This window comes from Nicotiana tabacum, chromosome 6 (genome assembly GCF_000715075.1).
Source record: "Nicotiana tabacum cultivar K326 chromosome 6, ASM71507v2, whole genome shotgun sequence".
Taxonomy (NCBI): Eukaryota; Viridiplantae; Streptophyta; class Magnoliopsida; order Solanales; family Solanaceae; genus Nicotiana; species Nicotiana tabacum.
This window is the reverse complement of record NC_134085.1, coordinates 109,124,930-109,197,018: the sequence shown is the minus strand read 5'-3', so window position 1 is coordinate 109,197,018 and position 72,089 is coordinate 109,124,930. Positions and strand designations below refer to the sequence as shown.

The window sequence follows — 72,089 nt, the reverse complement described above, 5'->3', positions numbered from 1 at the left end:
CAACAAAAAAGCCAAGGTCAAACAGCTCAAAGTTGGGGAATACGTACTTAAATCCAAAACACAAGCGAGAAAAGATCCACGAGAAGGAAAAATATGGACTATTTGGGATGGACCATACAAAATTACGACGACAGCAAGTAAAGGGTCGTTCCAACTGGAAACGATGGAAGGAAAACTACTGCCAAACAACTCGAACATCGCTCACCTCAAGTACTTTAACTTCTAAGGAAAAACATTCTCCGAGCCGTACTCTTTTTTCCCTCACCTGAGTTTTGTCCCAATTGGGTTTCCTAGGGAAGGTTTTTAATGAGGCGACAAGGAGAACATTTCAAGTGAATACGTTGAAGGTGCAGACCAATATGTTCATTTCCCGACCTCTCAATACTGCTCCAGGTCGCCCAATGAAGGGACTAGATAGACTGGGACTGGAATGCCAGCCTGAAAAATTAGACTAGGACTGGAATATCGGTCTGGAAAACGTGTAGACTTCTCCAATGTATATATGTAAGCAAAGCATACAAAACACATGATGTTCTCCTATCTCAACCAAGTTAAATCCGCACCAACCAATGCACTCACATTCGACCTTGCTCGAATTAATTAAAGTGACATTCGACCTCGCTCGAATTAACTCACATTCAACCTTGGTCGAATTAATTAAAGTGATATTCGACCTTGCACAAATTAACTCACATTCGACCTTGCTCAAATTAATCAAAGTGATATTCGACCTCGCTCGAATTAACTCACATTTGACTTTGCTCGAATTAATTAAAGTGATATTCGACCTCGCTCAAATTAACTCACATTCGACCTTGCTCGAATTAATTAAAGAAATATTCGACCACACTCGAATTCAACTCACACTCAACCTGACTTGAGTTTGGTTTACAAGTTAACTTCGTTTGAGTTAATTACGATGACATGGGACTTCAATCAAAGATATACTCGACCACATTCAAGATAGCACATATTGACACAATTCTTATAAAGCAACCATTTGAAGAAAAAAATTCGAAGGAAAATAAAAGACCAAATAACGTAGACCAAAAAGTTATAATCATCCCATTCCAAGAAGTATCTTACAAGGGCCGAACAGACGCCCACAAAAATAAAAACAAAAATTACAAAAATACTACTCGGCAGCATCGCCCCCAGCATCGTCACCACTATCGCCCCCGCCATCGGAATACTCATTATCATATCGAGCATCTTACTCAAGCCCGTTTAAATCATCTTCACCATCACTGGCCCCCGGCGTAGTAGGGTCATAACCGCAGGCAATCCTAGCTGCACGCGCCTTGACACGAGCATCCTCAAAATTAGCCTCAGGAACCTTCCCCACCGTCATCAAATTCCTATTTATGTCCAGCTGAGCCTCGGCGTAGATCCACATCTCATATAAGTGTCACAGAACATCGGGGAAAGCAGAAGTATGATAGGAGGACGGTCGGGCCAATAGCCGCGCCTTATCGGCCTTAAGAGCAGCAACTTGATAACTAAGGCTTGAAACATCCCTCTTGAGCCCACCAATTCGTTCATCAAGCTGTGCCTCCCTAAGAACGGTCGTCTTCACATCATTCACCCGCTCAGATCTAAGGACACGGATGGATTCCTCTAATGCCGCCACCTTTGCCAAAGTCGCTACCCTGGCCTCATCGGTCCTCTCCAACTCTGCCACTTTCTCGATCAACTCATCACTCAGGTTGGTAGCTCTGATCGAGCTCTACTCAAGCTCGGCCCGCAGGGACGCCACATGCTCTTGAAGGTCGACACACTTAGCCACGACCCCCCTGCTAACCTTGAGTTCGTCCTTCTTGGCTCTAAGCGGCTCCCTCGAGCTCACTGCATCTGCCAATGACCTGCACGAGCTCATCGTTCTTCTGCCCAACTCATCTCTAAGGGACTGGAAATTACCATCCGCGTTGAACCGGACATGCATCTCACGATACTTGTCACGATACCTGCGATACTTTAAAACCATTTTCTTGAAAACAATCTTCCATTTCTCCTCTCGGCGGGCACTCTCGATCTCCAAAATGAGAGTCTTAAGAGAAAAAGAAAGAGCCGAAAATTTAGTAAAAATAGAAAAGAGAAAGGATGCAATGTACAAAAATAAAAATAAGAACACAACTACCCTCAAAGCCGTTCAAGATATGCCTAATGACAAATCGACATCCTTAAATGACCGCAGAGTCTTGTTCTCGGCGCCGGAGCAAAAAGGGACCAAGTATGGGACCACGCTCTCTCTGTTCGTCAACAGGTTGCAGTCCAAGGAGATGACTATAGAACGAGTAGATCCATTCATACTCACCTCGACCCAGGTAAACCCCTCATTGAATATCCTTTCCTCTTCAAGGTCGGCGTCGAAGCTGGACTCGTAGTCATCTACAGCCACACCTTTCTCCTTTTCCTCGGTAGAGGAAGGAATGCCAGCCCGCCTTGACGTCGATGGATCACTCCTCAGGATGACCTCCGCTGCCTCTGATCGCCCTTCTCCTTCCACGGAGGCCTCTGCCAAAGGAGTAATCTCCACATCTAAAGGGGATGCAGTCTCTGCATCCAAAACCACGCCACTCTCGGGCGCGATCGCGGCTGGCTCGGGATTGCCCCTTATGGGTTCTTTGTTCCCTACCGCCTCGCCCCTGACCTCTATTCTCTACCTTTTTAGTGGAATTGCTTCCCCCTCGCTCAGCGATGACTGATCCACTAAGTGAAATATTGGAGAAGTCAGAGTCTTCGTTGATGGGGCAGCTGCCCGAAGGATAGGCCTACACGAGGCCGGGGTCCGAGAAGAAGCAGCAATATGAATGAACTCGCCTATAGTCGCAGCGAGCAGAGACCCAGTCGAGGCACCCGACTGACGAAAAGCGGGAATAGGAGCCCTCTCCCTCCGCAGAGCCCTTCAACCTATCAACAAAAAAAGAAGAGTAGAAAAAAGGCAGTATGAAAGTTGAAGCAACTAAAGATCAAAATGAAGTGACTCACCGATCGGAGAAGTTTTGCATCGAAACTTCTCATTAAACTGTGACCACTCAAGGATCTCCACTGTGTGAGGTAAAATTTGGCTCACCCTGTTGTGAATGTCGGCGACCAACAAAGAAGGATCCTTCTTGGCTGCATATAGAAAAAAAGGGGGGAGAACAATTAAGTCACTGAAGAGAAGCAACTAACAGCCAGTTGGCAAAAACACTTACGAGCAAAGTTCTACTCCTCGAGAAATCCATTGGGGTTCGACACCACGTGCTCTGTCCTAACGTAGAAGGGTTATAGACAACGATTTATCTTATCATCCATCTTCACCACCAATCCTTTGGTCCCACGGTGGCGGAGGTGTATCATCGTACCCCTGTGAAAGCTTGGGGCGAAAAGGTAAAGCAGATGACGGAGGGAGATCCCGTGGTTGGCTAGCTCTGTGTACTTTGTCAGCATAAGAAAACGTTTATAGGATATACGGGGAGAGCTGGGCCGGGCAGATGCCATAATAGCAGCAGAAGTCCTCTGCCAAAAAAGGAAGAGGAAGCGAATAACCAACGACGAATGGATACGCGTAGAATGCACAGTATCTAGGGCGACGAATTTGTACCACATCGTCACCATCCAGGATAAGGTCAATATGGTCTGTGATTCTTCATTTGGCCTTAAATTCAACAAGGGCCGCCTCATCCATTTCAAAGACAATAGGCTCAGGATCATCTTCATGCCGCTTTGAGAAGTCCGACCTGGTCCTCCTCGAGTGTGGAACTATTTAATCCACAGTGGGGAAGCTCTCCTCTTCTACAGCAATGGCCATTCCTTCATCGTGAGAAGGCATATCTACCGTCAATGGAACCGTATCAGAAGCTCCCTCAAGGTTATAAGATGCAATAGCCATTTTTCGTCACGTATATAGGGAGAAATTGCAGATGCGAAAGGGGTGATAATGGCAGAAAGCGCTAAAGAAGGGAGAAATAAGGATGCAAGAACTCTAAGGAGAAGAAGGGAAAGCTTGAAGATTCAAATGCTTAGAAATGCAGCCAGTCAAATAGGGAGTCCCCATCCCTATTTTTAAGTATATTGGCACCCTAATCGAGAAAGCCAAGCATCGCCACATTAATTTCAAAATGGAAGGAATGCGGGAAACGACGTAACATATCGGGAACATGCGCCATAATGACACATGATGAAATGATGTCCTTCCAAACTAACGTAACGGTCAGATGTGGCCCTCGAAGCACCACATCGTCACCTTGCCGTAAAAATGTTACTACTCGACCTACACGCCTAGATTTCTCAAGTTGCAACTAGCGAAGTCCGCCCATAGAGTTCGTCCAAGAACAACCTCGATAAGCGGAGGGACTAACTATATGGGTCAAAATCTAACTAAGGGAATCTGGCACAAGTATAGTTTACTAAAAGGATATTAGGCCGAGGTCGCACACAAGATTGAAGGAATCTACTGGCAAGCTGATTAATCGGGGCCGAGGTCGGGTACTCATGCCAGTAATAACGGCTAGTTCCGTAATAAGGTATTTTAGGGGAATATTCTATTGAATATTCTCTGCACTTGTACTTTAGGTTAGGTAAGGGGCATGTCTCATATAAATAAAAAGGTAGAGAGAAGAAAAGGGGCAAGTAATATTCTATATGAGAAGAACTCTTATGAAAAGTTGACTCTCTAGAAAAATACAAATATTGCCTTTCCATGGAGATTCGATTTGCTGTTTATCCCATCTTTCTCGCATCAAATCCTAGAAAGATCCTGATATTCTCATATTCATTTGTCTTACGTCATTGTCAGAGAGAGGAATCATCCACTTCATTCAATATTGGGTGAATCATTCTCTCTATTTACATTTAGTGCCATTTAATGTATTTATTGCTTATCATTATTCCCTACTCATTCATAACAACATCATTTAATATACATTGTATTAAATCGATTTTAACACAATCCCACGTTATTCGTACTAACACGTTTCAGATCTGAAAATTATTATATTTAATTTGGATTTACCCCTTATCTTCTCATTCAATTAGTTTAACAAAAGGTTTCATACTTTTTGGTCAAACATTGAGAAATAATCAGCTTCCAAGCTCCAGCCCGGCCGTTCTAATGATACGTTCTTCACTTCTTTGGCATTATTCCTTTTTGGATAATGGTGGTATTTGGACTAATTTGCGCACATTTTGACTAATATCAAATAATTAAACCGTCTAACAAAGCTTAGAAAGATGAAAAAGAATCACTTAGCTTTTTTGTCTCTGCCAAATATGATTTGAATATTCTGGACACTCTTGAATGCTAGTATCACTTTGGCATTATCGGATTACTATTAATAAAAGTAAACTGCAAGTTCTTCACTGTGTACATACAACAGATCACTAAACCTCAACGAATGTATACATAATCTTCCCTTAAAGATAATAGTATTGATTAGTATTATTAATTGAGCTGTGAGTCACGATGGTCGTACAAACATACACTCAATTTAAGAAACTCCCAAAACTTTGTGAACTTTTTCTATTTACATTTAGAATTTTATTTTATGTTCTTTTGTATTGATTCCGCTGCAATTAATAAAATGGATATATATTACTATTTTGATGAGATTCAATTGCATTCCCCAACTTTTATTAGTTCTAGAGGTAATGCTAAAAAAATCAGACTTTTAGAGAAGCAATTGTCTCCGGTGATAAGTGATTGACTTTTCTTTTAAAATATACCCACTTGTTGGCATTACATGGACTATTTTAGGTGTTAACACTTATCCCAAAGTCTTGGTTAACACTAGTTAGAGTGTATCCAACAGTTATTTTGTCCTCTTTTGATTCTCTTCTCACCCTAAGAGACTTCCATTTGTATTCTAACGCTTCATAATTAAGGCGCATCTTGTCAAGCTCCTAGATGTTTGGCCATAATTCTATATTATTAGTACATTACTCATCTTATATTTTGTTGGTTTAGCAGTTAATTGCATGATATTTGAGCTAAATTATGTCATTTTATGTGTAGGAGCATCAGAAGACAAAGACAAGTGAAGATTGCACGAAAAAAGGACGAAAATACAAGAAAAGAGCACAAAGGCACGAATTACCCAAGCCAGGCCAAGCGTCGCCAGCTCTACAGCTTGCTGCCCATCGCGAGGTCCCATGCATGCTACAAGCCTGGCCTCGCGAGATCAGGCGCCCGGTGGCCAATTGTTCGCAAATTAAAAATACTTCGGCCCTGATTTATGTTACACTTATGTTTTAATAATGACAATAGTACAAATTTAACCAAATTTAATTGATTGTAGGAATTCAGGAACATGAAAAGAAAGCTATGTAACTGCTGAAGATATCAAAAGGAAAAGAGATCAAGTTGCAGCTGTTTTAAGTGATGTCTAAAGCAAATAAGGATGAGCAATCAGTTCGTAAATAAAGGAGAATCTTTGGAGAAAGAAATCAGAAGATTTTGGTGGAAGTTAGAGTTATCAAATATCAATCAAGTTGTGACACTAATTGCTCCTGGAAATCAAGAACATAAAAAGGAAAGAAGATCATTGAATCTAGTCTTCCATGTGAGCTGGATTTAGAGGCAAACCATTGAATCTCTTAGGATATAGTTTGCCTCAATGAATGGTCTATTTGCAATGGCTCCATTAACGAGAAGGTCACAAAACCTACCTATATGAAAAACTGAAAGACAGAAGGAAAAATCACTGTAACTTGATATACACGTTTATATATCTTTCTAGTTCTTAGTACAAACACTGTATTCTTGAGTCTAAAAGTGTTATAAAAGATAAAAAGAGTTAGAAAACAAATAAGAAGCTGTGTCAAGAATAAAGAACCATTGTTACTGAATTATCGTTAGTGGTGAACGAACTAAAACCACAACTACTGTAACGATTCATATATTGAAGATCTAAGAGAACCCATGTGACCCAAGTGAACTGAATGTAAGTACACAATGGTACTGAACCACTATAATAATTCTGTGTCTTTATTATTTTCTTATTCCTACACAATTTGCTTCTACTAAATTCTAAACTTTAGAAGAAAAAAAGTTGACTATTGCTCCCTTTAGTCAAATGATTTTTAAATTGGTCATAATTCTCCCATTCCCTCTTGTGTTTCAATTGGTATCAGAGCAAAGTCTCACGAGTAATGCTTAACGCAAGTGAGGAAAACATCATGGAATCAAACACAATCATTAGAGCACTATTCCAAGAGGGAACCTCTCAAGTAAGACAACCCTACTTTAATGGTCATCACTTTTCACACTGCAAAGTGAGAATGGAAATATACACAAAATTATACGACATTAAGGTATAGCGTATGATAAAAAAGGGAGATCTCCCAATTCCACCAAGCAAAGATAAAGACGGTAAGGTTATGGTATCATCCGACCCTCTCGATTTAGATGGTTACACTAATGAACAAACATTCATTGTTCAAGTGAATGCCAAGGCAAAAAAATTCTGGTACAATGCCATAAGTGGAGAAGAGTTTGAAAAGATATCAAGATGTGAAACTGCAAAAGAAATGTGGGACAAACTATAAGTCACATATGAAGGTACGAACGAACTCAAAGAGACAAGGATAAATCTTCTGGTTCATGAATATGAACTATTTCAAATGAAAGAAGGTAAACCTGGTTCATGAATATGAACTATTTCAAATGAAAGAGGGTAAACCCGTTGAAGAAATGTTCTCAAGATTCACCAATATCAGAAGAACCTTGAAACTAGAGAACAAATCACAAAAATCATCAGAAGTTTACCTGTAGTATGGCAGCCTAAGCTCATTGCCTTAGAATGTCAAGATCTTGATAAAATATCATACGATGAATTACGAGGAGGTCTCATAGCCTTCAAAAAGACTCATCTAAACAAACGTGCACCAGAAGAGAAAAAGGAAAATGTTGTTTTCAAAGTAACAGCAGCCGAGTCTGAAAATGAAGAAGAAGGAAGAAGAGAAGAGAAGGATGAAAACATAGCAATGTTATCTTGGGTAGTATCAAATATGATGATAAAAACCAGAGAAGGAAGAAAAGTTAAACAATTTTCTAGAAAAGAAGGGTCACAAAATGAAAATGATGGAAGGTGCTATGAACGTGGAAAATTTTGCTATATACAAGCTGAATGTTAAGAATTAAAAAGAAAAATCAATAATGGTTTTCAAAAGAAGAAATCATTCAGATCTTGGAGTGACGAAGAAGGATCTAAAAGTGAAGAAATAGCCAACATATGTTTCATGGCAATAGGAGAGAGTGATGATGAAGAATCAGAGAATGAACTAGATGAAAAGTTAAGTCTTATGGCTATCAGAGAAACCAACGAGGTACGTTCCTATAATAAATGCTTTGAGCTTCAAGAATTTATTGTTTTAGCTATGATAGATCTTGAAAACGTCCTTCATGAACTTCACAAAGTTCAAAGAGAAAAAAAGGACTATGAACTAAAACTGGAGGTTTGTGAAATTGAAAGAGACATGCTTCAGGAAGAAGTCTATAAGCTCTAGTTTTAGTTAAATGGATTACGAAAATTCACCAGTCATAGCTCTGTTAAGTCAAATAAGTCGACTGCTCAAAAAGGTCCCAGGTGGGAACCTTTTATCAAATTCCATGACGGTATTGAACAGAGTCACCTTGCTTAATTTTATTGTGGTAAATCTGATCTTTTTTCTAACAGTTGCAGGTTTAGGAACAAAAAGCAATGGTTCTGGAGACTCTAAACAACTAATGAGGCTTCCACCTCTAAGTCTAACTAAAAAGGACCCAAGAAAGCTTGGATACCTAAGAAAAAATGATGTAGTTCTTATGCAGGAACACCGCAAGAAAAGCAGAAAAGGAAAATGGTATCTTGACAGTGCGTGTTTCAAACATATGATGAGTGACAAATAACTTTTTAAATCTGTTCCAAACCTAGATGGTGGGTTAGTCACTTTTGGAGATAAATCCAAAGGAAATGTCATTGGGGTAGGAAAGGTCCCCTTAAGTTCTATATGTAAAGTAGACGAAGTTTATCTTGTAGATGAAGCACTCAAGGATGACAATTGGGTCAAAGCTATGAAAGAAGAAATTGAACAATTTGAAAGAAATAAAGTGTAGAACCTGGTTCCAAAACCTTCTGATGTATCAATTGTAGGAACAAAATGGGTATTCATAAATAAGTTGAATGAGTCTGATCAAGTAGTTCGCAATAAGGCAAGACTAGTCGCTCAAGGTTACTCACAACAAGAAGGAATCAACTATGATGAAACCTTCGCTCCTATGGCAAGGTTAGAATCCATTCAAATATTACTTGCTTTTGCAGCTCACAATGGTTTCAGACTATTTCAGGTGGATGTAAATAGCGCTTTCTTAAATGGATACATCTCTGAAGAAGTTTATGTGAAATAACCTCCTGGATTTGTAAACAATAGTCTTCCAAATCATGTTTTCAAGTTATCAAAGGCCTTATACGGTCTCAAACAAGCTCCCCGAGCCTGGTATGAGAGACTAAGCTCCATCCTGTTAAATCATGGCTTCAAACAAGGTAATATTGATACAACTCTATTTATTAAGCGATCAAATTCAGGTAATCTTATTACTCAAATTTATGTAGATTATATTATTTTTTAAATTTCTAACTCTATTTTATGTGAGGAAATTTGCCCATACTATGCAAGGAGAATTCGAAATGAGCATGATGGGAGAGCTGACATTCTTCCTTGGGGATACAAATTAAGCAATCTTCCAAAAAAATCTTCATTAGCCAAACCAAATACACAAAGGAGCTTATAAAAAGATTTGGTATGTAAAATGCAAAGCCTAGTGGAACTCTCATGAGCCCGTCAAGAATTCTAGAAGAAGACAAAGATGGAAAAAGTGTTGATGAAACCATGTACAAGGGAAAGATTGGATCCCTCCTATATCTCACAACTAGTCGCCCAGATATAATGTTCAGCGTTTGCAAATGTGCAAGATTTTTATCGGCTCCCAAGGAATCACATCTGACTGCGGTAAAATGTATCATTAGATATATTATTGGCACCACTAAGTTAGATTTATGGTATCCTCATTCTAACAATTTTGATCTAAAAGGATTTTTAGATACAGATTTTGCAGGTGATAGAAGTGACAGAAAGATCAATAGTGGAACTTGTCAATTACTAGGAAATGCATTAATTTTTTGGCATAGCAAGAAATAAAATTGTTTTGCATTATCGACTATTGAAGCTAGATTTTTAGCTCTTAGACTATGATCTTAATTTCTCTGGATTATACATTAGCTCCTAGACTATGATCTTAATCTTACTTCCACTCTCATTTTATGTGATTACACCAGTGCTATTTGTTTACCAAAAAATTTTGTGCATCATTCCAGGGCAAAACATATAGAAATTAAGCATCATTTTATTCGTGACCATGTTGCTAAAGGTGATATAGTACTAAATTTATTAATGCCGAGTCTCAAACTACTGATATTTTTACAAAACCTCTTTTAGAAGAGTGCTTTTGCTTACTACATAGTAAAATTAGAAATTTGTCTGTTGTGTAAAAAGATTCTTTCTCGTTCTTAAGATTAGCAAAATATTGTAATTTCTTTTACGGAAAAGGTCTAAATATACCCATATACTATAAGAAAAAGTTTAAATATATCCCTCCTTATACTTTTGGTCCAAATATATCCCTATCGTTATACTATTGGTTCAAATATACTCCTTTTATGTTAAGTTTGTCCAATGTGGACATCCAATCCTACGTGACACTAATATTTGATGAGGTGGATGCCACGTGACATGCCACCTCAGCGCCCCTAACTTAACGGATGCCACGTATTTCGGTAGGTCCCAGCCTACCGAAAAATCACATTTAGGAAAAAGACGTTTCCAGCGTGCGACTAGGAGGTGAGAAGAACCCTCGTCGGGGATTCTTCTTTCGTAAAAATTTTCCGCCGAGTTCGACTGAGGTGGCTGAAAATGCACTACACGTGTATACTGAAAAAGTTTAAAGAATATTATCAGTCTAGCATGAAAGATATAATGAAAAGTGGTGGAGCATTGGACGCTTTCCAGCAACATCTACTATTGGAAACCTCTTTCGATGTTCCTGTAATGGGCCTTTCCTTCGATACTTTTCCCAATTACCAAGGCTCTTGAAATTGTAGATAATAAGATTGATTCCATGCTAAATTAGGGTACAAGTTATGAGAAAGGATTATATAGTCATAATAAGATTGATTCCATATTTATGGTGCATAATGCACATCGAGGTAAATTGTTCATGATGGCGGTAATGGTGACAATATTGGTGGAGGAGAAGGAAATTTTAGTGGTGAAGAAAAAAAGGGAGGGGTAAATGGGTTAGGGGCGCTGAGGTGGCATGCCACGTATCATCCACCTCATCAAATGTTAGTGCCATGTAGGCTTGGATGTCCACCTTGGACAAACTTAACGGACAAAGGGTATATTTAAACCAATAGTATAATGATAGGGGTATATTTGGGCCAAAAGTATAATCAGGGGTATATTTAAATCTTTTCTCATAGTACAAGAGTATATTTAGAACTTTCTATTTCTTTTAGAATGTTTGATAAGTGTATGCCTTCATTAATTATGATATGACTGTAATTCTTACCTTCCATTTGTACCGCCGAAGCGACTCCTCAGAACAGTCACTTCACTCTGTTAATAATTTTTCCTTTAACCAATACAACCCTTCACACTCCCAAAAGGCTTCTTAAGTACTCCCTTCTCTCATTTTCTTTCACTCCTCACCTAACCTCTCTATCATAGCAAAGAAAAATCCCTCCTCCTCCATAGTCACAGGGCGGAGCAGACGGTTCAAAAAGACTCAATACCCTAAAAAAACTATTGATCTTGAGTCATCTCTCGACTCTGATCCTCTCAAAACTGACAATGAGAGTAGTGACTCATTGGAAGATCAAACACTAAACTACAAAAGAGCCGACAAGAGACCCATGGATAACACCCCCAAAGGGCCTACATGCAAAAAAGGGAAAGGGAAAAGCACTAAGTTTCGGCCTGGGGACAAGTTGAATTTTTACGGTCCAACTGAAAAATTGAGGTTAGAATCTTATAAGTCAAAATCTATGGAATATGGGCGTACTGCAAGTCTCTCTCTCATGAAAGATTTTCATTGTGATGTTGTCTCTGTTTTTGACTTTCAACGCCTTTCTCCCATGTTTGACACTATTGGAAAAATTGTATATTGGTCATCACTTGTGTTGTAAGTGAATTCAGTATTTCGAGGCCTAAAACCTCCCTTTTATCTCACCTTGATTTACGTGCATGGTCCGGACCTATACCCAGAAAGCCCTCTATGTGAAAAAAAAGAAATAGAAATTCCTAGAGTTAAAAATTTAATTTTTTTGGTTGACATTGGTCAATATTTTAGCAAACGGACCCGGATCCTTATTCCGACGATCCCGGGAGGTCCACAATAAAATATAGGAGTTGGGAACATGCCCGGAGATGAATTCCAAGGTCCCAAGCCTTAGAAATCAATTTTTGAAAGAAATTGTTTTACTGAATTATCTAAGAAATGAAGAAAAGAATTAATGTTTGAAACCATTGTTATCGGGCCCGTATTTTGGTTTCGGAGCCCGGTACAAACTTGTTATAGTATTTGAAAGATAACTGTGAAATTTGGTGAAAACGGAGTTTATTTGACGTGAGTTGGACTTCCGGTTGAAGAGTTATGAACTTTGAGAGTTCTTGATGAAAATGTTGAGTTTTGAGGTTTAATTCATGATTTTACATGTTATTTTGATGATGTGATTGCACGAGTAGGCCCATATGATGTCCTTGAGTTAGTATGCACACTTGGTTTGGAGTTCCGAGGGCTCGGGTGAGTTTCGGGTAGGATCCGAGATGTCTTAGGCTTAAAACATAATTGTTGCAGGTTCAGAGAAGTGGAATGCCTCTGAACAAACCAGTGTGGTCCGCACAAAATGGAGTGCTGCCGCGGAGGGGCCTGTGCGGCCACACTGGATTTTGTGCGGTCCACGGTGAAGAAAAATTTCACTAGTCCGATTTCGGAAGCCTTTATCTTTTGATCTACTAGGAATTTTGAGATGATTCAAAAACGAAAATTATAGCCCTTCATATCTAGTTTCCCGAAAGCTAAAGAAATCATAATTTGGACATCTGTAGAGAAAGTTATGGCCAAAATACTAAAGCATGTCACTGCAGTCCACACGGGAGCTGTGCGGCCGCACTCGATTTTGTGCGGTCCGCACAGGGGGTCTGAGAGGGGTATATTAAAACGGGATTTTCAGTTATTTTTTATTTTTTAAAACCCCAAAAACATAAGAGGTGATTTTTCAAACAACTTTTCTTCTCCAAAACATTGGTAAGTGATTTCTAACTCGTTTTCTTCAATCATTAACATCTTTTTACATGATTTCAATTCAAAATCAATGATTTTCATGGGGGGAATTAGGTGTTTTGGGTATGACCTAGGTTTTTCAAAAATTGGGGATTTGGACCTCGATTTGAGGTCCGATTTCAAAATAAATTATATATTTGGGTTCGTGGGGGAATGGATAATCGGGTTTTGGTCCGAACCTCAGGTTTTGACCATGTGGGCCCGGCAGCGATTTTTGACTTTTGGGTAAAACTTTGAAAAACTCATTTTCATGCATTGGAGTTGATTCATTTAGCATTTATTGACGTAATTAAGTAAATTGTGGCTAGATACAAGTGAGTTGGAAGTGGAACCAAGGGGTAAAGCGGTAGTTGAAGCTTGATTGTGCTCGTGGCTTTGAGGTCAGTGTTTGGTCTAACCTTAGCTTGAGGGAATAGGAGTCAAGTCCTATTTACTATGTGGTAATTGTTGAGTACGACGTATAGGCATAGTGACGAGTATCTATACGTTGGTGTCTAGTATGCCCGTGAGTCTTATATTGTGATTTATCATGACTTCGTTGTATCTTTCATGCCTTGGTAATGGTTTCTACTTGTTGTGTAAAGTTTGTGGAAGGAATTGTAACCTATGAACATTGAGGAGCGTTGGCTCAAGTTGTATAACGAATTGTGAAATTATAAGTGATAATTGAACCTCTAGAACATTGGCTCGAGTTGTGAAGTGAATTGTGAAGTAAAAGTGAGAAAGGTAAGAGATCATTATGTTGCCACCCTTGCCGGGTTATTGTTGCTTTATTTGTTATCTCCCTTGCTGGGATGTTGATATTACTGATGTTGTTCCTTTGTCGGGATGTTGATATTACTGATGTTGTTCCCTTGCCGGGATTCTTATTTTAATTTCATTTACTCCCTTGCCCTATTGTTTGTGATTGTTGTTTGGGTGAGGAAGAGAGCTAAAGCACGAAGGATGATGCCGTGCATTGTTTTTTTGTGAGGAAAGAGTGTAAAGCACGAAGGGTGATGACGTGTATGATTGTGAGGAAAGAGTGTAAAGCACGAAGGGTGATGATGTGCCATACGATATACCATTCTGTGCCGATTATATTGATTATATGGTGAGGAAAGAGAGTAAAAGCATGAAGGATGATGTCGTGCGCATTTTTATTATATGATTGCTTTGGTGAGGATGAGAGTAAACGCACGAAGGGTGATGCCGTGCATTTATCGATTTCTTACTCTTTATTGATATCCGATTTATATTGTTTATTTCGTTTACTTGTTGTCTTTCTATTTGGAATCGATATCTCCCTCGCAGCATGCTACCCCTCCCATACTTGACTGTTTATTTCTATATTGCTTTTCCGCTGTATATATCTGAATTGCACAAGTTTATTTGGTAGTCTGGTCCTAGCCTCGTCACTACTTCGCCGAGGTTAGGCTAGACACTTACCAGCACATGGGGTCGGTTGTGCTGATACTACACTCTGTACTATGTGCAGATCCTTGAGCAGCTCTTGGACCGTAGTTTGGAGGCTACCTTCAGTCCATGCGGAGATCCAAGGTAGACCTGCAGGCGTCCGCAGGCCCTGTCGTCTCCCTCTATCCCTATTTCCTGTTTCATTTTCCTTACATTCAGAAACAGTGTATTGTTATTTTCTTTAGACTTTGTATGTAGTAAATCTTAGACTGTCTGTGACACTGTGACACTAGGTTTTGGGTACTTAAGGCCTTAACAGTTGTAATAGATGCAGATTTCAGATATTTTATTATTTTCTTCCGCTTAAATTCTAATTTCCGTTGTTCATACGTTATCGTTTTATGTTTGTTAAAAAGAAATAAATGGATGATAAAGTTATTAGTTTAAGGGATCGGCTTGCCTAGCTCAGATCAGTAGGCGCCATCACGACTCCCAAGGATGGGAAATCCAGGTCGTGACAAGTTGGTATCAGATCTCTAGGTTACATGGGTCTCACAGTTCACAGACAAGCTTAGTAGAGTCTAAGGAATCGGTACGGAGATGTCTGTATTTATCCCCCAAAAGGCTATAGAGTTAGGAAAACTTCACATTTATTCTTTCCTATCGTGCGGTTTGGTTTCTCAATGCTAATTGAATTTCTACTTTATTCTTTCGCAGATGGCGAGAACACGCGCTTCCTCATCCACTGACCAGCAGCCCGAGCCCCCAGCAGCAGCTCCCACGAGGGGCAAAAGGTGAGGCCGAGGCCGTGCTAGAGGCCGAGGTAGGGGCAGAGCTCAGCCTAGAGTAGAAGCACCAGCGACGGAGCCTCAAGTTGACTTTGATGATGAGGTTTCGGCCCCGGCAGTTCTAGTGGTCCCAGCTCAGGTCCCAGAGGGGTTTATTGCCACCCCAGTTCTTCAGGATGCTCTGGTCCGCCTAGTGGGCCTTATAGAGAGTGTCACCCGGGCAGGCTTGCTTCCTGTAGCACCAGCCGTCTCTCAGGCTGGAGGAGGAGCCCAGACTCGTACTACTCGCACTCCGGAGCAGGTAGCTCCCCAGTTCCAGACTCCAGCAGCTCAGCCAGTTGGAGCAGTTTAGCCGGGTGTAGTAGCTCAGACGGTGATGGAGCAGCTATGTCTGTCGATGCTTTGTGGAGGTTGGATAGGTTCACCAAGCTCTTCACTACTACTTTCAGCGGTGCATCTTCTGAGGATCCCCAGGATTATCTAGACAACTGTCATGAGGTTCTTAGGAATATAGGGATAGTTGAGACCAATGGAGTCGATTTTGCTACTTTTTGTTTGTCTGGATCCGCCAAGACTTGGTAAAAGAATTACTGTTTGGCTATATCAGCCGGATCGCCAGCTTTGACTTGGGAGTAGTTTACTCAGCTATTTTTGGAGAAGTTTCTCCCCATCACTCAGAGAGAGGCCTATTAGAGGCAGTTTGAGCGTCTCCAGCAAGGTTCTATGATTGTCACCCAGTATGAGACCAGATTCATCGACTTGGCTCGTCATGCTCTTATTATACTTCCCACCGAGAGAGAGAGGGGGTTAGGAGGTTCATTGATGGACTTATTCAGCTGATTCGTCTTCAGATGGCCAAGGAGACCGGAACTAAGATTTCCTTCTAGGAGGCGGCCAATGAGGCCAGGAGAGTGGAGATAGTTCTATCACAAGGAGGTGGTCATGGGTCGGACAAGAGGCCCCGTCATTTAGGCCGATTCAGTGGTACTTCGTCTGGAGGTAGGGATTCGTATGGTAGAGGTCATCCTCCTAGGACTTTTCAGTTAGCACTCTAGGTTTCTCACGATGCTTCAGGTGGTTGTGGTCCTCAGATGCAGTATTCTGATCAGTAGTCCTACAGTGCACCACCAGCCCCTATCAGTGCACCGCCGCTTTAGTATTTTTGGGGTGGTCATTCAGGTCGTTAGGGTTAGTAGTCTCAGCAGTCGAGGGCTTGTTACACTTGTGGTGATATGGGTCCCATTGCTAGGTTTTGCCCTCGAGCATTGAGTAGCTCTCAGCATCAGGGTTCCCGTGCCATGGTTCAGGCACCAGGCGTTCCACAGCCCGCCCAGCCAGCTAGAGGTGGGGTAGAGTTGCTAAAGGTGGAGGTAGAGGTATTAGAGGTAGAGCTCAGGCCGCTAGAGGTGGAGGCCAACCAGTAGCAGGCCGTCCCAGAGATGTAGTTCAGGGTGGTGGGGCCCAGCCCCGATGTTATACTCTTCCATCCAGGCCCGAGGCTGAGGCTTCCAATGCAGTTATCACAGGTACGGTTCTGGTTTGTGATAGAGATGCTTCAGTGTTATTTGATCCAGGGTCTACATACTCGTATGTGTCATCTTATTTTGCACCATATCTGGTTATGCCTAGTAATTCTTTGAGTGCTCCTATTTATGTGTCTACACCGGTGGGTGATTCTATTGTGGTAGATCGAGTCTATCATTCATGTATAGTTGTGATTGGGGGTCTTGAGACTCATGTAGATTTGCTTCTTCTGGATATGGTTGATTTTGATGTCATATTGGGGATGGATTGGTTATCACCTTACCACGCTATCTTGGACTGTTATGCCAAGACTGTAACCTTAGCCTTACCGGGTTTACCTTGTTTAGAGTGGAGAGGGACTCCTGGTCATTCTACCCGTATTGTTATCTCTTATGTGAAGGCTCGGCGTATGGTCGAGAAGGGGTGTTTGGCCTATTTGGCATATGTTGTGATTCTAGTGCTGAGGTTCCTTCTATTGATTCTGTGCTCGTTGTTCGTGAGTTTCCTGAGGTATTCCCTTCAGACTTGTCGGGTATGCCACCCGACAGGTATATTGACTTTTGCATTGATTTGGCTCCGGGCACTCAGCCCATTTCTATCTTGCCGTATCGTATGGCCCCGCCTGAGTTGAAAGAGTTGAAGGAGTAGTTGTAAGACTTGCTTGAGAAGGGTTTCATTAGGCCGAGTGTTTCGCCTTGGGGTGCGCCGGTGTTTTTTGTTAAGAAGAAGGACGGATCGATGATAATGTGTATTGATTACCGGTAGTTGAACAAGGTTAAAATCAAGAATAAGTATCCATTGCTGAGGATTGATGATTTGTTTGATCAGCTTCAGGTGCTAAGGTATTCTCAAAGATTGACTTGAGATCTGGCTACCATCAGTTGAGGATTAGGGCATCCGATATCCCTAAGATAGCTTTTCGCACTCGGTACGGGCATTATGAGTTCTTGGTAACGTCATTCGGGTTGACGAATGCCCCAACAGCTTTTATGGATTTGATGAACCAAGTGTTCAGGACTTACTTGGATTTGTTCGTGATAGTCTTCATTGATGATATTTTGATCTATTCCCGTAGCCGAGAGGAGCACGAGCAGCATCTTAAAATGGTTCTTCAGACCTTGAGGGATAGTCAGTTATATGCTAAGTTCTCAAAGTGTGAGTTCTGGTTGAGTTCAGTTGCATTTCTGGGTCATGTTGTATTAGCAGAGGGTATTCAGGTTGATCCGAAGAAGATTGAGGCAGTCAAGAACTGGCCTAGACTAGCATCAGCTATAGAGATTCGGAGTTTATTGGGGTTGGCAGGCTACTATCGTCGGTTCGTGAAGGGGTTTTCATCCATCGCAGCCCCGATGACCAGGTTGACCCAGAAGGGTGCCCAGTTCAGATGGTCGGATGAGTGTGAGGTGAGCTTTCAGAAGCTCAAGACAGCTCTGACTACGGCATCGGTGTTGGTTTTGCCCACAGGTTCAGGGCCATATACAATTTATTGTGATGCATATCGTATTGAGCTTGGTGCGATGTTGATGCAGGATGGCAAGGTCATTGCTTATGCTTCGCGGCAGTTGAAGATTCATGAGAAGAATTATCCGGTTCATGATTTGGAGTTGGCAGCCATTGTTCACGCATTGAAGATTTGAAGGCATTATCTGTATGGCGTGGTATGTGAGGTGTTCACTGATCACAAGAGTCTGCAGTACTTGTTCAAGCATAAGGAGTTGAATTTGAGGTAGAGAAGGTGGTTGGAGCTATTAAAGGACTATGATATCACCATCTTATATCATTCGGGAAAGGCCAATGTGGTGGTCGATGCTTTGAGTAGGAAGTCAGCCAGTATGGGCAGTCTTGCTTATATTTCGGTCGGTGAGAGACCGCTTGCTTTGGATGTTCAAGCTTTGGCCAACCAGTTCGTGAGGTTGGATGTTTCTGAGCCCAGTCGTGTGTTAGCTGGCACGGTCGCTCTTTCTTCTTTATTGGAGCGTATCCGTGATTGGCAGTATGATGATCCCCATTTATATGTCCTTAGAGACACGGCGCAGCATGGAGGTTCCAATCAGGTTACCGTAGATGATGATGGAGTTTTGAGATTGCAGGGTCGAGTTTGTGTGCCTAATGTGGATGGGCTCCGAGAGTTGATTTTAGAGGAGGCCCATAGCTCCCGATACTCTATTCATCCGGGCGCCGCAAAGATGTATCAGCATTTGTGGCAGTATTATTGGTGGCGGAGAATGAAGAAGGATATCATAGCATATGTGGCTCGTTGTTTGAATTGTCAGCAGGTCAAGTATGAGCATCAGAGGCCTGGTGGTTTGTTCCAGAAGATTGAGATTCCTAAGTGGAAGTGGGAGCGGATCACTATGGACTTCATTGTTGGACTCCCACGGACTTAGAAGAAGTTTGATACAGTGTGGGTTATTGTTGATAGGCTGACCAAGTCAGCGCATTTCATTCTTGTGGCAGTCTCCTACTCTTCCGAGAGGTTAGCTGAGATCTATATCCGGGAGATTGTTCGTCTTTATGGTGTGCCCGAGTCTATCATTTCGGATCGAGGTACGTAGTTTACCTCCCATTTCTGGAGGGCAGTTCAGCAAGAATTGGGCACACGGGTTGAGTTGAGCACATCGTTTTATCCTCAGACGGACGGGCAATCCGAGCGGACCATTCAGATTTTGGAGGATATGCTCCGAGCTTGTGTCATTGACTTTGGAGGCTCGTGGGATCCGTTTTTGCCTTTAGCAGAGTTTGCATACAACAACTGCTACCAATCGAGTATTTAGATGGCTCCGTATGAGGCTTTATATGGTAGGCGGTGTCGGTCTCCGGTTGGATGGTTTGAGCCGGGAGAGGCTCGGTTGTTGGGTACAGATCTGGTTCAGGATGCCTTGTACAAGGTCAGGCTCATTCAGGATAGGCTTCGTACAGCTCAGTCTAGGCAAAAGAGTTATGTCGACCACAAGGTTCATGATTTGGCATTCATGGTCGGTGAGCGGGTATTGCTTCAAGTGTCGCCTATGAAGGGCGTGATGAGATTTGGGAAGAAGGGCGAGCTTAGCCCTAGGTTCATTGGCCCGTTTGAGATTCTTGATAGAGTGGGAGAGGTGGCTTATAGACTTGTGTTTCCACCGAGCTTATCAGTCGTGCATCTAGTGTTTCATGTGTCCATGCTTCGGAAGTATCACGACGATCCATTCCACGTGTTAGATTTCAGCACTGTCCAGTTGGACAAGGACTTGTCTTATGAGGAGGAGCCGGTAGCTATTCTACACCGACAGGTTCGTTAGTTGAGATCAGAGAGTTTTCCTTCTGTTCGTGTTCAGTAGAGAGGTCAGCCCGCTAAGGCATCGACCTGGGAGTCCGAGTCCGATATACGGAGCCGTTATCCCTATCTTTTTCCTGACTTAGGTACTTCCTTCTTATGTTTGTTCGAGGACGAATGATTGTTTTAAAGGTGGGTAATGTGATGACCCAAAAGGTCATCACTTGTGTTGCAAGTGAATTCAGTGTTCCGAGGCCTAAATCCCTCCCTTTTACCTCACCTTGATTTGCATGTGTGGTCTGGACCTATACCCGGAAAGCTCTCTATGTGAAAGAAATGAGAAATAAAAATTCCTAGAGTTAAAAATTTGGTTCTTTGGTTGACTTTGGTCAACATTTGTAGCACACGGTCCTGAATCCTTGTTCCGACGATCCCAGGAGGTCCGCAGTAAAACATAGGACTTGAGCGTATGCCCGGAGATGAATTCCAAGGTCCCAAGCCTTAGAAATCAATTTTTGAAAGAAATTATTTTACTGAATTATCTAAGAAATGAAGAAAAGAATTAATTTTTGAAACCATTGTTATCGGGCCCGTATTTTGGTTCCGGAGCCCGGTACAAACTTGTTATAGTATTTGAAAGATAACTGTGAAATTTGGTGAAAAACGGAGTTTACTTGACGTGAGTTGGACTTCCGGTTGAAGAGTTATGAACTTTGAGAGTTCTTGATGAAAATGTTGAGTTTTGAGATTTAATTCATGATTTTACATGTTATTTTGATGATGTGATCGCACGAGTAGGTCCATATGATGTCTTTGAGTTAGTATGCACACTTGGTTTGGAGTTCCGAGGGCTCGGGTGAGTTTCGAGTAGGTTCCGGGATGTCTTAGGCTTAAAACATAGTTGTTGCAGGTTCAGAGAAGTGGAACGCCTCTGAACAAACTAGTGCGGTCCGCACAAAATGGAGTGCTGCCGCGGAGGGGCCTGTGCGGCCGCACTGGATTTTGTGCGGTCCGCGGTGAAGAAAAATTTCACTAGTCCGACTTCGGAAGCCTATATCTTTTGATCTACAAGGAATTTTGAGATGATTCAAAAATGAAAGTTGTATCCCTTCATATCTAGTTTCCAGAAATCTAACAAAAGCACAATTTGGACATTTGTAGACAAAGTTATGGCCAAAATACTAAAGCATATCATTGCAGTCCACACGGGAGCTGCGCGGCCACACTCGATTTTGTGCGGTCCGCACAGGGGGTCTTAGAGGGGTATATTAAAATGGGATTTTCAGTTATTTTTCATTTTTCAAAACCCCAAAAATATAAGAGGCGATTTTTCAAACAACCTTTCTTCTCCAAAACATTGGTAAGTGATTTCTAACTCGTTTTCTTCAATCATTAACATCTTTTTACATGATTTCAACTCAAAATCAATGATTTTCATGGGAGAAATTGGGTGTTTTGGGTAGGACCTAGGTTTTTCAAAAATTGGGGATTTGGACCTCGATTTGAGGTCCGATTTCAAAACAAATTATATATTTGGGTTCATGGGGGAATGGGTAATCGAGTTTTGGTTCGAACCTCGAGTTTTGACCATGTGGGTCCGGGGGAAATTTTTGACCTTTGGATAAAACTTTGAAAAACTCATTTTCATGCATTGGAGTTGATTCATTTAGCGTTTATTGATGTAATTAAGTAAATTATGGCTAGATACAAGCGAGTTGGAAGTGGAATTAAGAGGTAAAGCGGTAGTTGAAGCTGATTGTGCTCGTGGCTTTGAGGTAAGTGTTTGGTCTAACCTTAGCTTGAGGGATTAGGAGTTGAGTCCTATTTGCTATGTGGTAATTGTTGAGTACGACGTATAGGCATGGTGATGAGTATCTATACGTTGGTTTCTAGCATGCCCGTGAGTCTTATATTGTGATTTATCATGACTTCGTTGTATCTTTCATGCCTTGGTAATGGTTTCTACTTCTTGTGTAAAGTTTGTGGAAGGAATTGTGACCTATGAACGTTGAGGAGCGTTGGCTCAAGTTGTATAACGAATTTTAAAATTATAAGTGATAATTGAACCTCTAGAGCATTGACTCGAGTTGTCAAGTGAATTGTGAAGTAAAAGTGAGAAAGGTAAGAGATCATTATATTGCCACCCTTGCCGGGCTATTGTTGCTTTATTTGTTATCCCCCTTGCCAGGATGTTGATATTACTGATATTGTTCCCTTGCCGGGACTTAATTGTCGATTTGTTGTTCTCTTGCCGGGATTCTTATTATAATCTCATTTATTCCCTTGACCTATTGTTTGTGATTGTTGTTTGGGTGAAGAAGAGAGCTAAAGCACGAAGGGTGATGTCGTGCATTGTTTTTTTGTGAGGAAAGAGTGTAAAGCACGAAGGGTGATGTCGTGCCGCACGATGTACCATTCCGTGCCGATTATATTGATTATATGGTAAGGAAAGAGAGTAAAAGCACAAAGGGTGATGCCGTGCACATTTTTATTATATAATTGCTTTGGTGAGGACGAGAGTAAAAGCACGAAGGGTGATGTCGTGCATTTATCGATTTCTTACTCTTTGTTGATGTCCGAGTTTTATTGTTTCTTTCGTTTACTTGTTGTCTTTCTATTTGGAATCGATATCTCCCTCGCAGCATGCTACCCCTCCCATACTTGACTGTTTATTTCTATATTGCTTTTCCGCTGTATATATCTGAATTGCACAAGTTTATTTGGTAGTCTGGTCCTAGCCTCGTCACTACTTCGCCGAGGTTAGGCTAGACACTTACCAGCACATGGGGTCGGTTGTGCTGATACTACACTCTGTACTATGTGCAGATCCTTGAGCAGCTCTTGGACCGTAGTTTGGAGGCTACCTTCAGTCCATGCGGAGATCCAAGGTAGACCTGCAGGCGTCCGCAGGCCCTGGCATCTCCCTTTATCCCTATTTCCTGTTTCATTCTCCTTACATTCAGAAACATTGTATTGTTATTTTCTTCAGACTTTGTATATAGTAAATCTTAGACCGTCTGTGACACTGTGACACCAGGTTTTGGGTATTTAAGGCCTTAACAGTTGTAATAGATGCAGATTTCAGATATTTTATTATTTTCTTCCGCTTAAATTCTAATTTCCGTTGTTCATACGTTATCGCTTTATGTTTGTTAAAAAAAATGGATGATGAAGTTATTAGTTTAAGGGATCGGCTTGCCTAGCTCACATCAGTAGGCGCCATCACGACTCCTAAGGGTGAAAAATCCGGGTCGTGACATATATGTTATGAATGACAAAGACGATTTGGAGTCAATGGTCTTAGGTACTCGTATTGTGCTTGATGCATATCAATTTGAGAAAATATTTTGTGCTAAGTTTCATGGTTATGATGTGTTTGTTCAAAACTCTTGGTCCAAAGATTTTGAAGTGACCCTAGAAGAGGCAAAAATAATCATGTCTGAACCCCCCCCCCCCCCCGATATTGTTCCCAAAAGTTTAAAGTTTGAACATCATGTATTAGCTCATATGATTGCAACCACCCTTTTCCCAAGGGCTGGCTCTTTCAGCACCTTAACCACTAGGGAGATATTTGTTCTGTATTATCTTTTGCGCAGCAAAAAGTTTTATTGGTTTGTGTGGATTCGCCAGTACATGATTAAAAGTATTAGAGATGTTTCTTCCTCTGCTTCCTATTTACCCTATGGTTTGTTTATCTCTCATATACTAGAAGTAATGAAGGTTGATCTGGCACATTTTTCTCCCAAAATCATCTCTAGTACCTATGATAAGACAGCTTTTGCTATGATGGGATACACATTAAGTGAAAATGGCTGGGTAAGGCGTATCGAGATTGGAGATACTCCAGTGCAAGTTGATCCACCTGCTGAACCAATAGAGACTCAGTTGACTGATCCCAACAACTCACATCAAATTCAGCAAGGATTGGAAGGACTGAAGACCATGCTCACTGCCATGAAAGAACAAGTAGATAAGATCAGGGATGTCACTAAAGAAACAAGTACAGATGTGGCTAAACTCAGGATGGACATGGGAGCCACTAGGAGACAAGGAATCAAGGCTTGCAACTCCATGACAGAGAAAATGGACAAGCTCACCAAAGAAGTTGAAACCTCCTATGACTCTTTCTGCACCAAAGTGATCAATACCTTGAGGTACTTTCTAGGGAGAAACTAAGGCCTACTCTGTGTGTGTGTGACAAAATAATTTTTTTGGTACTGTTTATTTTGCATTAGTCTGTAAGAACCATTTTCCTATGCCTCAGCTGAAGGCATATTATCTACTACCTTATTTGTTATGCTATGTTATATGTGCTCATTATCTGCTACCTTATCTGCATTACTGCTTCATGAGATTTTTCCTTTTTGATTGATGTAAAAGGGAGAGAAAAATTAGCGAAGCAGAGCAGAAACTCAGAGGGAGCATCATCACCAAAATTTTCAGGAGTGCACACACTCGGGGGAGCATCACTTAAAGGGATATGTCATATGCTTTGTTACTCCTTTTGATTGTCATCATCAAAAAATGGAAGATTGTTATACCTTGTTTTAATGATGAAAATAATATAAATCTAACCAATTCAAATTGATTGCAAGAATTCAGGAACTTAAAAGGAAAGCTATACAACTACTGAAGATGTCAAAAGGAAAAGAGATCAAGTTGCAGCTGTTTAAAGCGATGTCTAAAGCAAATAAGGATGAGCAATCAGTTCGTGAATATAGGAGAATCTCCAAAGAAATAAATTGGAAGATTTTGAGAAAGTTAGAATGATCAAAGATCAATCAAGTTATGACGCTAATTGCTCTTGGAAATCAGGAACACAAAAGGGGAAGAAGATCATTGAATCCAATCTTCCATGCGAGCTAGATTCAGAGGCAACCCTTGGTTGAATCTCTTAGAATCCTTTGCCTCAATCAATGGTCTATTTGCAATGGCTCTGTGAGCACGTGATTTTTTTCCTATAGGAATTACTCCCATAAAATACAAGAAAAAATATTTTTTTCCATTTCTTACAATTTTATAGGAATTTGTGGAATTTGTGCTAATTGTTTGCATTTCTGTGCATGTTTAATTTTGTTAAAATCATAAAAATGCCAAAAATACCATGCATTGCATTTAGGTTTTATTTTTACATTTTTAGGATTAATCAGTAATTACTTATTTTATATAAGAAAAGGAAAATCACAAAAATTCGCTTACTTTTGCATTTTTAGCCTTTTAATTTTAAAGTAATAATTTCCTTTTTTTAATTTAGGAATAATTAATTTTCGTAAATATTATAGTAGATGATCAGCTTAGTTTTTCAAATTAATTATTTTAGGAGTTAATTTAGGTTTTAATTAATTAAAAAAGAAAAGAAAAACAAATGAAAAAAAGAGGAAAGAGAGAATAAAAATAGGGCTGATTGTTATTGGACCAGATGCTAAAGCCTAAACCCTTTTTTTCTCTCACCCGACCCAGCCCATCCAATAGCCCGGTCCAGCCTTACCCCGTACCAAACGACGCCGTTTTGGGGCCCTTATCATCACAGCCATTGATCTTATATGATCCAACGACTGTGAACTAGGTACCGGGGTTATATTTAATTGTCCAAACTCAATCCCATCCCCCCCAAACCCTAAACTCACAACCCACTTCGTCCCCCTCTCTCATCTCGTCAAATCCTAGCCGCCCCTAAAAACTCCATCAACCATCCGCCGTTCCAACCCCACCAAACGACTTTCAAACCCGCTTAGATCCACACCCCATATTGTTCATGCCCGCCTCACTGACGAGCCACCATTAAACTCCTGAAGAATCAAACCAATTACTATTAGTTTCAGATCTAGGGATTCCAGAATTAGCCCTATTTCTCCCTTCTTCGATTTTCTTCATAAATCCGAGTCGATTTGACTAAAAACTTATGTTAATAGACTGTTCTCTACAAGAGCAATCTATTGACGGTAGTTGTTAGTCACTTCGAGATCGCCGAATTTGGGTGACTCATCAGATTCCGGTCGAAATCCATCATCTGTACCTTTCTTGGGGCAGGTTTGGGGTAAGAGCTCTCGCTATTCATCTTCTCATCATTTTCTTAGCTTGCATGATTCCGATTTGCAGATTAATTTAGGGTTAAGTTTCATATTGGTTTGTTAAAATTTGTTTGAGTTCTCAGTTTAGTGGCTGGATTAGTCAGCTTAAGCAATTCCTTGTCGATGTTTGTTCATGTTGTTTCTCAATTTGATTCATTAGTTATGGTTGAGAGTAATTCAGGATTTAATAGCATAAAAATTTAGTTTTTTTTTTAATTATTACTGATTTCTTAATTCGTGCCCAGTTCTGTTTGGTTTGTTGTTTTTATTTTGTGAACAAATTAAACTTACGAGGGGTAAAAGGATTCGAATCAGTAACTTAAGGGGGGGTAATTTGGGGTTTAGAAATGAGGGTTTCAGATAAGGTATTTAGAAGGTTCTGGAGCATAGACAGCTGGTTTCATTCTGCCAGTTTTAAATGCTGAAGCCAATTAGAAATCGCCAGTTGTTCAATTGCTGTTAAAAAAGATGCTTTGCGAGGGGTGTTTTCAAGAAAATTATTCCTTGCCTTAGAAGGCACACAACAGATTTCTGTTGTATAAATAAGGCTTTTCCCCCACTCTTTACAGACGAAAAAAACAGACCTAAAAATTATTTTGAGAGGTCCAGCTTCTTTTTCTAAAGTTTGGAAGTGTGTTTTCTCTAAAAATTTTGGGTTTTTGGAGCTAAGAATGGATTGATAGCACAGTTGTCTTGTGTATTGTTGCTGGTTCTCACTGCTGTTACCCAAAAAGCTGATTTCGCTCTTATATTTCATACTTCTATTTGGTTATTTGTTGTTATCTCCCTTCTAGGTATGTAAACCTTCACCTACTTTGTCTTATTCTGAATTCATGCAATGAAAAAATATCTTCTCTATGTTATTTCTGTGATTGATCACTAAGGATTACAATGATTAAATGTTCCCTTCTAGTTTGATTATGCAATTTTTCTAGTTGAAGTTTGATAGTAACTCAAATGGTAGTGAAAGCCAGATTCAAGTTAATACCTTAAGTTTTCAAGCATGTAATATAACTAACTTTGATGTTTTGATGGCTGATGGCTTTGTTGGCTAATTCTGAATTTTATGGTTCAATGGACTTGTTGTTTCGTTGAAATAACCCTTTTTTAAATAAAAAAATTTGTTTAGCATGTCTCTTCTCTGATTTTTGTGTGTTAAGTCATGGAAATGTTATAATCACCCTAACTGTTGTTTCATTTGCTTCAATTGTATGTTAATTAGCTAGATACCATGAGTGTTGAGTTATTATAACTAGAGTTGTATAAATTTAATTTAGGTATCCATGTTGTATAAATATAATTTAGTTATCCATGTTGTATAAATTAATTCAATTACTTTTGGCATGGTTAGTCATAGTTTAATTTTTAGCCTTTATGTAATTTGTGGTTAAGTGTGTTGGAGAGGATCAGTAAGCCTCAATGATAATTGGGTCTGGCCTGGGCCTAGGCGTGGCACCCTAGTTGAAACCAGGTTTAGAGTGCCTGACTTCTTTTTGCTTTCGTTTTTGGGCTCAACCTCGTGCCCAGTTACCTTCAGCAATCTTCCTTTATCAATTGGCTTACAAGTAACAAGTTCTAACATAACAATTTTCGTTGGGCCTGATATTAGCCCAATCCAGCAGCTAGGCCAAATCAAGCTCACTTGCCCTTTTGCCCTTATTTTTGGGCTCAATTTCCAGCCCGGCGCCCCTCTCCTGCCCTTGTTTTCCTTAAAAGGCTTTAAGTGATGTTGGGCTTATTGCTGTCCCAAAATTTTTTTAAATAATTAAGTGCCTAGTAATCTATTCAGTGTCTACTTTCAATTGGTAGTTTAGATTGGACTTTAATTAGATTAAATCTGAGCATCCTTAATTCTTTCTTTAGAACAGTTGAGGTGTGCCATTTTAATCAAATCACACATGGCCCTCATAAATATCATAACTAGTTATTTAAAATGAATATTCGTAGGAAGACCTTTAGGCACGTTTAAAACACCATCGTGATTATGTATACGTTCGCGTAACATAATTATGATTCTAAAAATCAATTTGGAGTATGCGTTCGCGCAACTTTGATCAAATTCTTCTTAATAATAAAGTTAGTTTTAATAGGCCGCTAAATTAAATTAGGTTCATATAGTCCGAGGTGCGCCATCCACAATTTGATCATTCATGGCCCTCATATTAATTTCATAACTTAGATATAAAAATGACAAATGCTCGTAGATTGCTTTAGGCCCGTTTAATATATCATTGTGATTGTGGACACGTTCGCGTGACATGATTACGATTTCTAAAAACAAAACCGAAGTATGCGTTCACGCAACTTTGGCCAAACTTTCTTTAATAACAATAAAGCATTATTAATTATGGACACGTTCGCGTGACATGATTTTTGACGGGCCAAATGAATGGGTGCACGTGCGCGTGACCTGTTTCAGGATAACTTCTTAATTAAAAAAGGCAAATGCACATAGGTTCTTAAATGAGTAATTAGACAATTTGATTAAGCCAATTCTGATCAAAGCGACTGTGCTAGAACCACGAAACTCGGGAGTGCCTAACACCTTCTTCCGGGTTAACAGAATTCCTTACTCGGATTTCTGTATTCGCGGACCGTAAATAAGAGTCAACTTCCTCGATTCGGGATTTTAACCGGTGACTTGGGACACCATAAATTATCCCAAGTGGCGACTCTGATTTTATATAAATAATCTCATTTTGATTGTCACTTAAATTGGAAAAAACTCCCTTATATACCCCCCGGGGGTAGTAAAAAGGAGGTGTGACAGGCTCCATCAACGAGAAGGTCACAAGACCTACCTATATGAAGAACTGAAAGACAGAAGGAAAAATCACTGCAACTTGATATACATATTTATATATCTTTCTAGTTCTTAGTACAAATACTGTATTCTTGAGTCTAAAAATGTCATAAAAGATAAAAAAAAGTTAGAAAACAATAAGAAGTTGTGTCAAGCATAAAGAACCATTGTTACTGAATTATCGTTAGTGGTGAACGAACTAAAACCACAACTGCTGTAATGATTCACATATTGAAGATCTAAGAGAACCTTTGTGACCCAAGGGAACTGGATGTAAGTACCACAATGGTACTGAACCATTATAAAAAATCTGTGTCTTTACTGCTTTCATACTCCTGCACAATTTGCTTCTGCTAAATTTTAACCCTTGGAAGAAAAGGTGTCGACTATTGCTTTCTTTAGTCAACTGATTTTTAAATTGGTCACAATTCACCCCTCCCCTCTTGTGTTTCAATTTGGACTCAAGGACCTCGACCCTATTATATAAATACTCCCCAAACGATTTGAGGAAGGGTGGGGCATTATTGGAGAAGAAAAAAGACTACAAAACACTTTGGAGCAAGAAATAAAATGAGTTTTCCCTCTGTTCCTCCTTAATTTGTAGTTTAATATTTTTGAACATTATATTGATTGTTTATACATTTATGAGTAGCTAAACTTTCTCATTTAGGATTTTATGGATTTGCCGTTAATTTTTCTCTACTTGCTCAACTATGTTTTCTTTGTTGTTGATTGAAGAGCTCTCAATTAATTGTGCCTATTTAGTGTGTACTGCTTGAAAAAGGGTACATATTTAGGTAGTTGTTGAACAGAATCACTCTTAACATATTTGAGGAATCAATACAAAGGGTTTAAAGGTGGGGTTAGGAATAACGAAACCTTGGTGCGATAGTAGTGAGAGGTAAATTAGGGCTAGCTAGCGTATTTCAGAAGAATACATCTAGTAAATTGTGATAATTCCTCGGGAGAGAATTATGACACCCAAAAGTACTCACGATCAATAGAAAATACTTAGGTGAATTTATAGGAGACGTAGCAGGGAAGATCCCGATAATTGGGGAAATCATAATCCTAGACTTTTTCAATCTTTTTACAACATTTACTCTGTTAGTTAGAAGTTTACATCATTTTAATTACTCGGCTCTTAGTTAGTAACCACTCAAATTATTATTTAAAATTTCTAAAAGTTGATTACTTAGATTTTGGCAAAACTAGTTGTCGTGATTAGTAAGTTATTTCTCTGTGGAATTTCACTCTAGACTTGTAAACCGGATTATATTTGCAACGACCGCTTAGTCCTTTTTATAAGGTATAGTTAGGCATAATCACTCCTCAACAATGAAACTTATAAGGTATATTTGCAACGACCGCTTAGTCCTTTTTATAAGGTATAGTTAGGCATAATCACTCCTCAACAATGAAACTTAAAAAGGTGCGATGGTAAATTACCATGAACTTATATACAAAATGAGTTTAAGTATTGTGTATTTACGGTGTAAAAAATAGTTACACAATCAGATTACTTAAAAGATAATGATAAGGAACTCTTTTTAATAGTACTAATTGATAAGTTTTAATTCAGCCTATCCGTGATATAACTTATATACATTCAAAATTTATGTGACACATGAAAATACTGTCCCTCACAAGTTACAAGAGAAGTCGGAAAATAAAAAACGACAACCTCATGCAAAGGCATCCAAGATCTAAAAGGTATGACTGAAATGTTACTAATTCTGAAGTCTTGGTTAATGCTAGTTAGAGTGTCCAATCAATTATTTTATTCTTTTCTTCTTGGTCCTTTTTTCTTCCCCGCTCCTAGTTTTTTATAAGACGTATCTTAGTTTTTTTACCATCTAAAATCAAAGAAAAAAAGAAGGGCGAGATAAACAAATAAAGAGGTAATTTTTTTTTATTTTTTTATTATTATATAATATTAGAAGGTTCAAAATTAAACCCATAAGTTGCTACAACTGCTTCATGCTACTCTTTAACAATGAAACTTAACAAGGTGTAAAGGTGAATTATCTCATATTTAATATATTTATGAAACATCAAAATACTTCGCTTCATGGGAAAAGTTTAAGAAAATAATACACGTTGATGCAATGATATTCAACAGTTAAAATGTCACAAATTGAATGGAAGTGTTCCGAAGCGAATGCCGTGAGTTCCTGGCCACTGATAACCAAGTTACACTCCCTCTTCCCCGTGTTACCTTTGCGAAAGAAAAATGGAAAAATGATATTGTATAACCGCTCTCAAAATAATAGTAAGAAAAATATGTATATATATATATATATATATATATATAAAAAAATTTATACACTTTTACAACCAGCGGATAATAGTTTCTAGTGGAAGCTAAGAGTGATCTTTCCCAAAGGAAAAAAAGAAGTAAAAGTGATGTTCAAGAAATATAATTTCATTTCTGTAAGGGCTGAAGTGATATTCATCCAACCACAAGGGGCAGAAACCTCAAAATTTCGTTTTAAAGGTACTATTATGAAAACAACAAAAATATTCCCCGACGAGGACAATACCGCTGACCGGGAGATTTCTCAGAGCTACAGATTGTTCATTGCCCCCTCCTAGAGACGCTTCAACAGCAAGTAACTTTCAAACCCCACTTTCTATTTCTATCTTTAGCACCACTTTCTCTATCTATATTCAGCTACTGAACAATTATCTTATTGTATATTCCTTGAGTTTGTGCTTTACGTGAATCTAAATCTATTCCCAGTTAGTATCAGCTGTGGAAATGTCGAAATCATCATCTTCAAAATTCGTCCTGAGGAACATTTATCAGTACATTTCATCAAAACCCTCTCAATTTTCAAACCCAAATTCTACTTCCAGTGGTATTTCTCACTTCCTTACTAATCATCCAAAGATAATCGAAAAACCCGTTATAAACCCATGGGTTTCGAATTCCCAAAGAGCCCATTTTTCGTATTCACCTTTACCCCGGATTTTGCAAAACCCTTGTACTAAGAAGTTGGACCCAGAAGGTAATTTGAGGAAATTATTAGGGTTTAGGTACTTCTCGTTTAAGAGTGGGAATTTTGGGAAAAATGTGCTGAAGAATCCGGTTGTGGCTGCAAAGGACACGGCTACGCGGTACAAGGGAGCTGTGGGGTTGCAGATAGAGGCATTTTGGAAGAGGAATTCTCTGGTATTATTTGGCGCAGCAGGTGTTATGGTTTGCATTTTGCTTTGGAGGGTTCTATTTGGGATTGCTACTACTTTTATTGGATTGTCTGAAGGCATGGCCAAGTATGGCTTCCTTGCTCTTTCCTCCGCCATTGTTGCGTTTGCTGTGAGTTTCTTCTTAAGTTCCTGTTTGAATGTAGTTGATTGTGTTGGACTCTTTTGTTGGTGTTTTCACTTTGATGTTGATGCATAAGAAATATAAATGTTATGCGTAAATGAGCATGCATATTTTAGAAATTATATCGTTGTTTGAGTTGTTCTTGGTGGGGTTTTGAATGTGCTAATTGTATCCTCAGTGTGACTTTGCTGGTATTAATGTCATAATGTGCCTTATAAAAGAACAGTTAATGTGAGAATTGGAATGATTCTTTGTGAAAAAAGAAAATTATTAGGACTAGTTACTGATTGAAAAAAAGTTAAAACTGCGAGTATGTCTAGTCCATGAGAATTATTTGGGAACTTACATGTACCAGAGCTAATCTTACTTGTATTTTGCTTTGCATCTTCTGGATGCTTACCAATGAAATGCTTAAAAAACTAGGATATTTGTGTGGTGAGGATTCATCATGAAATTGGCTAGTTTTACGCTGGCTGCAAGCCTACCTCCTTTATCCGGACTTGGGAACGGCAATGTGAGCAAGCTCATGGTGGCAGAGTTATCAATGAAATGCTTACTTTATTAGGTAATAATTGAATATAGGCGCTGACAGGAACTTGTCAACCTCGCAAATCTAATATTTGGGCCATGAACTTCAAGGTCTGAAATGGTCAATCTAAGTTAACATTCAAACTTGCGCATCACGTTATGTGGAGCTCCAATTCCATCTACCTGCTTGGTAGTTGGGACTAGTTATTACTTTTGGAACTCTTTAGGAACTGTTTAGTGCTTTGAACAGTGGATGGTCTATGATTGAAGTCTCCCAGTTTTCCTTCTTCTTTCTATGTCTTGAATTCTTGCTGAACGAGCATCCTCTGTACTTTTTCTTGATAACTATAGTTAAGAAAACTTTTGCTTTGTTATGATAGGGCTTGTATTTTCGCTCAAGATTTACCATCAATCCTGATAAGGTGTACAGAATGGCAATGAGAAGACTTAATACAGAAGCTGGAATTCTTGAGGTTATGGGTGCTCCACTCTCTGGAACGGACTTGAGAGCATATGTGATGTCAGGAGGTGGTGTTACCCTTAAGAACTTCAAGCCACGTTTTAGGGGCAAAAGATGTTTTCTGATTTTTCCAATACGAGGTTCTGAGCGGAAAGGTTTAGTAAGTGTTGAAGTCAAGAACAAGAAAGGCCAGGTTTGATTCAAATCAGCTTCTTCTTCAGTTTTATATGATGAAGCCTTACTGTGTGTCTTTGCAACTTTCCCTTAATACCTGAATATCACATATCATGAGCTTCAAAACTGCCAGTAATTTTCCTTTTTTTTTGCTAATCATGCCTAAGTAGAAAATTTAAAGCTTTAAAAGGGATAGTTTTTATAGCATCATGAACTAAAAGACTTAACAATAAGTAATAAATAAATAAGATAGGGTGAGAGAGAGAGAGAGAGAGAGAGAGAGAGAGAGAGAGAGAGAGAGAGAGAGAGAGAGAGAGGGAGAGGGAGAGGGAGAAAGATCAGAATTAGTTAAAGTGCACGTGGTGGCAAGATCAAAATTTGGTGTAAAATGTAATCTGCTAAATCAGCTCAACTATAGTTGAGTTGAGTTTGATTTTAACTTAAGTAATAAGTTAAAAAACAGGCTTGAACTCAGCCTATGAGGCGTTGAGGTTGCCTGCACTGACATTTTAGTGAGCTTTATCAATAGAAATATAGGATCTCATATTGCGATCCAGTGTTATTGAGCATTATATTTCCATCTTTCCAGCTAATAAGAAAAGGACCCCAAAAAAAGGAGAAGATATCCATATGAAATTGCAATCGTCATAGTACTTGGCTTGGCTGCAGATTTAACCCATTATAACTGACTTTTCAAATTTAATGAGCAAGTATTCGTGCTGTGAGCATAATTTCGGGTTAATTGGTTTTATAATCAATTGGAGCTGGATTGTTTAGAGCCCAACCTTTACACTCTGGACAAAATAAGGCCATATTAGTTTGTCAAATGATCATTTACAGTGTAGTATTTCTAACTAAATGTCTGAGATATACTTTTTCATTAGAGTTGTCCAGAACTTGAAGTATCCAAAAAAAGAGGAAGAAAGGTCACCAGAACTTGAAGCTTCCCGATTTGGTTGCTAAAACACCAGATAAATAAACAAAGCAGAAGAATCTGACTGGTTTCATGTTCATTCTAGCCATGCTTATGCTAACCTTTTTGCCTCCTGCTTTTCTCTCTGCAGTATGATATGAAATTATTGGCAGTAGATATACCGATGGCCTCAGGACCGGACCAGCGTCTTTTCCTGATTGGTGATGAAGAAGAATACAGGATTGGTGGTGGTCTAATTGCTGAGCTAAGAGATCCCGTTGTTAAAGCAATGGCAGCAACTAAGGAGTTCGAAGATCGCGACGAGTTGGAGGATGAAGAGGATGCTGAAAGAGAACTTCAAGAAGCGGAGAGAAGGCACCAGGAAGAAATTGAAAAGCTTGAAAAAGGTGATTCGAGATGATTAAGCTGAAGCTCTTTTGTATTGGTTACCTCTTTGGTTTTACAGTGGAGTTGTTTACAAAGGCAGTGTACTAGGTAGAGCATCGAAAGGCTAACAATGCTCTAACTGTTGAGTTTGCAAGTTTTCCTTACCTCTGGTTGAGTTAACAGCTATTTTGGTATGCACAGGCAGGAATATAGATCATACCCTCAGAATTTTCTGTAATGGTTTGCCGTTCACCAATAAGTATGATATCCCTGGAGGCATCAATCCTTAATGTAATCCGTACATGCTTTTTTTCATTGTGCAACCTTGTGGGGCTCCTACTGGCAGAAGCAAAATAACTACTTTGAGTTGTCCCAAGTCTGATGGGTTGATATTCATCATAAAGATATGGGATTGCAGTTAAAATTCTTTAGTTGCCTGAAATGATGGCTAGTTTACCTACTTCTTTGATTTTTTAAGATCGAGTGTTATTGTTGCATAATTTCGAGTTGTTCTTTAGCACCTTCAGGGATTGTTTTTTTGTCTTAGCTCACTCGAGCAGATTCTGGCATTTTTATTGCTCTTCACCTGAGAATGAACAGGTGCCTCTACCAAGAAGCAGAAGTTACCCGACCAATGCTTCTGCTTTAGTTCTTTTACAAGAAGCCTGCGCTTGACCAACATGGTCTTAAAGACTCAAGCATTGGTAAAGTAAATGAAGAGAGCACATTCAAATCTTTGATCAGATATACAGGTGCTTTGAGTAACGTATGTATCAAAGCTTCTCGTTGCAATCTGCATATTTCCTTCTGCGGACCAAGCGGAACTTCTTTAAATGACAAGACCCATTAGTCTTTACCTGCCAAATAGAACTAGATATGGAGAGCAATCAGAACCAATTCGCTGTCTAATAGGAATATCACATTGGTTTTCTGCATGGACATTGGTGACCAATTGATCCTCAGCTAAAAGGTGTTTACCATCTTTAATTCTTCTTTAAGCATTTTGCATTAAATGAACTCAAATTAAGAAGCAATCAGCAAAGTGGCAAAACTCAAAATTTCAATAAAAGGTACCCTTTTTTCCTATGGTATCATAAACTAGAATATCATGTAGTGTGTTTGAGAAGATGAAATGACTAATCTCTGACATATCAATTAGCCAAAAAGCAAGTCTCAACAAGTATAACTGGACTAGGAAACAAAATTTACAAGAAGGGTACCCAATGCTATCACAAGATATCCCAACGCGAAATTTACTCAGAGCTGATGAGAAACGCAAAAAATGTTGTATGGAGGGCCTCTCTTCACTACGTATCCTATGTGCCAGAAATTGCCTTGTACCCTTCTTTCTCCAGAACTTCAGCTATTGAAATATCTCCAGTCTTGATAATTCTCCCATCCTCCTGGAAAAGTAATCGATATTAACCACTAGATACTAAAAAACTTAAGGGTGTGTAAAGTAAAGAAGAGAACAGAAACAAGTTTGTTGCAACTGATCATTAGTATGTAAACCCATAATTTTGAGAGATACACATACTATACACTGCATGATCCAGACTCTGAGCGAACAAAAGTAAGTGAGATTAGTAGAATGCAGATATATGAAGAAGCATGTACCGGTTGCCTCAGTATACCATATAAACATATAGCCAATCACTTTTACTTGTTTCAAATATATATAGCAATATGCGCAAAGGTGATAGATTCCTAGTTTACAGTCTCAACTCTCCTGTTTTCTGCTCATCAACATCCAACTTCTATAGTCGACCTTATTATTTTGTGTATCGCTTAGCAACTCTGTTCAGTAGAATTTGCTTACCATGATATGAATATAGGTTGGCTTGATAAACTCTAGCAATCTCAAATAATGTGTGATCATCAACACAGAATTCTTAAAGGACAGAAGCCAATTTACTGCCTTTGCCACATCTCGAAGTGCATCAACATCTAAACCCGAATCAATTTCACCAAGTATTGCTAAGTCTGCTCCAAGAACCTGCAGACAAACCAACAAAAGTTAGAAAGCTATAAAGCATTTGTTAGTAAAACGCTTCATCCTAGAGATGAGCTGGAACAACCTTTTCTATGCAATCAAAAGATAAAGTTCTCATAATATGTGAGTTTTAGGCAGTAATAGACCAAAAGATCATTCAAAAAATTTGAAGTACAGTCATCAGACAATTATATGGATACAATATAGAACCTTGACAGTAGTAGATTCTCACTATATATGGCAGCCACAAAAATAAACATTTACTCCATGTTACTGACAAAGCAGGAAAGACAAGGAACATGGAATACCGCTAATTGCAAAATCTCATTGCGCTTCCTTTCTCCACCGCTAAATCCGTCATTGACATTTCTGTTCAAGAAGTCTATCTTCATATTCACAAGTTCAAGCTTTGGGGCAATATGCCCATAGAACTGCACAAGAACAAATGATTATTTTTGTTAGTCTTCTAGCTTCGGCAATAAGAAGACAAGAAGTTTCCTATTGGTGACAGACCTTAATTCTTTTATTCTAACGGAAGGATAACTACCTCAATTGGTCCAAGCTCTGGCTGTCCAAGTTTTTTCCTTTTAGCATTATATGCCATATTAAGAAAGTCTATATTGCTCACTCCAGGTATTGCAACTGGAGACTGGAAGCTCATAAAAACCCCAGCAAGAGATCTTTCCTCAGGTTCCATCTCAAGAAGATTTTCACCTTTAAATGACACATTGCCTCCAGTAATTTTGTAATCTGGATGCCCAACAAGAACCTATAGAAATTGAACATAAATAGATGGCTAAGAACAGCATTATCTTAATCTCAGCTGGTAGTTACTGACTTCAGCATCAAAGAGGTATCTTAGTGAGATGCATTTACAAGATACATAAAGTAATACTATAAGTTTCAGAGAACATAAGCTGGAAACCATGATTTTGTAGATAGAAAATAGCCAAGCATTGGCTAATGCCAATTGAAGAATCAACAATAGAAAGCGTTTTATATATTGTTCCTGGAACTTAGAGAAAAAGTACAAAAATGAATGTAGTTGCAAATTTAAGGCCTAGAAAAAGGTGGATACCAAATATTATCATCCAAAATAAAAACAAAATACTCAATTTCATAACTTAGTAATAAAAGAAGTAGGTGATTACAATCTAAAACAAAAAGAAATTATAGAAAAGTAATAACCTTGGCAAAAGTGCTCTTTCCAGAACCATTCTTTCCCATTACAGCATGTACCTAATTCAAATAATAATAATCACATCAGAACTGAGGCAGTCCAAGCAGCTAGCAACCGTGATACAAATGGAAAATGACACAATAGTTTGCTGGAAACCTATCACACGGGTTACTAAATTGAACTGCAAAATTTAGGAACATTTCATTTATCCTTGTTATTTTATTCTGTTATAACATCTAATTATTACTATCTCCCCAACGCATAAATACATACAGTTCCTCCCATTTTTCAAGTGTTAAGGGGTCCAACAAAGTACGTACTAAATTAAATCCATACAACCAAAATATATTATGGAAATACATACATTAGTCACTAATGATTGAAAAAAGTGAACATAAATTGGTGAAACTTAGTGAAAACTGCAAAGAAATGAAATTATGTACTTCCTAAGTTCTAACTTAAGTGATGTAGTTTGACTTAACACGAAATTTAAGAAATAAAGGAACTTGTGGTCTTAATCATGCAACAATATTGTGTGGCGATAACACTTTTAAAACTTGTGTTTTTAAACATATCATAATCATAATATTTGTGTGGTTGTTCTCATTAAACGGAACAGTTTTTAAATAGAGCATAACTAGTTCTTAACATAGCAATGTCAGGGGCGGATTTAATGTCCTATCGATGGTGCACATGAACTCGTGGTCTTTCCACTAGTAGGTATCTTTATATTATCTATTGGCCCCAATGTTCCAAGAAGGCTAAAAGGTGAACTTGGTCGAATGTTAGAGTTATTTACGCAAAAGATTAGAAATCAATTCGCACTTAATACTTTTTTTTTCCTTTTTTTAAGTGGTGCATGCATATTGTAGAAATCCGATCCGTTTAGCAATGTATCATTCTTTGTAAAACGAACTAATAAGGAAATTGCAATACATTAACTGGTTCCAAATAAAAAGAGTGTAGTTAATGAGTAATTTGGAAGAATAGACGGAGGAACCAGAATAAACACCTCGCCTTCATAGACAGTGAGGTTAACGCCTTTGAGAATGGGCTGTCTCGATTCAGCTATCACAGCAGACAGGTCCTTCACTTGGAGCAGCAGCTTCCGCGTGTCATCTCCGCCGCCAGTGGCGGAATACGACGGGGACTCGACGGTAACGGTGGCATTAACTCTAAAAATGCGGTGAACTGAGGTAGCGAAAGCGGAGCTTTTGAAGGAGGGAATTGGATGGGTTGATGAATACTAAGTAATGAGGCTCGTTGCCTTCAGCTCTCTCTCTATCCATTTCTCTCAAGTGAGTTAATCTCTTATATCGTCGAAACCCTAGTTTCTCCGTTGCTCAGGTTTTCTTAATTTCCTTGCACCTACCTTACTAGGGTTTTCTTCTGAAATCGTTTGATTCCGATTTAGTTGACTGATTTGCTTGTTGTGATATTTAATCTTTAGTCTAATTTGGCATTTTCAATGATATATCATTTGCGATTGTGCTGATTGATTGAATTTTGTTTCACTCTTTTGTATGCTCCTTTGCTCGGTAGGTGCGTAGCATATGCGCAGATCTCGTCCTAAGATACAGATCTTATTCTGATTTTTCACCTTCAGATCTTGTCTTTTATTTTTGTTTTTTTTCTTTCTGGGCTGCTTTCTCCCAAAATTATTATCTTCTTCCCCGATTCCTCCCCTTTGAGGAAGCTGCCGCTGACTTCGTTCCTCTCATCCCCTCACTAGAACCTGACAGATCTGGAATAAAAATCCAGATTTGAAATTTTAGAAAGGACTGAAAGAATAAACAAAAAAAACAGAAATAAGAGAATTTTCGATTTTGTTTCTTTGCTAATTTGATTTCTGATTTTAGCTTAAGAATTTCTGGAATTTGGTGGATTGAATCGCTGTCCATTGCTATCGAGTTGCACTCGTTTGGTCACCGGTTTGTTGTTGTTATGTTGCCGGATCTCCTCGCCTATTTCAGAAGCTTGCTTGTTATTTTTCTTCAGTTAATTTCGGCTGCTAGTTACTTTCGGTGCTACACCAGTGGTAGCGGTGATAGCCCTTTTTGGTCTTTGGGTCGTGGTATTTTCTGTGTTTTCAGGGAAATTCTCAAAGTTGTTGGAGACAAGTTGGGCGCACGAGCACTAGCAAAGGAGAGCAACCTGGACGAGCGTCAGCAAAGGGCGGTGGGAAGCGGTGCGTGAGCTTGCAAGTATATCGAGGGCTGCAAATCAACACAGGTTTGGTTCTCGGGAATTGGTACCTCCCGTTCTACTGTTTTCCTTTTGGTGTTAGCTAAATTGATGTTACTTTAGTTCACAATAGTTAAATCATTCAATAGGTGTACAGGTAGTCACTTGTTTCCTTCTAGTTTGATTCGTTGTCCGTTGTGCACTAGCGAGTCTTTTGTAGATCTGTCGTAGGTGTAGTGGCGGCAGTCTGGGATGGTAGATTAAAGGCATGTCCTCAGGTGGGGCAGAGTGTGGGGCAAAGAGTGGGCCCGGGGTCAGGGGGTGGGTCGGGAGGCAGGGGAGGTAGAGGGGGCAAGGGAGCCTATAGGTTGAGAATCGGGTCATGGAACATAGGTTCGCTAACGAGTAAGTCTATAGAGTTGGCGAAGATCCTTCAGAAGAGGAAGATTAATATAGCGTGTGTCCAGGAGACTAGGTGGGTCGGATCGAGGGCGAGAAACGCGGATGGGTATAAGTTGTGGTACTCTGGAGTCGTGATGGGTAAGAATGGAGTGGGTATCCTAGTGGATAGCCATCTTAGGGAGTCGGTGGTAGAGGTCAGGCGTGTGAATGATAGACTAATGACTATTAAATTGGTGGTGGGTGAGTGTACTTTAAACGTCGTTAGCGCGTACGCACCACAAGTAGGTTGTGATGAGGAGATTAAAAGGCGTTTTTGGGAAGGGTTGGATGACATTGTTCGTAGTATTCCGCCTTCCGAGAGGTTATTCATAGAAGGGGATTTCAATGGTCATATTGGGTCGTCTGCAGGTGGTTATACTGAGGTGCATGGCGGCTTTGGTTTCGGGGAACGGAACGGAGGGGGCACCTCACTGTTGGATTTTGCCAAGGCATTCGATCTAGTGATTGCAAACTCGAGTTTTCCGAAGCGAGAGGAGCATTTGGTTACTTACCAAAGTTCGGTGGCGAAGACTCAAATTGACTATCTCCTCCTCAGGATATGCGACAGAAGGTTGTGCGAGGATTGCAAAGTTATCCCAGGTGAGACCCTTGCAACGCAACATAGGCTCTTGGTGATGGACGTTAGTATTATGATAAGAAGGAAACAGAGGTCAGTATGAGGCCGCCCGAGGATTATGTGGGGCGCCTTGACTAAGGTTAAAGCCCAGGAGTTGGAAGGAAGGTTGTCGGCAATGGGAGCTTGGAGAAGTAGTGGGGACACAAACACTATGTGGTCGACGACGGTGGACTATATAAGGAAGGCGGTGAGAGAGGTGTTAGGGGTATCTTCAGGCCGCACCGGTGGCCACAAAGGAGACTGGTGGTGGAATGCAGTTGTACAAGGTAAAGTGGAAGCGAAGAAGGTGACTTACCTGCGGTTAGTGGGGAGCACTGGAGAGGAGGAGAAGAGAGCGAACATTGCGAGATATAAGGTAGTTAGGAAGGAGGCAAATATGGCAGTGACGGAGGCAAAGACGGCAGCTTTTGCTCGTTTGTATGAGGAACTAGGGAACAGAGGCGGGGAGAAGAAGGTACTCCGACTCGCTAAGGTGAGAGAGAGGACGGCTCGGGATTTGGACCAAGTGAGGTGCATAAAAGATGAGGACGGCAAAGTTTTGTTAGGGGATGACCAGATTAGGAGGAGATGGCAGACCTACTTTCATAAACTTCTAAATGAGGAAGGGGATCAGGATATTGTACTAGGTGAATTGAGGAATGCCGACAGCCCCCATGAACTAAGTGATTGTCGGGACATTGAGGTCGATGAGGTCATGGAGGCAATGCGTAAGATGAGAAGGGGCAGAGCTACCGGACCAGATGAAATTCCGGTTGAGCTTTGGAGGTGTGTGGGTAGAGCAGGCTTGGAATGGCTTACTAAGTTGCTTAATGTTATATCCAAGACTAATAGGATGCCCGAAGAGTGGAGGTGGAGTACAATGGTCCCGTTGTATAAGAACAAAGGCGATATCCAGATCTGTAACAACTATAGGGGTATTAAATTACTAAGTCATACCATGAAAGTCTGGGAGAGAGTGGTAGAAATGAGAGTGCGAAGGACGGTGTCTATTTCAGACAACCAGTTCGGGTTCATGCCGGGGCGATCTACCACAGAAGCTATCCACCTTATTAGGAGGATGGTGGAACAATACAGGGATAAGAAGAAGGATCTCCACATGGTGTTTATCGATCTAGAGAAAGCGTACGACAGGGTTCCTAGGGAGGTCTTATGGAGATGCTTAGAGGCTAAAGGGGTCCCGGTTGCCTACATTAAGGCGATTAAGGACATGTATGATGGAGCTAAGACTCGGGTTAGGACAGCAGGAGGCGATTCCGATTATTTTCCGGTTATTACGGGGTTGCACCAAGGGTCTGCGTTCAGCCCTTTCCTATTTGCCCTGGTGATGGATGCTATAACGCATCATATTCAAGGGGAGGTGCCATGGTGCATGCTATTTGCTGATGACATAGTCCTAATCGACGAGACACGACGCGACGTCAGCGAGAGGTTAGAGGTTTGGAGACATACCCTTGAGTCCAAAGGTTTCAGGTTGAGCAGGACGAAGATGGAATACCTTGAGTGCAAATTTGGGGCAGAGCCGACGGAAGCGGGAGTGGAAGTGAGGCTTGATTCTCAAGTCATCCCTAAGAGGGGTAGTTTCAAGTACCTGGGGTCGTTTATTCAGGGGTCCGGGGAGATCGACGAGGATGTCACACACCGTATAGGGGTGGGGTGGATGAAATGGAGGTTAGCGACGGGAGTCCTGTGTGACAAGAAAGTGCCACTGTTACTGAAAGGTAAATTTTATAGGGCAGTGGTTAGGCCTGCTATGTTGTATAGGACCGAGTGTTGGCCGGTGAAGATCTCACACATCCAGAGAATGAAAGTTGCAGAGATGAGGATGTTGAGGTGGATGTGCGGGCATACAAGGAAGGATAAGATTATAAATAAAGATATTCGAGAGAAGGTGGGTGTGGCCCCCATGGAGGACAAGATGCGGGAGGCAAGACTCAGATGGTTCGGGCACATTCAGAGGAGGAACACTGATGCACCGGTGAGAAGGTGTGAACGACTGGCGGTGGTGGGTACGAGGAGAGGTAGAGGGAGACCTAAGAAGTATTGGGGAGAGGTGATCAGGCAGGATATGGCGCGACTTAGGGTTACTGAGGACATGGCCCTAAACAGGGAATTGTGGAGATCGAGCATTAAGGTTGTAGGTTAGGGGAAATTGTGATGTCTTTTTTACAGCGCACTAGAGTGAGACTAGCCAGTTAGGAATTAGTCTTAGGATGCTATTGATCAACTACTGATGATGGGCTTTATCTGCTGTGTATTAATACCTTACATCTTTCTCGTATTTCCTATATCTCTTATATTGTTGTTACTTTGTTATTTTATGGTATTTATGTTATGTTATGGATTTTATGGTATTTTATGTTGTTTTATTATGAGTCTATTGATAGTACTAATATAGTGTCTCTTGTTGCCTCTTTGAGCCGAGGGTCTCCTGAAAACAGTCTCTCTTCCCCTCGGGGTAGAGGTAAGGTCTGCGTACATATTACCCTCCCCAGACCCACTTATGGGATTACACTGGGTTGTTGTTGTTGATGAATACTAAGTAACAACCATGGGGGAATAATATTTAAAATTTCTAAAATATTTTTATAATTTAAATATTATCTAAAGCTATGTGGATCTACGCGCGTCTCCACACATAAAATAGCTAGAAACATCTCTATTTATAATAATAAAAAACCTACTTTAACTCAAAATATGAAATTATATTCCTATATGAATTTGGTTACATATTTTATTTAAACATAAATTAAATAAATTTTTAATTATCAAATCCTATGCAACTTTAAATTAGCTTTCCAACAAGCCAACGTAAGAATTTGCCAAACGGAATTGTTAACAAAAATATGAAGAATCGTTATATATAGAATTCTATTTAAGGTGAATGTCTATATTTTAGAGAGATCTTAGAGTTTGTTACTTGGTAGCTAAGTCACTTTTCCCCTATAAATAGAGGGGTTCTATTCTATTGTAATTGATCCCAAAATCAACAAGAATTCTCTCTCCCTACTTTTCTCTACAATATTCTTCTTCTTCTTTTATTGTTCATAACACGTTATCAGCACGAGACTCTAACCAATTGAGTAGAAGCTTTGGGATTGAGCATAATGATTATCAATTGTTCCCTAAACTTCCTTCATGATTAAATTCTGGATTTAAGGTATGTATTTTACCATATTTTTCTCTTTTATTCTATAATTTGATTTTAAATACAAGCAAAGACAATAAATTTTGATTATAACTCTAATGGAGTTAGTAAGAAATTATAACCACTCGAAGTGGTAAAACTTCTATGTCTTGACATGATCAAAGTCATGTATGATCGTGGGCACAAGAAGTGGAAACCCATCCCATTGAATTTGCTTCATTCTCATTCCTTAAGAGAATGTGGTAGCAATAAGTGATAAGTCTGAAAGAAGACAAAATTATTACCGTGAAGGTATCAATGGATATGGACATGGTAATAGACGAAATTATAATCGTCATCATTGTGATAATGAGAATAATAAGGATTCTCAAAATAATCCTTCACTCTGTGAAAGTAATATTTGTCATCGATTTGACATAAGATTTTATAAAGCACATGTAGATGATTATGGTCCATTCATGATGTGAATGTGACAACATCTGATTTATGAATACATATTCATTATTGGAAGAATATGAACGTGCTAGTGGTAGTGAATATACTACACTCATCTCTAGAAGGAGGTTTGAGATGATATAAGAAAATAATATCATTATTACGGCATAAATGGTCATTAGTCACGTACTTGTTGTACGCCAAAATATTTTGGCATTGTGATTACTAAAAGATAACGATAATGCAAGAAACGGATTTTGACCATAACCATAATGATATAACTTTCTCTTTAAAAGAGATATTCACCATATGGATGTTGATGAATATGTGGTACTACAAAATTAATTGAGAACTCTGCAACACCGAATTATACTATTTTGGAGAAACATAATTGATTACCAATAAGGCATTATGTTGTAGTAAGTTTCAAAGAAACTTATTCAGTTTCCAAAGTATACACGAAAGCGGTCGGTTATATTGAGACTATAAATAAAGGAAAATTTTGATATCTTCTATTACTACAACTTATAGCGGGATAATATGTATGTGAAAAGCTACCCGCTTTATTCTCTAGTTTGTACTACACAAATAAAAGAACACCACACTAAAGTGAATGTTTATTGATATAAAAACTCATATCATAATAAACTTGGAGTTTATTGATAATTGCACATGTCATGGTGTAAACCAGAAGTTTATCAATATTGATAATTTATTCAGTTGGCATAATTGGTTTAGCCATTTCAATTTAAGTATGATGTGCAAAAATAATAGAGAATTCACATGGTTAAATATTAAAGAACTAGAAAGTTCTTTACGAATTCTCTTATATTGCTTGTTCTCATTAATTAATTGACCAACTAAAATTGGGATTAAATCCCATGAATGCTGGAAATATCAAAGGTGAATATGAGCTCATTCACCTGCCATGTATACCACATAATATGCATCTATGAGATGGTTACATGTGCAATTATTATTAACTCGCAACATGGTGTTTTGCGAGGTAACTTGCTCAATAATTTAATTTCGAGCATAATTTTCAAATTTTCTATTTAAGAAGTTCATCTTGATAAGTTGGTTTACATCACAGTTGGTTTAGCAAAATAATTTATTGAGTGTCTCCACTTAATAGCTAAACTATTGCTTATGAGAACAGCGTTATTTATATCAGTTTGATATAGGTTATATACGAAAGTATATTACATTCTCCCCTCACAAATGGTTCAGGGTCAGGAACCAAAGAATTCTATCTTATTATTATTGATGTGCAGTGTATATTTTGATTAACACCATAACGCACAAAGATGGATTCTCAAAGTTGAGAAAACAAGTTAGTTTTTCTTACATGAGGGGGAGACACGATAAACAGTTGAGAAAAAGTTACGTGAAATGAATTATCATGTGTACATATGGATCCTTGAATAAAATAATATGAACTTGAAGTTCATAAAAGGATAATTCATTTGCAATATATTGCAAAGCATGCCAGATGCATTTATTGGTCCAAAGAAAGTAACTATATTCTCACTGCAAATGCTCCTATTAAGTCCTAGAAGAACAAAGTCTATGGTACGTTTAAAGCATATAGACAAATCGATTTCAAATAAAACTTCTTGATAAAAAAGATGAGCAAATGATCAAAATGATCATAATAAGGAGTCAAGTGATCTAGAAGATCACATGACATAACACTTCATAAAATCTCAGGAGAGATTCAGGTATCTGAAAATATGAATGAAGAGATCTCTATGTTATGACTTTATGAAAAATAAGGAATTTGGAACCGATATAAAATGTTCGTCGACGACATCTATGATAGCACTAAATATAAATGAGGATCTTAAGTCTGAAGAAACAATTCGAATAGAATTGGTTTCATATGAAATACATATAATTTTGGACATGTAGTTCAAAAACTTAAAAGTATAAAGTCAATGGTGTGTGCAATCACCTTTATCTATCTTATATGTCTAGGCATGACATAAAAACTTGATATGCATCTAAAGTCTATTTATATGTCTTATTTGACTATACTTATATGATAATCCTTGAAAGATTTAAATTGCTTGAAGCATATACAATTTTTGATCTTGAAGTACCACTTCCTTAGTGCAATTTGTTCACAAATGTATCTTGCTATAATTATAAGCATGATAATGTGATAGCGAGAATTTTCAAGGTGCAACATATTCATTGAAGTTAATATGGCTATTTTACTCATCAAATCTATGCCGACGTCAACCTTCAAGAAGCTAGTGCACAAGATTGAAATGTGAAGGCTCAAGGATGTGAATTGATGCTCTCATTAGGGGGAGTTAATACGCGTTGTACTCTTTTTCCCTTACAAGATTTTGTCCCACCGGGTTTTCTTTGCAAGGTTTTTAACGAGGCAACCAAAAGGTGAATTTCTAAACAAGTGTGATCTTTTTCCTTCTCTAGAATTTTTTTCCCACTTGGTTTTATTTTAGTTAAGGTTTTAACGAGGCACATTATCTGTTGAATAGACATTCAAGGGGGAGTGTTATATATAGAATTCTATTTAAGGTGAATGTCTATATTTTAGAGAGATCTTAGGGTTTGTTACTTGGTAGTTAAGTCACTTTTCCTCTATAAATAGAGGAGTTTTATTCTATTATAATTGATCCCAAAATCGATAAGAATTCTCTCTCCCTACTTTTCTCTGCAATATTCTTCTTCTTCTTCTTTTATTGTTCATAACAAGAATGAAGAATTACATGTTTATTCGGACTTGAGAGTCCAGATGATTTGTGGACAAAGTATTTGGGCTTATCTGGCAAAATAATGGGCTTAATGCTCTTTTCTAGGGGTGTACAAACCGAATCAAAAAGTCGCACCAAACCGATTAAAAAATCCGACTAGGTTTGGTTTGATTTGGTTTGATTTGGTTTTGTATTGAGTAAAAAAATCCGAACCAAACCGACATATAAATATATAATTTTTATATATACTTTTAAGACTTTATATAGAATTTTCTTTACAAAAATTCTAGAAATATTTGGGATTCTCTTATGGGATGTAATATTTAATAGAATATGAAGTACTCCATTTTTATTAACCTTAAGTAATGGGTTATATAATCATTTTCTTATCAAGTATTACTGAATGCGTCAATCTCTTTGTTCTTCCAGGTTCATATGCCAAGATTTATTAAATTTTTATATCTTTTTCGAATTTGAAGGGGCATTTTGACAATCTAAAATTAAATAGAACATATCATTAATTAGGCATCATATTAATTTTTATATTTAATTAATAAATTCGTTTAACCTTAAAAGTATACGTCAACAAAATATTATTTTCAGACGACTAGAAAAATAACTATCATGTATTATTAACAAAATTCTCCCATAAAATTATTTTAATAGATCATTTGTTTGTCAATATTTTCGATTTTTACTAAACATATATTTACTTATAAAAAATTTAACAAAGTAAAATTGAAATAATATTCATGTAACAAAAAAAACTCGAAAAACTCAACAAAACCTGACAAAACAGAACCAATCCAAACCGATATAATTGATTTGGTTTGGTTTTAATAAAAATCGAACCAACCCAGTCCATGTATACTCCTACTCTTTTCCACATTAGGGCCCAAAACCATTCTAGGGGAGCTTTGGTAAAAATTTTATGGACGCCCTATTTGGTCGCCCCTTTTTAACTTGTACCCGTTTTTGTTTTTCCGTTCGCATCTGTACCTTTTTTTTGTTAAAAGTATTTTAAAAAGATGATTTTGCCCTTCTTTAATAAAAGACTATTTCCAACAAAATAGACTGAAGTTTCGAATAAAACTCATGACAAAACTGTAGACTGCAGGACAAAACTTCAGCATGTTTTTGTATGAAGTTTTAGCAAATGAACTAAATAACTTCAGTGTGCATTAGCAAAAACTTAAGCATGTTTAATCTAAAGTTTTAGCAAATGAACTAAAAAACTTCAGCTTGTTTAGACTGAAGTTTCAGATAAAACTCATTACAAAACTGTAGACTGTAGGATGAAACTTCAGCATGTGTTGGTATGAAGTTTTAGCAAATGAACTAAATAACTTCATCATGCATTAGCAAAAACTCATTAGAAAATTACATACTGCAAGACAAAAACTGTCACGACCCGAAATTCCCACCGTCGGGACCGTGATGGCGCCTAACATTTCACTTGTTAGGCAAGTCAATGTTAGAATAATTTATCTATTTTTAATAGTTTAAGTAAAATAACGAGAAAGAACTGAAATAACTGCAGAAATCCAAAGTAAAAATGTGAAAGCTAAAACACCCAAACGTCTGCTAACATCACTAGACCCGGTGTCACAAGTGCCTGAGCTACTAGAACAGTACATACAAGGGCCTGAAATAAATATAAAGCTTTCTGAAGGAAAATACACAGCTAAATAAATGGAAGGGGGACTCCAGGAGCTGCGGGCGCTGAGCAGTTGTACCTCAAGTCTCCGCAAAGCTGATCAATCCAAGCACGCTAATAGTCGCCGCTGGGACCGACTCCAAAATCTACACAAGTAGTGCAAAGTGTAGTATGAGAACAACCGACCCCATGAACTCTGTAAGTGCCGAGTCTAACCTCGAAAGGCAGGTCACTTACACTAGAATCTGTACGCAGTATGTAATAAAGACAGAAAAGGGAATACGGAACGAAATAAGACAATCAACTAAAAATAATAGCTACAGCCTCAAGAAATATGCCAATGACGTCCTGAATTACCAATCCTTAGAGTTTCAAATAAAAATACCGAAAACCAACACAGCTCAAGGAAATAGAAACACATAGGTTGTTGCAGCGCGCAACCCGATCCCACCGTACAACACAGAATCCTCCCTTATTTCACCGTAATGACATAAACAACAATATATATATATATATATATATATATATATATATATATATATATATATATATATATATATATATATATATTTGTTGCGGCGCACAACCCGATCCCACCATATAACAATATCAGTATCATAACTCATCCTTATTTCACCGTAACAAACCACCCTTATTTCACCTGTTGCGGTGTACAACCCGATCCCACCGTATCAGTACAAGTTCACCCTTATTTCACCTGTTGTGGCATGTAACCCGATCCTAATGCTGCACTGTGGGCCGGGCCTGAACCGGACTAGGCCGGGCCCGCGGTCCTAACGCTCCCTTAAAGCCCGAGGCGGGTGGTCTTCAACGTTAAGCCCACGAGCCCGGGACCGTTTAGCCCGGGACCGACTGGCGGGCCTGGTCCGGGCCCAACGGGCCTAACGACTATAATTTTAAAAAAATAAAATTTAAAAAAAAACAACCCAACGGCCATATTTAAAAAGTAGCCGTTTGGGGCTTTTTTGACCGTTTGGTAGTTTATAAAATAGCTATTTGGCCCCCAAACTTTATATAATTACACTTTTCCCCATTTCTCAACTATAAATACCCCCTAATTCTTTCATTTTTACTCACCAATTCATCAATTTCTCTCAATCTCTCTACTAGAATTGCTTATTTTATTGTTGAAACTTCGTGAAAAATTGTGAAGTTAGTGAATTGAAGTCTTCAAGTCTTCAATGATTTTCAATTTTCAAGAAGTTGTTCGGCAATCCGGTAAACTTGTTTCAACTCTTAAGTTTTAAGAATATATTTTTGTGTGTTTTAGTTTGCATAATTGTAATTAATATGGCATTTCTTTGAAAAAAAATATTTGGTAAGGGAAAAGATAAAACCGGTGAAAGTAGTGGCCAACCAACTATCCTTCCCCCGGCTCCCCGACCTAGAAAAGATAAGCAAGTTGAAAGTAGTCGCCAACCTAGACGTCCTCCTCCTCCCGTAATTCTTGATAGTGATCACCCTTGTTTTCAATTTACCGATAGTGAATTTTGCCATAATGTTGCACCAGGTGAAAGATTAGATGATGAAATTATGAATGTTCTTTATCCTAATGAAACTATCTTAGAAAATAATGAGAAAAATGAGGATGATGATGAAACCCAAGCACCGGATTTAGACGATACACCTACTAGTCCTGTTAATAACCCAACTGATGCACCGGCCGACCCACCTGTAGAAACTCCTACTTTTAATAGAGAGCCTGCTAAACGCCTAGAAACATCATTAGTTTGGAATTTTTTTACTCAAGTAAGAGAACAAAATAAGGCTAAGTGTAAAACTTGTGGGAAATTAATGGCGCATAAATATACTGGAGACCGTAGCGGCACGGGTAGTTTGATTAGGCACATAAAAACACACCCTAGAGATAAAACTAGATTTTTACAAATGAAAGCGCAGCTAGAGGGGACAAGTGTAGATTCTACGGTTAACCCTAGTACAGGTTCAAATCTAGTTCAACCAGGAATTAACACTGTGACCGGAGGTATTTTATATTACGATCCTAATAGAGATCGTGAAGAATTAGCAAAGATGATTACTGTTATGTGCTTACCTTATACTTTTGCTTCTAATCCTAATTGGATTCATTATATTAGAAGAGTTTTTAATCCTACTTATAAAGGTTGGCCTCGCGCAACAGTTAAGAGCGATATTTATAAATATAAACATGAATATGAACAATATTTGCGGTATTTATTTACTCATATACCTAATCGGATTTCTATTACTACTGATATTGGTAGAAGTGGTAATGATTGTGATTATCTAACTGTTACAAGTCATTGGATAGATGAGGAGTGGACAATGCAAAAACGCATAATTGCGTATAGAATAATTAATTTCACGTCACACAGGTAAGTTTATAGCTAACACTGTTGCAGATATTTGTAGATATTTTTGCTTTAGAGATAAAATAATGGCAATTTCTATGGATAATGCTTCTAGTAACACTAGTGCTATAGGCATACTTACAACAACACTAAATCCTGCATTTAGTAATATTTTCCATGTTAGATGTATTTATCATATTTATCATTTAATTGTCGGTGATGGTATGCGAATTTTAAATTTAAAAATTGAAAAGGTTAGGATGGCTCTTAATTGGCTTTTTTATTCAAACCGTAGAAGTAGACTAAGAGAATATTTTAAAAAATGTGATGAATATGGCCTTAGAGAAAGAAAGGTTCCTAAACCTTGCCCGACTAGATGGAATTATATGCACGAAAGTTTAGTAGTTGCATATTGTAAGCACGTGATTTTTGCCCTATATGAGAATTACTCCCAAAAATTCCAAAAATAAAACAATTTTTTGTTTGTTTGCAATTGTTGTGAATTTTGTGTTATTTTTCTTGTATTGTTTGCATTTGTTTGTGCATGTTTATTTGCTAAATTAATAAAAAATACAAAAATATATCGCATTTGCATTTAGGATTTAAGTTTGCAATTATGAGTAATTAAGTTTGTTTTACAAGAATGAAAATTACAAAAATAGGCATTTTTTGCATTTTTAGCCTCTAGTGTCCAAATTGTGTGATTGTATTTTAATTGTCATTTCATTTTATATGATAATTGTTGCTAGGAATTAATTAGTATTTTTAATAAGTTAATTTAGTTTGTAACTTAATTTAGAATTTTAGTTTTAGAAAGTAGAAGAAACGAAGCAATAAAAGAGGAAGAAAATCGGATTGGGCCACCTTCTAATTTAAATCAACCATGGCCCAAACCAAATAAACTCCTACCGGGTCGACCCGACCCATTCTGCCCCATAACCCAAACTAATCCCAACCCACCCCCATTTTCATTTTTTCATTTTTCTCAACCCTAAAAAACCCTAAAACTATCCGCCCCCCCTCCCTCTCTTCTTCTTCTTCTCCAAAACCGCCCCCCCTTCACCTTCTCCAGCTGAGCTCGAGCTCGAGCTCAACCATGGCTGCCCTTCCCCCCGCTTCTTCTCCTTCAACACACACACACGCACGAGCAGCCCCACGACCATCCTTCATCTTCTTCGTCTTCGACAACTCTAGTCGAGCTCGAGCCCGTCAATGGCGACCCTTTCACCTTCTTCTGCTTCGTCTTCACGTCGTCATGGACGCAGCAGCTGCCCCGTCGTCCATCTTCCTCAGCTGAATGACCAGCCATGAACAACCCCCTCCTGCTTCGTCTTCCAGCCGTGAACAACACACACAACGCCAACAATACACCACCCAAATCCGCCATCGTTTCTGCTACGTGAAGCAGCCCAACGACCACGACAGCCTCCAGCCATCGACGGACTGCCCAGCGCCACCACTATTGCGTGCAGCTTCACCAGCTGCTTCATCTCCTCATCGTCAACCCTCCAAAATAACCACCAAAGCAGCAACACATCTGCTCCTCACGTCCAGTTCATCACGTCCAAGCGAACCCCATCGGCTTCTGCTTCGTCCAGTCGCGGCTCCAGCCAGCTCGCCATGGCTGCTGCTGCTCGACGACCATAATACCAGCTCACGTCCAAACACATAGCTGTTGCTGCTTCCATGACCACACGCACACACACGGAGGAAAAGCGAGGCAGTCCGGTTAAAGTCCGGCGAAGTTTTGTCAAGGTTTCATTTGGTTTTGTTTGAGTCCGTTGTTCGTCGTTCGGTGAGGTCCAGTTTGAGTTCGTCAAGGTTAAAAGAGAAGGTGGGTTTTCATTGAATTCGAGATCCGTTAGGTCGTTGGCAGTCTTGATTCGAGTTTTTCGTTTCCGTTCGAGTTCGTCGTTGGTCATTTCCGGTTAGTTGGTTTAAGTTTCGTTTCTGTCCGTATTTTGTTTGATATTCTCGGATTTGAAATCAGTATATGTTTGATTCTTTTCTTGTTCGTTGTTTATCATTTTTGATTATTTCTTCAGTTTGTTTTATGTTCTTGTTTAGTTTAATATAGAAATTGTTGGTTGTAATGTTGTTAGATTTAATTTAAAGTTCAATTGATTATTGAGTTTAGTGATTTGAATCTACTTGTTTGTTATGATCAATTTGTTACTGTTATTGAATCTGAAAGTATGTTTGTTGTTTAAAAATATTGTTCAGTCAAAAATATTGAGTTTCTAGCCTAAATTTGTTGACGAAATTTGATTAGAAATTGGTTATAGCTGTTGTATTTTGGTTAGATTGATTAGGTGAATTGATTATAGTTGATGGGGGTAGAATGGTAAATTGTAGTATTTTCAGGGGTAGAATGGTAAATTGTAGTATTTTCAAAGGCATTTTCGGGATTTTAAAGGAGTCTTAAAAATCATTAATGAGTGCTCTGTCCACTAAGTAATAAATAATATTTAAATAATATTAAAATAATACGTAGTGGGAGATAAGGCATAATGGTGGGGAATTAATACATTGTTTAATATAGTGGGTGACAAAACATTAGGTAGTGGGAAGTTAAAGGGGGATGGGTAGAAGATAGTGGGATTTAATTTTAAATGCTTGAAGTTTGGCTATAAATAAGGGAGCTGGACACAATTAAAGGGGGGAGCTTGACAAAAGTAGGGGAGAATTCCGAAAATATCGAGAGAGAATAGGAGATTTTCTGAATATTAAGAGAGATTTGAGGGTTTTTCGGAACAGAAAAAATATTCTGGAAATTTAAAGAGAGAGTAGTATACACCCGATATACAATCTGAATACACTGGATATACGGATTCAGAAATTAAGGGTTAAACATTAACTGGTCTTTCAATCTGAAAAAGATTCACTTTGTTTCTGCCCGTTGATTGTTGTTGGTGTTTCTAGATTTTCATTTGGTTTGTTCTTTGAGTTTGGTTGGTTATTTGCTACTACTTCACTGGTTGTTGCTGGATTTCTGCTCGGTTTTCAAATCTGTTGCTGGGTGTTGCTGTTGTTGTATGCTACTGCATTCCTGCTGATCTTCCTTTTCTTTTGCTTCCAATATTAGGTACACAACTGGCACGCTGGTTACTGTAAACTGAAACATGAAGCATGAATATGAAATGAAGAGTTGAAGTTCTGAATTATCTTAGTTATATTCTAAATTTTATTTGTATATATACATTATTTAGCTTCCTCTAAATCAGAATCATGTAGTTGTTTAATATATATAATGGAACATCTGACAGTAGCTTAGTGGACGAACTGTCTATATATTGCCTAATAAATAAATAAATGGTGTAGTAACTCTGTCCAGTTAGTTCGTTATTGTTGGATGATTATCGTGTCTCAAAAAGCATGTTAGCTGATTTAGACTATTCTTAAACATTCAACAGTTAGCTCATTAAACGAATAGACCGTTTCGGAAATTGTAGGAATATTGTTTAGCTAGATACTATTGGTTAATTTCAGCATGTAAATGGTTTAGGATTAAAATTAGATTGCCAAGTTTTTTTTTTAATTTGACAAACTGTGAGCATGCCTAGTATAATGTAACTAGGTAATAACATGTGAATGAGATGGCCCAGGTCCAATTTTGTGCCATACACGTTGGGCCTGGGTCCACGTTGGCCAACGGGCTGTCCATATTGTGCTTACATTCTGATTTAACAAATTGCGTTCGGAACCCGACTATAACAACTCGTAAGCATGTAAATAAATTAGGACCTTTTCTCTTTCATTTTTTAGAGACAAATTTAATAGAAAAAAATGTAGGAAATTTAGGATTATCCTTTTAAAATAAATGAGATGAGCCTCACCCAATAAAACGCACAAGTTGCGGGGCCCTCAATAAATGGTTAATAATTGTATAGACTTCGGGATCGGTCGTTTAGCAAATTTCACGGCCTTACCCAAAATAATGATACGCTAGTCGCTTTAGGCGCGCCTTTAACAATTTATTTTCTTAAACTCGGGTGCACATTTATGTGACCCAAATCCAAATCTCAACAGAGTCGAAATATGTCGATAACCACGGGTACATTGATCTGACGTGGTTCGAGATATATTTTCACGATGTTGCAATTCTCTGTTAAAATAATAATAATGATAACAGCGGTTAAAAGTTAAAATTCGCACATATGTTCAACATGTATTATATCAGATAATCAAGCCGAATATGACAGTTGAGCGACCGTGCTAGAACCACGGAACTCGGGAATGCCTAACACCTTTTCCCGGGTTAACAGAATTCCTTATCCGGATTTTTGGCGCGCAGACTGTTAAACAGAGTCAATATTTTCCTTGATTCGGGATTCAACCGGTGACTTGGGACACCATAAATCTCCCAAGTGACGACTCTGAAATAAATAAATAAATCCCGTTTCGATTATCCTTTAATTGGAAAAAACTCCCTTCCGCGTCCCTTTTGAGGCGGCGCGGGCGAAAAAGGAGGTGTGACAGCTCTGGCGACTCTGCTGGGGAATAACCCAGAACCACTGGTTCAGGGTTAGAAATTCGAGCTTAGATAAATTGTTATATTTGGAGTTATCTGAATTTGTTACATGTTTGGGCCCAATGTGTTAAATGCTGCTTTTACCGCTTTGATATTATCTGAATTGTATATAAACTGTGTCGAAACCCTTCTCTTCTTACCTCTGGGGATGTGCTTACTGGTTAAGACTCCCTATTCTGTTAGTGTCATACCCTGAAATAAAAGAGGCTCGGAAAGTTTCTATGCCGGCTGGCCTTTTGGTTCCCGGAAAGGAGCTCCTACCTTACTCGAGTTGTCCGCTCGGGTACACTGTCTAGAACATATACCCAGGTTGAACCTAGAATAACTTGACTTCATGCCGGATCCCTAGTAGAAACATTTATTTGCATCATGTTGCATTTGACTTAGGGGACTGAATATCTACTGGGGAGCTAACCCAGAATCTCTGGTTCAGGGTTCAAAAATTCGAGCTTAGAATAATTGTTATTATTTGGCTTCATTTATTATCTGATTTTATTACATGTTTTAGCCTAAATGTGCAAAATGTTACTCTTACCGCTTTGATATTATCTGAACTGTATATATAAACTGCTACGAAATCCCTCTCTTCTCTCTCTTGAGGAGTGCACGCTGGTCGTGACTTCTTTCTGTTAGTGTCCTATTCCAAAATAGAACGAGGATTCGGAGGAGTTGCAAAATCGGATGATCTTTTGGTTACCGGTGCGCAGTTCCCATCCTCGGCTCGAGTTGTCCGCTCGGGTAAGCCAGGTCTAGAACAAACACCCAGGATAAACCTAGTATAACAAAGCCTCATGACCAGATCCCTAGTAGGAACGCTTAGTTGCATCATGTTGCATTTGACTTAGGGGACTCAACACAGGGGTTGGGTTCGTCTAGGACAAGCAACCTGAAATGAAAAGGATCATCCTGCTGCATCCTGTTTGTTTTGCACATTTATTTGCTTCAGATCCGCATGCTGACCGGCTTCTGAAATCGGAAATTTTTGAAAAAAAAAAAGAAAAAAAATAGCAGTGTAGGGAGATAACTACTTATTTTTAGAAAAATAAAACCAATGTCCAAGTAGTGTCAAAACCCTGTCGAAATTTTGAAAAAAATGAAAAAAAATTGTCTTTTTTAGTTTGATTTATTTGAAAAACAAAAGAAAGGAGTCTTGTTTACAAGTTTAGTTTACGTTGGCGAACTACGCTGGTTTGATTCTCACCGGATGTGAGATACGTAGGCAGCCCTAATCGGGTCCAACCTCCCCTTTTGCTAAAATAGCCAAAAAAAAAAATATGTCAAAATTTTAATTTTTGTCATAAATAAGTCGGGTGATGTCTAACCCCTCCTTTGCAAAAATAGCCAAAAAATGTCGAATTTTTGTCATAAATAAGTCGGGTAATGTCGCTCATGTCAAATATAGCCAAGTGTCCCCAAAAGGGACGCCAGAAAGCTGACTTTGCATAAACGGCCACATTTGGTCATTCTTTTAGAATTTTGACCGATTATCCACACAGCCTTAAATTTTTCGTCCCCGAGGCACTGAAAGGCCGTGTTTGCAATACCGGGTCTTTTATTCTAATTTGAAAAAAAACAAGAAGATAGTCATAAATAAGTTGGGTCACGCCGTTTTGTCAAAATTAGCCAAATGTTCCCAAACGGGACGCCGGAAGGCTGATTTTGCATAAACAGTCACCTTTGGTTATGTTTTGATTTTTGACCCTCACAGCCTTAAAATCTTCGTCCCTGAGGCACTGAAAGGCCGTGTTTGCAAAACCAGGTCTTTTATTATTTGAAAAACAAGAAAATAGTCAGTGGTCAAGTGAATACCATTTTGGTTTTTAGTTAAAATAAGCCGGCCCGGCTTCGGTGATGTCTTAAAACCGTTCTTGCCGAGATAGCCTTAGAGTATCTTTCAGTTGTCGAAGGGCTATTTTCGTAAAAGAACGAACAAGTTTGTGAAAAGTCGTAAAATAATCCTTCCCGGCCTTAAAATTCATGTGAAATTGAGAAGGGGCCAAAAACAACCATTTGGTTAAAATTGGCATATAGGGGAAGGAATCTGGCTCTTTGTTTTTGAGTTTGTAATTCTTTGATTAGAGTATGCGGGTTATTTGATTTTCGAGACCGTTTGTTGTCTTTTGTCAAAGTCTGATAGTATGGTCAGTTTTTAAACTTTTGTAATCAAGTTTGTTTTATTATGAAAATTGAAAATTCCAAAAAAATGTTTTATTATTATTTATCTTTTATTGGTCCGAACTACGCAAGGTCTGATTCATGCGGGGACATGATAAATAGGCAATCTACATAAGGTTCGACCACCGCTAAAAAAGGAAAAAAGAAAGTGAATAAAAGAAAAGAAAAAGAGAGAGAGAGAGAAAAAGAAAAAAAGAAAAAAGAGGGAATGGAGTATTTCCGAAACACTTGAAAAAGGCACAAATAAAACAAGCCGGGAGGATGCATGCGGTAGGAGCAAAAACATGTTAGAAATGGTTAACTGCCTAAGAACATTGCATCCCCCAACGTGCAATTGCAATATCTGTTAAAACTCTAACGCTAACAGGTTTGTTGTTTGTCCAATTCCAAACAGTTTGTTGTTAAAGCGTACTAGCACCATACCATTATCAAACAAGATCAAAAGGGCCTATACCAGAAAGCATGACTGGCTTAGAAAATAGTGTTGAGTCGGAAAGGACGGCACATCAGATGCTGAAGGAGGCGATGGCCAATATAGAAAAAATGAGATTGGAAATGAATGAAATGCAGCTAGCCATGGCTAAGGTGCAAAAGGGGCCCGAACCACTTGTCACTCCTACTCCCCCACCGGGACACACGCCGGAATACCCTTCCCCCGGCCCTTTAACAAGCTTCCTAAGCCACCACTACTATCAGGGGAGAGATGCCTATGATCCCCAAGCTCCGCCACCCAATCAAAACCCTCCACCACCAAATGTTCCTGTCTTTGTGGCACCTCCCTCAACCACATTACAAAGATCGTCTAGTGAACCACTGTTCCAAGTTCACGACACCCAATATTTTCATCCTGAACCCACTTTTAAAGCTCCTGAGCCATACACATATACACCCCAATTTGGGATCCCAGAGGAAGCTGAGAAACCGGTGAGCACAGAACATGAGGAGGTGATTCGAAAGGTCAAAAGCCTTGAGTAATCCTTCAGGAACATGCTCGGGTTAGGCCACCAGTTCAGCGTGGCCTACAAGGATCTATGCCCTTTCCCTGACGTCCAATTGCCTGCAGGGTTCAAGATGCCCAAGTTCGATTTATACGAAGGGCATGGCGATCCTGTGGCACATCTACGGGGTTTTTGTAGCAAGATCAGAGGAGCTGGTGGCAAAGACGAGCTGCTGATAGCTTACTTTGGCCAAAGCCTAAGTGGGTCAGCACTGGAATGGTATACAAGACAAGATCCGAGCAGGTGGTACACCTGGGACGATCTAGCATAGGCTTTCACAGGTCACTTCCAGTACAACCTTGAGATAGTCCCTGACCGTCTCACATTGCTAAAGTTTGAGAAGAAGCCCGGGGAGAGCTTCCGGGAATTTGGGTTCTGGTGGAGAGAAAGGCAGCCAGAGTTGATCCTCCAATGAGGGAAAACGAAATGGTGGACTATTTTCTGCAAACTCTAGAGCCAACGTACTTTGGTCACTTGGTGACGTCAGTTGGCAAATCCTTCAATAAAGTAGTGAAAATGGGAGTTATGATAGAAGAGGGACTTAAGTCCAATAAGATCCTGAGTTACTCGGCAATCAAGGCAACGACTCAGGCCATTCAGAGCGGCACGGGAGGTGCGCTTGGAAAGAAAAAGAGAGAAGAGGTCGCGACAATAGAGGCAGGCAAATGGTCCAGATCGAGAGGTCCTTCCCCTCGCTACCAACCCAGACCCCAACACCCAAGCTACCCTCACACTCCAAATTACCCTCTACAACCCTACTACCCGCCACAAGAACCACACTTCTCCGTACACCAAGCCTAGACATACACTCAGCCTCCGGCTCGCCCGCAATGGCGTGCGCCGGCTCCACAAAATACATACCCACCTCCACAAAACACCTATCCCCTACCAAGGGCCTACAGGAACCCTCCAGGGGCAGGTTTCCGGGGAAATCAGGCTTTTAGAAATGAAAGAATACAGAGAACATTCACTGAGTTGGGAGAAACCTATACTGCCGTGTTCCACAAATTGAGGTAGTTAGGCTTGTTGAGTCCTGTTGAGCCCAGATTGCCAAATCCCTTTCCCAAAAATATGGACCACTCGGTAAGATGTGAGTATTGTTCGGGGGATCCCGGACATGATACCGAGAAATGTTGGAAGTTGAAACATGCAGTGCAAAATCTTATTGACACCAACAAGATTGAGGTTCAGACACCAGAGGCACCCAACATTAATCAGAACCCGTTGTCGGCACACCATGAAACCCGCATGATCGAGCTAGTGCACGAAGGAGGGGAGCTAAAAAAACCCTCACAAACAGTGATGATGATCCGTGTCGATTCAAAGAAAAGTCGACCAGTGGAAAAGCGGTGGCATAGTTGGAAAAGGTAGATGACAAGCCAGTTATGGTATTGGGAAAAGGGTCCATTGGGGCAGATGTACAGTTTGTGGGGCTGAAAGCAAAATCAATAATTGAATGGCTACTCATCTTCCTATCCGAAGGGAGTCTTGGTAGTGGGCTCTGATTTTCTTTCTTGTTGTCTGGATTATTCCAGGGTTGTAATCCAGATTTCTTTTTGTGCTCGCCAAAGTGTGAAACCTTGCTATCCCGTATTTTAATAAAGTGAAAGTTTTTTTTCTTCTTCATTCCTTATTTTGTTTTAATTTTTCTTCTTCTTTTTCTCTTCTGAACAGTTCTCTTTATACTGGTTCTAATGACATGGCATGCGCGACGAGGATGAAGCCTTCGAAGAAATTAACAGAGAGTTGAACCAATTTGAGAAAAAAAAACCCAACTCAAATGACACGGAAGTCGTCAATCTAGGGGATGCGGATGATATCAGGGAAGCTAAGATAAGCGTCCACATTGAACCAAACATCAGGGAAGAACTAATCAAAGCACTTATTGAATTCAAAAACATTTTGCATAGTCATACGACGACATGCCGGGTTTAAGCACCAATCTAGTGGTTCACAAATTGCCCACTGACCCGACATTTCCTCCCGTCGAGCAAAATTGAGGAAGTTCAAAACCGACATGAGTGTGAAGATTAAGGAAGAAGTAACCAAATAGCTGAATGCTAAGGTTATTCGGGTCGCTCCATATCCTTATTGGTTGGCTAATGTGGTGTCAGGGCCAAAAAAGATGGAAAAATCAGGGTGTGTGTTGATTATCGCAATCTGAACAAAGCAAGCCCAATGGCGCTTTATGTTTAACAGATATCGAAGGGAAATGCATCGACATGGCTATCAATTCTGACGCAGTTAAGAGATATTATGTATGATTTCCTTTAATTGTAATTGTTATTTGTTTGTACTTAGCATTTATCGGAGAATGAAGTGACGGAGGCAATTCTTTCTTCTATCCAAACACTTTATCCTTTGCTTCCCCTTTTGAGCCTTATTTATTCTTTCATATCCCTATTTTTGGAATCAGTAATAAAAATGAAAAAAAAATAATGATAATAAAGACAAAAGAAAAGTCACAAAAAAAACAAAGGAATTGGGAACTACGTTTGACCTGATTCCTCAAAGAAGGATACGTAGGCGCCTCACGGCTCGGTCATAGTGTAACAAAAAATAAAAATCCCCAAGCAAGAAAAACTGGGGCACAAGTTGTGTTTGTAATTTTGGAAGAAAGCTTGATTCCAAGAGTTGTACTGTTTTACCCATCAAAATTATTTTGAACTTTTGATACCCCTTTTCTTTTTTTTAACCATACACAAAAACCCATATTGATGTCCAAAAAAGACCTCTCGATCAGTCTCCGAGAAGTGCCAAGTCATGCAAATGGAAGTCGGGAATAACACTCTGATCCCCAGAAGAGAAGAGGATCATAAGCTGGAAATGAATTGATAGCCGAAAGAATCCCCAGTAGAGAGAGTCATATCGGCAGCACTCTAATCCCCAGCTGAAAAATAGAAATAAAACGAGAGAGTCTTATCGGTGAAAACCTTCACAGGCACCATAAGGCGAAGAAAGATGAGAGAGATAAAACGAGAGAGTCTTATTAGTGAAAACCCCTAGAAGGGAACTATAAGGCGACAAGACAAGATTGGCGGAAAGGATCCGCATTTGGCAAAGAGTTGAGTGCCTGTTTATCCCCAGCAACATGAGGCCGTCCGAAGGGTTGATTGATACAAATAGACTGGGTTGATTAATCCGGAATGCGCGACATGATCGTTGGGGTCGGTTATATCATTCAGATAAGTTCTTTTCTTTCCTTTTCCCCAGCATTTGTTCAGAAAGACTTCTTCTTTTTCTATTTTTTTTTTGAAATCATCACTTTTTTATTTCTTGGTTTAAGGACTTTACCTCCCCAGCAGTTTGTTTTTTAAAAGGATTTTCAGAGCTTACTACCAGTTGCCAAAATGATGCAAAGCAAAATGCGAATAGGATAGGCTAAAGATAAGGCGATAAAGCGAAAAGAAGTTGGTCGCAAGACCAAATGATGAATGGCTCTAGATCCCAAGAGGACCCCCAGCAGATCATCGAGATGTAGGAGCATCCTCGACAGATTTTCGACCAAGTTCCAAGAGGGTCGGACAACACAGAGTGGGGAAGGAAGAAAAGGAAAATTCATCCCCAGCAAGTGTTGATAGCGTAATGAAACACAGAGCGGGGAAGGGAGAAAGGGAAAACCCATCCCCAGCAGGAGTGGCACGACCACTCACCATGTTTTAAAACTAACAAATTTTCTTTGATTTGAAGCAGGATAAGGAAATCTTATTAATGGAGAAAAACATGCCACAAGGAAAAGCACCAAAACTGGGGCAGAAAATTTTCTGCCATTGTCGAAAATTTTCTCGGAGGAACGAGGAAATCAATTCAAGTTTTAAGGGATAGCAAGACAACACGATTTTAAGAAAAACAGTCGGAGGTAAGACAATTTCAAATTTTGGGTTCATCCGCCCTCGAATAGGATATTTTGGGTTCATCCGCCCTCGAATAGGATATTTTGGGTTCATCCGCCCTCGAATAGGATATTTTGGGTTCATCCGCCCTCGAATAGGATATTTTGGGTTCATCCGCCCTCGAATAGGATACTTTGGGTTCATCCGCCCTCGAATAGGATACTTTGGGTTCATCCGCCCTCGAATAGGATACTTTGGGTTCATCCGCCCTCGAATAGGATACTTTGGGTTCATCCGCCCTCGAATAGGATACTTTGGGTTCATCCGCCCTCGAATAGGATACTTTGGGTTCATCCGCCCTCGAATAGGATACTTTGGGTTCATCCGCCCTCGAATAGGATACTTTGGGTTCATCCGCCCTCGAATAGGATACTTTGGGTTCATCCGCCCTCGAATAGGATATGATGGGTCTATCCGCCCTCGAATAGGATATTGAATTTAATCCTTCCTCAAAAGGACATTTAATTGGTCTCGACCTGAGTGGTCCTGCTTGTATAAATATTGCCAAAATATATATTTCCATAAATCATTGCCAAATGATTTATTTTTCAAAGTTGCTGAAGAAGTCAGGAGCCCGCTTGGAGAATGGAGGTTGAATTATTGTTAAGTTATTGTTGAAGTCAGGAGCCCGCCTGTAGAACGGAGGTTGTTATATTTTTAAGTTGAAGAAGTCAGGATCCCGCCTGAAGAATGGAGGTTGTGTCATCAAACAAGAAGTCAGTAATGAGGAGGGTTACAACAAAAAATCCCCAGCATAACAAGCTTTAATGTAGGAAGCAGTGTCCCCAGCAGACCGAACAAAATGATGACACTTGTAAAAGCAAAAGGCCAGTGTCATCCCCAGCAGTTTTCGGAAGAAAAAGCACCGGAGGAAACACAACCCGACAAGAAAGCAAGGCAACAAGAACAAGTCGTAGATAGATAAGATTTTTTTAATTCCTAGTTTAAGTCTAGCTTCTTGTTTTCTTTTGGCACGATGTAATAAGGAGATCGAAAAGCAGTAGCAACAGCATGCAGCAACAGTAACGGCAAAATTGCAAGTTCCATGGTAGTCTCAGCTACCAAAACTTCCCGAACTATATTAACTTGATTCCCTTCTAGCCAGGGATATGTAGGAAACCTTTGAAGCAATGGTTCGGTTAAATATTTTTCAAAAAATGCTTCACACGGAGTACTCGGATGGGCAAAAATCGCTCACTTTATCTTTGCACCAAAACTCTTCGTGTTTTCGGACAAAGAGGGGCAGCTGTAAGCACGTGATTTTTACTCTTCGTGTTTTCGGACAAAGAGGGGCAGCTGTAAGCACGTGATGTTTTCCCTATATGAGAATTACTCCCAAAAATTCCAAAAATAAAACAATTTTTTGTTTGTTTGTAATTGTTGTGAATTTTGTGTTATTTTTCTTGTATTGTTTGCATTTGTCTGTGCATGTTTATTTGCTAAATTAATAAAAAATACAAAAATATGTCGCATTTGCATTTAGGATTTAAGTTTGCAATTATGAGTAATTAAGTTTGTTTTACAAGAATGAAAATTACAAAAATAGGCATCTTTTGCATTTTTAGCCTTTAATGTCCAAATTGTGTGATTGTATTTTAATTGTCATTTCATTTTATATGATAATTGTTGCTAGGAATTAATTAGTATTTTTAATAAGTTAATTTAGTTTGTAACATAATTTAGAATTTTAGTTTTAGAAAGTAGAAGAAAAGAAGAAATAAAAGAGGAAGAAAATCGGATTGGGCCACCTTCTAATTTAAATCAACCATGGCCCAAACCAAATAAACTCCTACCGGGTCGACCCGACCCAGTCTGCCCCAAAACCCAAACTAATCCCAACCCACCCCCATTTTCATTTTTTCATTTTTCCCAACCCTAAAACTATCCCCCCCTCTCTTCTTCTTCTTCTCCAAAACCGCCCCCCTTCACCTTCTCCAGCCGAGCTCGAGCTCGAGCTCAACCATGGCTACCCTTCCCCCCGCCTCTTCTCCTTCAACACACACACACGCACGAGCAACCCCACGACCATCCTTCATCTTCTTCGTCTTCGACAACTCTAGTCAATGGCGACCCTTTCACCTTCTTCTACTTCGTCTTCACGTCGCCATGGACGCAGCAACTGCCCCGTCGTCCATCTTCCTCAGCTGAACGACCAGCCATGAACGACCCCCCTCCTGCTTCGTCTTCCAGCCGTGAACAACACACACAGTTCCACCAATACACCACCCAAATCCGCCATCGTTTCTGCTACGTGAAGCAGCCCAACGACCACGACAGCCTCCAGCCATCGATGGACTGCCCAGCGCCGCCACTGTTGCATGCAGCTTCACCAGCTACTTCATCTCCTTGTCTTCAACCCTCCAAAATAACCACCAAAGCAGCAACACATCTGCTCCTCACGTCCAGTTCATCACGTCCAAGCGAACCCTATCGGCTTCTGCTTCGTCCAGTCGCGGCTCCAGCCAGCTCGCCATGGCTCCTGCTACTCGATGACCATAATACCAGCTCACGTCCAAACACATAGCTACTGCTGCTTCCATGACCACACGCACACACACGGAGGAAAAGCGAGGCAGTCCGGTTAAAGTCCGGCGAAGTTCTGTCAAGCTTTCGTTTGGTTTTGTTTGAGTCCGTTGTTGTTCGTCGTTTGGTGAGGTCCAGTTTGAGTTCGTCAAGGTTAAAAGAGAAGGTGGGTTTTCATTGAATTCGAGATCTGTTAGGTCGTTGGCAGTCTTGATTCGAGTTTTCCATTTCCGTTCGAGTTCGTCGTTAGTCATTTCCGGTTAGTTGGTTTACCTTTCGTTTCTGTCCGTATTTTGTTTGATATTCTCGGATTTGAAATCAGTATATGTTTGATTCTTTTCTTGTTCGTTGTTTATCATTTTTGATTATTTCTTCAGTTTGTTTTATGTTCTTGTTTAGTTTAATATAGAAATTGTTGGTTGTAATGTTGTTAGATTTAATTTAAAGTTCAATTGATTATTGAGTTTAGTGATTTGAATCTACTTGTTTGTTATGATCAATTTGTTACTGTTATTGAATCTGAAAGTATGTTTGTTGTTTAAAAATATTGTTCAGTCAAAAATATTGAGTTTCTAGCCTAAATTTGTTGACGAAATTTGATTAGAAATTGGTTATAGCTGTTGTATTTTGGTTAGATAGATTAAGTGAATTGGTTATAGCTGATGGGGGTAGAATGGTAAATTATAGTATTTTCAGGGGTAGAATGGTAAATTGCAGTATTTTCAAAGGCATATTCGGAATTTTAAAGGAGTCTTAAAAATCATTAATGAGTGCTTTGTCCACTAAGTATTAAATAATATTTAAATAATATTAAAATAATATGTAGTGGGAGACAAAACATAATGGTGGGAATTAATATATTGTTTAATATAGTGGGGAACAAAACATTAGGTAGTGGGAAGTTAAAGGGGGATGGGTAGAAGATAGTGGGATTTAATTTTAAATGCTTGAAGTTTGGCTATAAATAAGGGAGCTGGACACAATTAAAGGGGGGAGCTTGACAGAAGTAGGGGAGAATTCCGAAAATATCGAGAGAGAATAGGAGATTTTCTGAATATTAAGAGAGATTTGAGGATTTTTCGGAACAGAAAAAAACATTCTGGAAATTTAAAGAGAGAGTAGTATACACCCGATATACAATCTGAATACACTGGATATACGGATTCAGAAATTAAGGGTTAAACATTAACTGGTCTTTCAATCTGAAAAAGATTCACTTTGTTTTTGCCCGTTGATTGTTGTTGGTGTTTCTGGATTTTCATTTGGTTTGTTCTTTGAGTTTGGTTGGTTATTTGCTACTACTTCACTGGTTGTTGCTGGATTTCTGCACGTTTTTAAATCTGTTGCTGGGTGTTGCTGTTGTTGTATGCTACTGCATTCCTGCTGATCTTCCTTTTCTTTTGCTTCCAATATCAGATACACAACTGACACGCTGGTTACTGTAAACTGAAACATGAAGCATGAATATGAAATGAAGAGTTGAAGTTCTGAATTATCTTAGTTATATTTTAAATTTTATTTGTATATATACATTATTTAGCTTCCTCTAAATCAGAATCATGTAGTTGTTTAATATATATAATGGAACATCTGACAGTAGCTTAGTGGACGAACTGTCTATATATTGCCTAAAAAATAAATAAATGGTGTAGTAACTCTGTCCAGTTAGTTCGTTATTGTTGGATGATTATCATATCTCAAAAAGCATGTTAGCTGATTTAGACTATTCTTAAACATTCAACAGTTAGCTCATTAAACGAATAGACCGTTTCAGAACTTGTAGGAATATTGTTTAGCTAGATACTATTGGTTAATTTCAGCATGTAAATGGTTTAGGATTAAAATTAGATTGCCAAGTTTTTTTTTAATTTGACAAACTGTGAGCATGCCTAGTATAATGTAACTAGGTAATAACATGTGAATGAGATGGCCCAGATCCAATATTGTGCCATACACGTTGGGCCTGGGTCCACGTTGGCCAACGGGCTGTCCATATTGTGCTTACATTTTGATTTAACAAATTGCATTCGGAACCCGACTATAACAACTCGTTAGCATGTAAATAAATTAGGACCTTTTCTCTTTCATTTTTTAGAGACAAATTTAATAGAAAAAAATGTAGGCAATTTAGGATTATCCTTTTAAAATAAATGAGATGAGCCTCACCCAATAAAACGCACAAGTTGCGGGGCCCTCAATAAATGGTTAATAATTGTATAGACTTTGGGATCGGTCGTTTAGCAAATTTCACGACCTTACCCAAAATAATGATACGCTAGTCGCTTTAGGCGCGCCTTTAACAATTTATTTTCTTAAACTCGGGTGCACATTTATGTGACCCAAATCCAAATCTCAACAGAGTCGAAATATGTCGATAACCACGGGTACATTGATGTGACGTGGTTCGAGATATATTTTCACGATGTTGCAATTATCTGTTAAAATAATAATAATGATAACAACGGTTAAAAGTTAAAATTCGCACATATGTTCAACATGTATTATATCAGATAATCAAGCCGAATATGACAGTTGAGCGACCATACTAGAACCACGGAACTCGGGAATGCCTAACACCTTCTCCCGGGTTAACATAATTCCTTATTCGGATTTCTGGCGCGCAGACTGTTAAACAGAGTCAATATTTTCCTTGATTCGGGATTCAACCGGTGACTTGGGACACCATAAATCTCCCAAGTGACGACTCTAAAATAAATAAATAAATTCCGTTTCGATTGTCCTTTAATTGGAAAAAACTCCCTTCCGCGTCCCTTTTGAGGCGGCGCGGGCGAAAAAGGAGGTGTGACACATATGAATATAGAAACCCAATTAATGCAACGTTTAATGCTCGGGTAGGTGGTGAGGATGATGATGAAATGCTTACTACTCAAGATTGGACGAATGTTAAAATTCTTTTAGATTTTTTAGAACATTTTCAAATTGCTACAAATGCATTTTCTGGGCAATATTATCCTACTATTTCAAAATGTTTAGTTTATATTGCAGCACTATCTGATTTGTTTGTTGAATTTTCAGAGGGTGGGGAAATTTATCAACTTGCTATAAATGAAATTAAACAAAAGTTTAAAAAATATTTTTTCCTATCCTTCCTATTTATGGTCTTGCTGCAATGTTAAATCCTACAATGAAATTGGGAGGTCCTCATTTTTGGTATTCAAATATTTATAAGGCTTTAGATCTTTCAAATGAGGAACTTGCTACACTTGCAGATGCAAAAGCCTCAATTAAAATTAATGCTCAAACAGTTTATAATGCTTATCAACTTGCCTTAGAGCATGCTAGGCCAAATATTCCAACCCCTACTTCGTCTAGTTCACAATCGTCTAAAAGAGATGCGGGCTTAAAAGCTCTTAAATCTTGGACGGAGTTCAGGGGTTCTCAAGGTGATAATTATGATGAAACTTCACATCTAAATGAGCTTCAAGTTTATTTGTCTCAGGGACTTGAAAAGGAGAATCCAGACGACACTTTTGATCTTTTGGAATGGTGGAAGGCAAGGGAAAAATATTTTCCGGTTCTTGCAAGGATGGCTCGGGATATTTTATCTATTCAAGCTTCAACTGTTGCATCAGAGAGCGCTTTCAGTCAAGCAAGACTTCAAATAGGTGATCATAGAGCGTCTATGAGGGAGAGCTTGGAAAAATCAGTACTATTCAGAGATTGGATCCGCTCGGAAAGAAGAAACTTTGGAATTGCGGAATCACAACCGGCGATAGATGAAGCTTATGAAGAAATGATGGCGGAACTTGCGGAGGATTCTGCTTCGCCCGGAAGTGGTGATGAACAAGCTTCTTTTCCACCACCACCAACGCAACCTCCTCCGAACCTTGAAAGATTTATGAGATTTGTTAGAGATACAATGTAGATTATGGTGTAACTTGTACTTTGGCACCTCTTCTTTTAGATTTTTTTTCCTTTTAATGGTGGTATTAGTACCTTGTTGTGCTCATTCCATTGGGAGAAGAAAGACTAAGAAAGATATGTCATTTTTGGTAATAAAAATTATAAGACATGCCCTTGAATATCTTTTTGCAATATTTTTTTGTCTTTAACTTGAAATTATTTATTAACTTGGAATTATTTATAAGCTATAATATATATATAACATACAATATATACTACAAGAAAATATATAAGCTATAATATATATACATAAGATACAATATATAATACAAGAAAATATATAAGCTATACTATATATATCCATAACATACAATATATACTACAAGAAAATATATAAGGGAATATATATACATAACATACAATATATATACTACAAGAAAATATATAAGAGAATATATATACATAACATACAATATATACTACAAGAAAATATATAAGGGAATATATATACATAACATACAATATATACTACAAGAAAATATACAATGAAATATATATACATAACATTCTATACTAGTATACTATATATATATATATATTCTATACTAGTATACTATATATATATATTATATATACTATACTAGTATACTATAGTCTATATATATATATATTACTTTTTCGTCAAGCACTTTTAATAATTAGATTTCTACTATTTTATATAGCCATGATATGGTTTACAAGATATTGCCTTAAACAAAACAAAAAAAGCCCGCTAGGCCTGCTAGGCCCACGAGCCCGGCCCGCTAAGCCCAGGACCATATAGGCTTAGGCCCGTTATGGGCTGGTCTCACCCGTTGAGCCCACGAAGCCCGGGACCGCCAGGCCCGTTAAGCCCGGCCCATTAAGCCTATTTAGGCCCGGGCCCGGCCCACCGTGAAACATTACCCGATCCTACCATATCAGAACCAATTACTCAATGTATACGATCAAATTAATAATTCAAATCACAAGAAACTCTACGATCAATAAATACCGAGCTGAACCCAAAAGGAAACCTCGTACAACATGGGAATTCACATAGATAATACTACACTACAAGCCAAGTCCGATAATGACAATTAGAAGGTGCAAGTAAGTTAGTTAAGGCAAGTAACAGTGAATCATGAAAATATGAAAGGATCTAACATTATTAACAGAAGAAAATATTGATTAATAGGTAGAAAATAAGCATAGAAGGCATTTAGAGTATATAACATTTAAGACAGGGAAAGAAATAATTAAGGAAAAGCGGAAAATCAGGGAAAACGGGTAATTCGCGGCGTATAAGCACTCGTCACCTTGCATATGCGCTGCAACACATAAAATTCACATAGCACATAGCTCGAGGGTTCCTAATTCCCTCAAATCAAGGTTAATCACGACACTTATCTCAATCTGTAGTCAATTCAGAGCTCTACCGGGGCCTTTCCCCTAGAATCCGCCTCCAAACCACTCGTATCTAGCCACAATTGACTCAATAATATCAAATATTGCTAGATAGATCAATTACAATGCATAAATTTAGAATTTCTAAACTTTCTCCCAAAAAGTCAAAAATCGACCCCGGGCCCGCTTGGTCAAAACTCGATGTTCGGACCAAAATTCTTTTACCCATTCACCCCCGAACCTGATTATGTAATTAGTTTCGGAATCCGACCTCAAGTCGAGGTCTAAATCCCCAATTTGCAAAAACCCCCGATTCTTCCTAAATCCCTAGTTTTCTACCATGGAAGAACAATGATTAGGGCTAGGAATTAATGGGTGATGTTAGAAATGGAAAAAATGAGTTAAAATGATGTTGAGTTTTCTCTTAAAAATCGCTCCTAGGCCGAGCTCTAATGGAAGGGTTATGAAAAATGGGAGAAATCTAATTTTTGAAATGTTTTAAGGTCTGGGCGTCATGCCTTCTTCACATTCGCGAAGGGCCTGCCGCGTTCGCGATGTGCAGCAACCCAAGTGGCTTTCGCGTTCGCGAAGAGTAAGTCAGTTTCCCCTCCCCCAGGTCCTTAACGCTACGCCTTTGCATTAGACTGGTCGCGTTCGCAGAGGGTAAAATCCCCACCACTCCGCATTTGCGACCCAACCATCGTGTTCGCGATGAAGTAAATCCCACCCAGCCCAGATCACTCTTCGCGATCGCGAAGAAGGAAACCAGAAACAAGCAGAAGTTCATAAAAACCAGATTTTCTAAGTTTCAAAACATCTGTAGCTTATCCGAAATTCACCGAGCGCTCGGGGCTCCAAACCAATTATGCACACCAGTCTAAAACTCTCATACGAACTTGCTCGTATGATCAAAACACCAAAATAATGCATAGAACTACGAATCGGAT

The 72,089-nt window shown here is 39.0% G+C and overlaps 2 protein-coding genes across 2 annotated transcripts; one reads left to right on the top strand and one right to left on the bottom strand.

The window, feature by feature from the left end:
* Positions 1–31,718: 31,718 nt before the first annotated feature.
* On the top strand, positions 31,719–35,574 carry LOC107802623 (uncharacterized). The gene is made up of 3 exons (XM_016626152.2): positions 31,719–32,513; positions 33,434–33,706; positions 34,752–35,574. The coding sequence occupies exons 1-3, from the start codon at positions 31,956–31,958 to the stop codon at positions 35,019–35,021; spliced, it is 1,101 nt and encodes a 366-aa protein (XP_016481638.1). The 5' UTR covers positions 31,719–31,955; the 3' UTR covers positions 35,022–35,574.
* Positions 35,575–36,030: 456 nt separating this feature from the next.
* On the bottom strand, positions 36,031–39,905 carry LOC107802622 (ABC transporter I family member 6, chloroplastic-like). Its single transcript, XM_016626150.2, has 6 exons — positions 39,173–39,905; positions 38,169–38,219; positions 37,528–37,749; positions 37,289–37,411; positions 36,807–36,983; positions 36,031–36,390 (listed from the first exon to the last, which is right to left on the bottom strand). The coding sequence occupies exons 2-6, from the start codon at positions 38,205–38,207 to the stop codon at positions 36,304–36,306; spliced, it is 648 nt and encodes a 215-aa protein (XP_016481636.2). The 5' UTR covers positions 38,208–38,219; positions 39,173–39,905; the 3' UTR covers positions 36,031–36,303.
* Positions 39,906–72,089: the final 32,184 nt, after the last annotated feature.

Bases quoted from the DNA above. Each gene is read 5' to 3' on its own strand.
- LOC107802623 (XM_016626152.2), top strand. From the start codon at position 31,956: ATGTCGAAATCATCATCTTCAAAATTCGTCCTGAGGAACATTTATCAG. The intron at 32,514-33,433 runs GTGAGTTTCTTC...TTGTTATGATAG, and splicing joins CCGCCATTGTTGCGTTTGCT to GGCTTGTATTTTCGCTCAAG. The intron at 33,707-34,751 runs GTTTGATTCAAA...TTCTCTCTGCAG, and splicing joins TCAAGAACAAGAAAGGCCAG to TATGATATGAAATTATTGGC.
- LOC107802622 (XM_016626150.2), bottom strand. From the start codon at position 38,207: ATGGGAAAGAATGGTTCTGGAAAGAGCACTTTTGCCAAG. The intron at 36,984-37,288 runs GTATTCCATGTT...GTTTGTCTGCAG, and splicing joins ATGAGATTTTGCAATTAGCG to GTTCTTGGAGCAGACTTAGC. The intron at 36,391-36,806 runs GTAAGCAAATTC...TTACTTTTCCAG, and splicing joins CAACCTATATTCATATCATG to GAGGATGGGAGAATTATCAA.